Source organism: Eretmochelys imbricata, chromosome 23 (assembly GCF_965152235.1).
Source record: "Eretmochelys imbricata isolate rEreImb1 chromosome 23, rEreImb1.hap1, whole genome shotgun sequence".
In the NCBI taxonomy this organism is placed as follows: domain Eukaryota; kingdom Metazoa; phylum Chordata; order Testudines; family Cheloniidae; genus Eretmochelys; species Eretmochelys imbricata.
In genome coordinates this window covers 5682983-5750819 of record NC_135594.1, presented here as the reverse complement: position 1 = coordinate 5750819, position 67837 = coordinate 5682983, and the positions used below count along the sequence as shown (strand labels likewise).

Sequence of the window (67837 nt, the reverse complement as noted above, 5' to 3'; positions counted from 1 at the left end):
GCCGTGATATTGGCAAGAATGCCAGCCAAGGGCTCATGAGGGTAAGGCCCTGTCTACACAGACGCTGCGTGGTGCTAACACCGACGGGAGCCCTACGCCTCTCGTGGCGGGGCAGTTATCAGGGTTGTAGGGCGCTGACATCGGCGGGACACGGCCGTAGGGTGGACGCTGACATCATTAGGCAGCTTACGTGGCCCGAATGCTGGGGTGCAGCCCAGGCCGGAGCTCCCAGGCCAGCCGTTAGAAGGTGTTGTGCAGGTTTATTGGAGGTCGAGGCCGGAGAGGGCGGACGATCGCTGTGTGGCCAGGCTCAACCCCAGGGGCAGGGGTCTGGCTGGTATTAGCCTGGGGGAGTTCACTGGAGAACGCAGGGGCTGACTGGTTTCAGGGGCACTGATTGCACTGGCTGAGGTAAACCACACGTTGGGCTCGGCACGGGTAAGACCCATGGAACTGGAACGGTGCCTTGCGTGGGGGCGGGGGGTGTCTAGCCATGGGGATATGGCTGTGGATTTTGCATCTGTTGTTCTACCAGGACGCCTGGTTCTGTCCCCAGCTCTGGGAGGGGAGTGCGGGCTAGTGGTTAGAGCAGGGGGGGCTGGGAGCCAGGATGCCTGGGTTCTCCCCATAGCACTGGGAGGGAAGTGGGTCTAGTGGTTAGAACAGGGAGGCTGGGAACCAGGACGCCTGGGTTCTCTCCCCAGCACTGGGAAGGGAGCAGGGTCTAGTGGTTAGAGCAGTTACTGACTCCAGCTGAGACTGCGCCCCATGTTGCTGCTGCCCCTGCCGGGGCTAGTGGTTGGAGGGGTCTGGGACGTGTCAGGGGGAGGGACAACCCTGAATCCCCTCCCCCATCCTGCTGAGGTTCCCCAGGAGCACAACGGCCAGGAGTGATGGGGTGTTGGGGGCCTGGGCACTGGGCGTGGGATCCATCCAGCTCTGACCAAGAGGGAATCACAGCTCCCCAGGGTTTATTGGGCAGTAATGGGGGGTGGGCTGTGGGGGCCTCCATCCTGGCTGAGACCGCCTGGGGCTGGGGTGAAGCAGAGACTGGAAGGGCCTGGGGGCTGCAGGGGGAAGGCAGGGCAACACTGGTTCACGGGGGCTGGGGGTGGAGAATCGGGGAGACACACTGGCTCACTGGGAGAGCGCAGGGGGACACACTGGCTCACCGGGGGAGGTCGGTGGGGGACATACTGGCTCACTGGGGGGGTGAAGTGGCCCAGCCCCCTGTGCACTTTGGCCAGCGCTGTCATCACTGAGCCCCCAGGCAGCACAGCCCCCTCCCTGCCCCTGCCCTTGGCCAGGCTGGGGACAGGCACCCCCACTGCATCCCCATGGCCTGGCCCTTCTAGCCTGCTTTGCACCGACAGCCCACGCCCAGCCCTGCCTAACAGGGCACAGCCAGGGGAGGGGCGAGCACAGGACACTGCTCCGGCCCCCCAGACAACACGCCCCCTGCCCCCAGCCCCCCGGACAGACTAAAGCAGGGACACAAGGAAACCACCACATGACAGCCCAGTGCTGGGATCAAAGGGGGTTTATTGTCCCCCCATGACACAGGGCACACCCGCCCCACAGCAGATATCCCAGGACTGGGGGCAGCTCCCCCATAATCAGGTTCCCCTTGGCAAACAGTCTCCCCAGAGCAGAGCTGGATTTGACAGAAAGACAGATTCTGGTCTCTGCGTCAAACCAGAGTTTGAGGTACACATCCCAGCTGGGGTCAAATTCTGGCTGAAGATTTGGGGAGGGAGGGGGACCAGTTTGCAATTGGGGGGGGCTGGAGTTTGATGGGTGCCCTGTAACAACAGGATGGAGGAGGTGCACAGCCCATAGGGGGACCATCACCCCCAATCTGGGGGCCCCCCCAATGGCAACTCCAGGCCTCTTTGCACCACAAATGGCTCCGTTGCGATCAGATGCCCGAGGTCACGGCGGCTCAAGGGGGCAATGTTCTGGTGCTGTCCGGCCCTGGCGTTGGTGCCAGCCCGAGGGGGGCAGCATGGGCCGGCTCAGCTCCCTCCAGGGCACTGCTGCTGGTTGGCTGCTCCTTCAGAAAGTCCCGCCTTTCCCTTGCCCGCCGGTTCTGGAACCAGATTTTCACCTTGGAACAAACAATAGCAACAGTCACCGCGAACGTGGCCCCCAGACAGACCGGACCGGACGCCTCCCTGGGTGTCATCGGCCCCAGCGCAAAGAGAGGGAAACTGAGGCACAGAGCCAGGGCCACACAGCAAGCCATGGGCACAGTTGTGAATTCAGCCCAGGAGCCCTGATCCCCAGAGGCTCACTCTGGCCTTTTGGAGACCCTCCAGTAGGGAGCGCTGTGGGAGCAGGAAAGCTAGTGCCTACGAGTCACCAGGATCCTCTGGCAGGGGTCATGGACAGGCTGGCTGCCCCAGGGCGCCCCCTGCTGGGGGATCCTCCGCACCGAGGGGATGGGTGCCCCTCTGGTGTTCCTTGCTGGGGGATCCCCTTTGCTGAAGGGCCAGCTGCCCCAAGGCGCCCCCCACCAGGGGATCCGCATCGCCAACAGGTCGGCTGCCCCCTCAAGCACCCTCCGCCAGGCGATCCCCCTCACCGATGGGCCGGCTGCCCCAGGACTCCCCCTGCTGGGGGATCCCCCTTGCTGAGGGACCGGCTGCCCCTAGGACGCCCCCTGGGGGATCCCCCTCACCAATGGACTGGCTGTCCCAGGGCACCCGCTGCTGGGGGATCCCCCTCAGTGACAGGCCAACTGCCCCAAGGACGCCCCCTGAAGGATCCCCCTCACCGACAGGCCAGCTGCCCCCTGCTCTAACAGGTGCTGATAACTGAGAGGATCCGTCTGGGGTTAATTCCCCGCCCAGCTCCCCCAGGCCCTGCCCGAGCCGGAGCCTCCTACCTGGGTCTCACTGAGCCCCAGCAGCGCCGCCAGCTCCCCCACCTGCCTGCTGCTCAGGTAGCGGGTCTGCCGGTAGCTGCTCTCCAGGACGCCGATCTGGGCCGCGGAGAACGGGACGCGGGGCCTGCGGGGGGCCCGGCCGGGGCTGCCCCCGCACTTCGCTTCTGCTGGGAGGGGAGAGGGGAGAGGTGAAGCAGGGCCTGCACAGCAGCCGGAAAGGAAGGACCAGGGCCGCCAGCCCCCCTTGCTGTTAATATCAGCCCCACATCTTTCCTTCTGGAAGCCACAGCCCCAGTGCGGTGCTAGGGGGTGCTGTGCTGCAGGGGGCGGGGGGCTCGGCAGGGGGCGCTCTCCCCTGGCACGTAGGGCTGGCCCCAATGGGGCACAAGGGGGCGCTGTGCTGCAGGGGCTCAGCAGGGGGCGCTCTCCCCTCGCACTCTGTGTTGGCTCCAGCCTGTTGCCGGAGGGGCTGAGATCCTGCTCACTCAAGCTGCTGGGGGTATCTGGGGGAGCCGGGGTGAACCCCCACCGTCCCAGCCATGCCCGGTGCCTCGTGGCGCTGCCATTCGTGGATGGCTGCAGGGCTTAGCCAGGGGCCCGGGCCACAGTGGGGCTCACCCCAAGGGCTCAGGAAGGGGAGGATCTTACTTGCCAGACGAGGCGGCTTGAAGCAGGAGCAGTGGATCCAGGCGTAGCCCGGCGGGGTCGCCCCCCACGCCACAGCCCCCTTGCCGAGCTCCTCCTGGCGCTCCCCTTCCCCCGTCCTCTCCGAGCCGCCCAGGGCCAGGAGGGAGCAGATGGAGAAGTCAGCCACCCGCCGGGGGGGCTGGGCTGGCTGGTCTTGGGGGAAGCGTAGGGCTGGATCCAGGGGTCCTGCTGGGGGGGCAAAGCCGGAGACCCCCTGTCTGAGGAGGAGGGGCCAGGAGGTGAGCACCCTGAGCTGGGCATAGTGCTCCTGGCTGCTGATGCTGAAGCTACCCATGGCCCCTGTGAGTAGGACAAGGAGACAGCAGAGCCCAGGAGAAGGAGGGGGGGTGTAGAGACCTGGGGACAAGGGTGTGAGGTGGGGAGTGGAGCCCTAAAAGCCAGAGGAGTGTGCACTGGGGGCAGGAGGGCTAGCCAAGGGAGTGCGGGGTAGGGGGGTAGCAGGGGGAGTGGGGGGCAGGGGGAGCAGAGCCCTGGGGTCAGGGAGGCCAGCCAGGGGAGTGGGGGGCAGAGCCCTGGAGGATGGAGGGCCGGGAGGGAGAGTAGGAGGGTGCTCGAGAGGCACTGGCTGAAGCCTCGGCCCCTATTTAAGGGCAGAGCGCTGGCCAGAGGAGCTTTAGTGGGATTTACGTGGGACCAATCAGGGCGATAGGATCACCTGGCAGCAGCTAGGGGAGAGGAGGGGCCAGGGACACTGGGTTCCCAGTGTGGGGGTCCTGGGAGCTCTGGGCCTGAACCCACAGGGAATGTGGTTCCACCCCAAACCTCACAGCTGAACGCTCCCCCGGTGAGGGGGGCTGTGACAGCACATGGGGAAGGGGGCTGCTGGCATCTCAGCACTAATGAGAGTCGAGCCCTGCAGTGAACTATGGATGGGTTTCAGGGATCCCTCGCCTGGCGCTGAGATGCAGCCACCTCTGGGGTGAAGCGCAGCAGCTGTTTAAAAGATGCAGCAACACCACACTGCTGGTTGGAACCGAAAGTGAAGGAGGATCCCGTATCCCAGCTCACAACCCCCGCCATGCGTTTCTAGCCCTGGGCTCCCCACGCAGCTGTGCCAATGAGCTTCACTCCCAACCCGCAGCCCCCTGCTAGCCCAGCCCTGGGTTCATCGGCTGGCATGTGGGGCAGGGGGTGGGGGTTGATAATGTGACAAGCTTTCTCCCATGAGAATGGGCTGAGAACTGTAAACTCATTGCCCCTCTGCCCCTGCTCCAACCTGAACTCCAGAGCTCAGGTTCCCAGCACAGGCCCCCTGCCCTGGGGCCAGTGTGCCTCCCCCCTTCAGCTCCCACCTGCCCTCCCCGGCTGTTTACCTGCCTTTGGCTTCATCTCTCCCCAAAGGCTCCTGTTACCCTGCCACTTCTCCGGTGCCCCGGCCGTTGTCAGGAGAACGCTTGATCCAGCTGCTGGTTTCGGGATTAAGAAGAAGCACAAAAGAGTCGGCCAGCCAAGGGGCCGCAATTGACTAATTACCTGCACGACCTCTAATCCCCGGCGGGGAGTGCTGGGGCGCACGTAACCCAATCGCACCCTCTTCCCATTATACAACGGGGCTCCTGGGAGACTGACTGATGCAGGCACAGTCCCCACCCCCCATCCCACCCCCGTCTCGGTCTCTCGGCAGGGAGAGATTTGCTGAGAGCAGAGGGCTCCCTAATTCAGCAGACAAAGGCAGAGCAAGATTGGATGGCTGGGAACTGAAACGAGAGAAAATCTGGCTAGAAATAAAGTGCAAATTGTACAAAGGGAGGGGAATTAACCATTAGACAGAACCCAGGAGTCCTGGCTCCCAGCCCTGCTGCTCTAACCCACTAGACCCCACTCCCCTCCCAGAGCTGGGTTCCAGGAGTCCTGGCTACCAGCCCCCTTGCTCTAACCCACTAGACCCAACCCCCCTCCCTGAGCTGGGGGAGAACCCAGCCTCCCCTGCTCTAACCAATAGACACACCACTCCCCTCCCAGAGCCAGGGTTAGAATCCAGGAGTCCTGAACAATGGTGTTGCCGGCACCCAGTGCCGAGAGGCTGAACAACAGCTTGAGTTGGTTTGTTACCTGGTGTGCTTCACCCAATAATCACAACGGGGTAGAGAAGCAGAAAAGTTTATTTGCAGCTGCAAAAAGGTACAGGGAGAATAAAATCTCAAATCCTGCACAACAGAGCAGGAAGTTACACAGGCTTTTATACATCCTTTTTTCCAGCATACTTGTCCAATAGCAAGCTGCCCCAAGTATCCATATAGCCAGCCAATCCAGTTCCCAGCTAGTTCCCTGATTCTCTGTATCATTTGTTAAACTCTACATAAAGCTGCTTTATTCAGCATTGTTCTTCCATATCTCCCCTGTTTGGCCTTGCTTAGTTTCAGGCAGTCTGACTCCGTAACATACTGTTGCAGATTCTCAGCATAACTGCTGCGTGTGCCTCCAGGCGGGGGGGGCCAAGGACACTTGGGCCTAGTACGCAGAGCTGCTGCGAGTGCCTCCAGGCAGGAGGGGGGGCCAAGGACACCTGGGCCTAGTGCGAGGGGGCTTCATCGACACTCGTGGTCTTCCATCCCCTCGAGTTACCTAGTGGCCATGCCCCAGTGTCCCCAACAACTCCCCCCTTTGAGAACACTCAACAGCCTTGGCTCTGAGTTTTCTCACTTGGGCTACTTATTTCTTTACAATATGACTTTGCATAAGCACTTTGTGATAGCCCTGAAGAGAATGACTTATTAACGTTTGCCAAAGGGCCCTGACACATGATACTGCACAGCATAATACCAGTAATACAAGCAATACAGGAAAGAGAAGTATCAATAGCAGGCTAAATAAACCACCAAGCCAAGACGACAAACCCCAGCCTGCAAACAAGGTTTGCAACCAATCGTTCTCTGGGGCAGTATAGGCAACATGTGCTCCGGCTCGGGCATGGCCTCAGCCTGAGATCTCATAACTGCTATCATTTACATATACACACCATCGGGGCCCGATGAGGGCACAAACCCCTCCCTGGGATGCCAAGATAGTCCAAAGCCAGCCTGTTTTGGAGGGAAAACATCCTGAGCTGCTGTAACTCTTTAATGTTTTTACTGCTGACCCTAAATCACTAACCGAGTCCTCTAACTCTAAGGCCACTTTCTCAAACACCATCTGTAGCCTTACAGTATAGCGGCCTATGCATGCCATGGCTGGCCCGGTAAACAGTGGTGCTATTCCCAGTACAGAGCACCCTACCAGCTTCTCGGTTGTGAGGGGATTCTTCATATTGCCCTCTAATGCCGTAGTCAGTCGTCGCAGGGTCTTTTCTCGTGACTCAACAGAGGTGTCTCGGGCATTTCTAATCTTTCCTTTGGGCAGTGTGGCAGTTATGGAAAGATGAGGAACTCCATGAGCTATATAACAGCTACCTGTCCAGTTGGCTGGCAGCACCTTGTAAGCCTTTCGGCCACATACAAAATAGTGACCCTGTAGTGCCCAGTAAGGACTGTTTCTTAAGGGGATTCCTGGGATATTTAAGGCTGCTTTTCCAAACAGTTCATATGCCCCTAGGGGGGCATCCCCTCCTCCTGACTGGGTACAAGTGGGGGCATTTCTAATTGTGCCATTCAAATTACACTCGCCATAGGGATCACTACAAACCCCCCATTGGCTTGCTACATTGGAGATATTAACTGGACGGCAAGTTACATTTCCAAACCCCTTTTTTGTGGTAAGATTATTTGTAAGAGTTTCCCTAAAAGGGGAGGAACCATTACACCCACACTGTTGGCCTCCCCTGTTGGTCTTTATTTAATACCCATCAGCCCACTGTGTAATAACACAGGAGCTCTTTCCCACAGGATGCCCATAGGGATCAGATTGGTTTCAGGTAAAACATAATACTCCCTCAGTGAGTACTGCAACTGAATACTCCTGGTCCTGATAGGTGGCTTGCTGTAAAGAGGTCTTGTTCCAGAACGGTGAGTCCGTTCTTTCCTGCTCTTTGGTGGTGGCTAATTCTGCTAGGGTCAAGGGCAGCATGTCAAGGGGCATTCCCGTTTTGGGGGACAGTGGAGTTGGAGCACATACCTAGCAATCAGTCTGGTTTGTTAAATTAGCAACCTGGTGCGCAAGCAAAACTAAGGAGTTATGCTCCCGATATGCAGTTTGGAAATACCAATACAGAGAATAACAATGTTACCCAATTAATTATGACCAGAGTCTTCCCAACCCAGGGTCTCCAGTACCTGCGTGGGCCCATTTTAGCATTAAGGTGCCCGCTATTTGTGTCTTTTAAACAGTAGCTTTAGCCCGAGATCGTCACTAGATGAGGAGTCAGCAGGTTGGATGGTCCACTGTTCTGCTGACGAGGGGGCGGTTACTGCCTTCAGACGAGAGTGATGGATCCAGTTCTTGTGTCCCTCCATCTTTGCCGCTGTATGGGAGATCAGCAGGACGGTATAGGGTCCTTTCCACTTTTCCTGGAGAGGCTCGTCTTTCCAGGTGCGAACAAGCACAGAGTCACCGGGCTGTAAGGAGTGAACGGGAGAGTCCAAGGGGAGAGGCTGGGAATCCTTGGTATACCTGTGAAGAGACAAGAGAACAGCAGACAGGGACCACATATACTGTGACAAAAAACCATTACCCAACTCCCATTCCCCTGACAGAACCGGGGTGCCATTCATAGGCCATGCCCTTCCAAACATAATTTCAAAGGGACTGAGCCCTAATCTACCCTTTGGGAGAACGCGGATATGGAGTAGGACGAGGGGCAAAGCATCAGGCCATCGCAGTGAGGCTTCTTGGCACACTTTTGAGAGATGCCGTTTAAGGGTCTGATTGGTACGCTCCACTACACCACTGGCTTGCGGTCTCCAGGGCGTGTGGAGTTTCTAGGGGATCTGTAAGGCATGTGAGATGCTTTGAATGATTTTTGACGTGAAGTGTGTCCCATTGTCAGATTCCATCTACAGGGGGAGTCCAAAGCGAGGAATGATCTCCTTAACAAACTTGAGGGTCACTGTCCTGGCAGTGCAGTTACGGCATGGGAAGGCTTCTGGCCATCCGCTGAACCGATCCACTATAACAAGGAGATATGTGAACCCTTGGGTCCGGGGAAACTCAGTAAAGTCTATTTGCCACACTTGTCCGGGGCCCGGAGTGGGTTCTAGGGCAGCTGGTGGCACAGGATGTCCCGGTCGGGGATTATTCTTTTGGCAGACTAAGCAGTCCGCCTGTACCTGGGCAGTCAGGGGTCGGAGTCCGGAAGTGATAAAGTATTTTCCCATTAGCTGGATAAGTGCTTCCCTGCCAGCATGAGTGGTTTGATGTAGTTTCTGCAGCACTGGCCGGATTAGGCCCTTTGGTAAGAGGACCTTCCCTTCTGGGGATGGAGCCATCTCTCCTTTCACAACAGCATAACCCGCCCTCCTTTGCCCATCTATTACAGTACTGCTACCATCAGTGTACCACTCGTAATCTGCATTTGGGAGGGGTACATCCTTTAAATCCGGACGGCTGGAGTACTGGACATCTATGATCTCTAAACAGTCATGTTTCTGTTCCTCTGTTTCTGGCAAGAGAGTGGCTGGGTTAAGGGAGGGGCAAGGCTGTAGGGTGACTTCAGAGTTCTCTAACAGCTTAGCCTGGTACCGAGCAATCCGAGCCTGGGTGAGCCAAAGCCCTCCCTTTGCATCCAATAAGGCTTGGACCAAATGGGGAGTATAGATTTGCATAACCCCTCCCAATGTTACCTTCTCGGCTTCCTCAAGCAATAGGGCAGTAGCTGCGACTGCCCGTAAACATGCCGGCCAACCCTTTGCAACCTGATCCAATTGCTTAGAAAAATAAGCCACGGGACGTCTCCATGCTCATAACAGCTGTGTGAGCACTCCTAGGGCCACCCCCCTTCGTTCATGTGCATACAACTGAAACGGCTTAGAGAGATCCGGCAGGTCCAGAGCTGGGGCTTCCATCAATTTTCTTTTCAGGATTTTAAATGCCCTATCAGCCTCTGGGGTCCAATAGAAAGGGTCATGATCTGCTCCTTTTACACAGTCGTACAGGGGTTTAGCCCACAGTCCAAACTCTGGGATCCATATCCTGCAAAAGCCTGCCATACCCAGAAATGCCCTGAGCCGCTTACAATTATTTGGAGAGGAACTTGACAGATTCCTTTCTTTTTTTTTTTTCTTCGCTTGAACGCTGACGCTCCCCTTGCCTTAGCTGTAACCTGATCCCTCTCCACCTCAGACAACAGGGTTCTCAGGAGGATATTACAGTCGTCTCAATCAGCTTGTGACTACTGAGGCACCCCTCAAAGACTGAAATAAACCTGCTTGCCTTCGTTGAGAATTCCCCAGCCTGTGTTTTAAAAGCTGCTAAGTCTATTGGATTGAATGGCACATGGGTGTAAACTTGCATAGTGGTAGCCTGACGTCCGTCTGCCCCTGGGCAAGCCACAACAGTCTCGGTAAGCAAAGGATAGAGTCCCACCGAGGGGGCAATCTCTATAACCCGAGGCATCCTACCCTTATACGGTGGGGGTGTGGGGGCCGAAGGGGACACCGGCTCTGCCATTACAGTGGGGGTGGGGGTCTGGGGACTAACATTAGCTGCTACCGAACCAGTCGGAGTCAGATTACAGTGCTGTAAAATATCTGGTCAAGTACATAAAGTCAGAAACAAATGCGCATACATATGTTCATTCCATTTACCCATTCACTGACAAAACAAAACTAATTGGAGGATCGTGTTGTAATTAATTGACCCTCCTGGTGGCCACCACTCCTGGTCCTCTAGTTGATATTGAGGCCAGTCAACTGTACAGAATCGTTTTAATTGGCTCTTAGTCATTGGATCCGCACCAAATACCTTCCAGTTTGCTAGAATGCACTCTAGGGGCGTACACCGTGCCCTAACCTCTGAGCTCTGTCCCTGTCCCATACCTACAGGGTAACTCTGGGCGTCCCCAGGTTCCAACAGAGCATATAATCCGGATTTTAAAAGGTTCCTACCTTATCCAAGGGACCGGTTCTTCACCGTGGCCTGCAGCTGCTCCTCCCACATGTCTAAGGGACCGGTTCTTCACCGCCGTCCACAACAGCTTCTCCACTATTTGAGTGCGTTGCACCGTTGTGCCCTCTGGGGTCGATCAAATCGCATCTCCTCCGAGGCCCCCGATGAACTCACCGGTGCGCGCTGGGCAGGTTCTCGCCGCAATCCTCGACCTCCAGGAGGGGTCCGGGCAAGGCTAAATTGCAGCCTCGTCGCCCACCCAGGGTCGCCAAAAGCTGTTGCCGGCACCCAGTGCCGAGAGGCTGAACAACAGCTTGAGTTGGTTCGTTACCCGGTGTGCTACACCCAATAATCACAACGGGGTAGAGAAGCAGAAAAGTTTATTTGCAGCTGCAAAAAGGTACAGGGAGAATAAAATCTCAAATCCTGCACAACAGAGCAGGAAGTTACACAGGCTTTTATACATCCTTTTTTCCAGCATACTTGTCCAATAGCAAGCTGCCCCAAGTATCCATATAGCCAGCCAATCCAGTTCTCAGCTAGTTCCCTGATTCTCTGTATCATTTGTTAAACTCTACATAAAGCTGCTTTATTCAGCATTGTTCTTCCATATCTCCCCTGTTTGGCCTTGCTTAGTTTCAGGCAGTCTGACTCCGCAACATACTGTTGCAGATTCTCAGCATAACTGCTGTGTGTGCCTCCAGGCGGGGGGGGCCAAGGACACTTGGGCCTAGTACGCAGAGCTGCTGCGAGTGCCTCCAGGCAGGAGGGGGGGCCAAGGACACCTGGGCCTAGTGCGAGGGGGCTTCATCGACACTCGTGGTCTTCCATCCCCTCGAGTTACCTAGTGGCCATGCCCCAGTGTCCCCAACAACTCCCCCCTTTGAGAACACTCAACAGCCTTGGCTCTGAGTTTTCTCACTTGGGCTACTTATTTCTTTACAATATGACTTTGCATAAGCACTTTGTGATAGCCCTGAACAGAATGACTTATTAACGTTTGCCAAAGGGCCCTGACACATGATACTGCACAGCATAATACCAGTAATACAAACAATACAGGAAAGAGAAGTATCAATAGCAGGCTAAATAAACCACCAAGCCAAGACGACAAATCCCAGGCTGAAAACAAGGTTTGCAACCAATCGTTCTCTGGGGCAGTATAGGCAACATGTGCTCCGGCTCGGGCATGGGCCTCAGCCTGAGATCTCATAACTGCTATCATTTACATATACACACCATCGGGGCCCGATGAGGACACAAACCCCTCCTTGGGATGCCAAGATAGTCCAAAGCCAGCCTGTTTTGGAGGGAAAACATCCTGAGCTGCTGTAACTCTTTATTTAATGTTTTTACTGCTGACCCTAAATCACTAACCGAGTCCTCTAACTCTAAGGCCACTTTCTCAAATCCCATCTGTAGCCTTACAGTATAGCAGCCTATGCATGCCATGGCTGGCCCGGTAAACAGTGGTGCTATTCCCAGTACAGAGCACCCTACCAGCTTCTCGGTTGTGAGGGGATTCTTCATATTGCCCTCTAATGCTGTAGTCAGTCGCCGCAGGGTCTTTTCTCGTGACTCAACAGAGGTGTCTCGGGCATTTCTAATCTTTCCTTTGGGCAGTGTGGCAGTTATGGAAAATGAGGAACTCCATGAGCTATATAACAGCTACCTGTCCAGTTGGCTGGCAGCACCTTGTAAGCCTTTCGGCCACATACAAAATAGTGACCCTGTAGGGCCCAGTAAGGACTGTTTCTTAAGGGGATTCCTGGGATATTTAAGGCTGCCTTTCCAAACAGTTCATATGCCCCTAGGGGGGCATCCCATCCTCCTGACTGGGTACAACTGGGGGCATTTCTAATTGTGCCATTCAAATTACACTCGCCATAGGGATCACTACAAACCCCCCATTGGCTTGCTACATTGGAGATATTAACTGGACGGCAAGTTACATTTCCAAACCCCTTTTTTGTGGTAAGATTATTTGTAAGAGTTTCCCTAAAAGGGGAGGAACCATTACACCCACACTGTTGGCCTCCCCTGTTGGTCTTTATTTAATACCCATCAGCCCACTGTGTAATAACACAGGAGCTCTTTCCCACAGGATGCCCATAGGGATCAGATTGGTTTCGGGTAAAACATAACACTCCCTCAGTGAGTACTGCAACTGAATACTCCTGGTCCTGATAGGTGGCTTGCTGTAAAGAGGTCTTGTTCCAGAACGGTGAGTCCGTTCTTTCCTGCTCTTTGGTGGTGGCTAATTCTGCTAGGGTCAAGGGCAGCATGTCAAGGGGCATTCCTGTTTTGGGGGACAGTGGAGTTGGAGCACATACCTAGCAATCAGTCTGGTTTGTTAAATTAGCAACCTGGTGCGCAAGCAAAACTAAGGAGTTATGCTCCCGATATGCAGTTTGGAAATACCAATACAGAGAATAACAATGTTACCCAATTAATTATGACCAGAGTCTTCCCAACCCAGGGTCTCCAGTACCTGCGTGGGCCCATTTTAGCATTAAGGTGCCCGCTATTTGTGTCTTTTAAACAGTAGCTTTAGCCCGAGATCGTCACTAGATGAGGAGTCAGCAGGTTGGATGGTCCACTGTTCTGCTGACGAGGGGGCAGGTACTGCCTTCAGACGAGAGTGATGGATCCAGTTCTTGTGTCCCTCCATCTTTGCCGCTGTATGGGAGATCAGCAGGACGGTATAGGGTCCTTTCCACTTTTCCTGGAGAGGCTCGTCTTTCCAGGTGCGAACAAGCACAGAGTCACCGGGCTGTAAGGAGTGAACGGGAGAGTCCAAGGGGAGAGGCTGGGAATCCTTGGTATACCTGTGAAGAGACAAGAGAACAGCAGACAGGGACCACATATACTGTGACAAAAAACCATTACCCAACTCCCATTCCCCTGACAGAACCGGGGTGCCATTCATAGGCCATGCCCTTCCAAACATAATTTCAAAGGGACTGAGCCCTAATCTACCCTTTGGGAGAACGCGGATATGGAGTAGGACGAGGGGCAAAGCATCAGGCCATCGCAGTGAGGCTTCTTGGCACACTTTTGAGAGATGCCGTTTAAGGGTCTGATTGGTACGCTCCACTACACCACTGGCTTGCGGTCTCCAGGGCGTATGGAGTTTCTAGGGGATCTGTAAGGCATGTGAGATGCTTTGAATGATTTTTGACGTGAAGTGTGTCCCATTGTCAGATTCCATCTACAGGGGGAGTCCAAAGCGAGGAATGATCTCCTTAACAAACTTGAGGGTCACTGTCCTGGCAGTGCAGTTACGGCATGGGAAGGCTTCTGGCCATCCGCTGAACCGATCCACTATAACAAGGAGATATGTGAACCCTTGGGTCCGGGGAAACTCAGTAAAGTCTATTTGCCACACTTGTCCGGGGCCCGGAGTGGGTTCTAGGGCAGCTGGTGGCACAGGAAGTCCCAGTCGGGGGTTATTCTTTTGGCAGACTAAGCAGTCCGCTTGTACCTGGGCAGCCAGGGGTCGGAGTCCGGAAGTGATAAAGTATTTTCCCATTAGCTGGATAAGTGCTTCCCTGCCAGCATGAGTGGTTTGATGTAGTTTCTGCAGCACTGGCCGGATTAGGCCCTTTGGTAAGAGGACCTTCCCTTCTGGGGATGGAGCCATCCCTCCTTTCACAACAGCATAACCCGCCCTCCTTTGCCCATCTATTACAGTACTGCTACCATCAGTGTACCACTCATAATCTGCATTTGGGAGGGGTACATCCTTTAAATCCGGACGGCTGGAGTACTGGACATCTATGATCTCTAAACAGTCATGTTTCTGTTCCTCTGTTTCTGGCAAGAGAGTGGCTGGGTTAAGGGAGGGGCAAGGCTGTAGGGTGACTTCAGAGTTCTCTAACAGCTTAGCCTGGTACCGAGCAATCCGAGCCTGGGTGAGCCAAAGCCCTCCCTTTGCATCCAATAAGGCTTGGACCATATGGGGAGTATAGATTTGCATAAGCCCTCCCAATGTTACCTTCTCGGCTTCCTCAAGCAATAGGGCAGTAGCTGCGACTGCCCGTAAACATGCCGGCCAACCCTTTGCAACCTGATCCAATTGCTTAGAAAAATAAGCCACGGGACGTCTCCATGCTCATAACAGCTGTGTGAGCACTCCTAGGGCCACCCCGCTTCGTTCATGTGCATACAACTGAAACGGCTTAGAGAGATCCGGCAGGTCCAGAGCTGGGGCTTCCATCAATTTTCTTTTCAGGATTTTAAATGCCCTATCAGCCTCTGGGGTCCAATAGAAAGGGTCATGATCTGCTCCTTTTACACAGTCGTACAGGGGTTTAGCCCACAGTCCAAACTCTGGGATCCATATCCTGCAAAAGCCTGCCATACCCAGAAATGCCCTGAGCCGCTTACAATTATTTGGAGAGGAACTTGACAGATTCCTTTCTTTTTTTTTTCTTCGCTTGAACGCTGACGCTCCCCTTGCCTTAGCTGTAACCTGATCCCTCTCCACCTCAGACAACAGGGTTCTCAGGAGGATATTACAGTCGTCTCAATCGGCTTGTGACTACTGAGGCACCCCTCAAAGACTGAAATAAACCTGCTTTCCTTCGTTGAGAATTCCCCAGCCTGTGTTTTAAAAGCTGCTAAGTCTATTGGATTGAATGGCACATGGGTGTAAACTTGCATAGTGGTAGCCTGACGTCCGTCTGCCCCTGGGCAAGCCACAACAGTCTCGGTAAGCAAAGGATAGAGTCCCACCGAGGGGGCAATCTCTATAACCCGAGGCATCCTACCCTTATACGGTGGGGGTGTGGGGGCCGAAGGGGACACCGGCTCTGCCATTACAGTGGGGGTGGGGGTCTGGGGACTAACATTAGCTGCTACCGAACCAGTCGGAGTCAGATTACAGTGCTGTAAAATATCTGGTCAAGTACATAAAGTCAGAAACAAATGCGCATACATATGTTCATTCCATTTACCCATTCACTGACAAAACAAAACTAATTGGAGGATCGTGTTGTAATTAATTGACCCTCCTGGTGGCCACCACTCCTGGTCCTCTAGTTGATATTGAGGCCAGTCAACTGTACAGAATCGTTTTAATTGGCTCTTAGTCATCGGATCCGCACCAAATACCTTCCAGTTTGCTAGAATGCACTCTAGGGACGTACACCGTGCCCTAACCTCTGAGCTCTGTCCCTGTCCCATACCTACAGGGTAACTCTGGGCGTCCCCAGGTTCCAACAGAGCATATAATCCAGATTTTAAAAGGTTCCTACCTTATCCAAGGGACCGGTTCTTCACCGTGGCCTGCAGCTGCTCCTCCCACATGTCTAAGGGACCGGTTCTTCACCGCCGTCCACAACAGCTTCTCCACTATATGAGTGCGTTGCACCGTTGTGCCCTCTGGGGTCGATCAAATCGCATCTCCTCCGAGGCCCCCGATGAACTCACCGGTGCGCGCTGGGCGGGTTCTCGCCGCAATCCTCGACCTCCAGGAGGGGTCCGGGCAAGGCTAAATTGCAGCCTCGTCGCCCACCCAGGGACGCCAAAAGCTGTTGCCGGCACCCAGTGCCGAGAGGCTGAACAACAGCTTGAGTTGGTTCGTTACCCGGTGTGCTACACCCAATAATCACAACGGGGTAGAGAAGCAGAAAAGTTTATTTGCAGCTGCAAAAAGGTACAGGGAGAATAAAATCTCAAATCCTGCACAACAGAGCAGGAAGTTACACAGGCTTTTATACATCCTTTTTTCCAGCATACTTGTCCAATAGCAAGCTGCCCCAAGTATCCATATAGCCAGCCAATCCAGTTCCCAGCTAGTTCCCTGGTTCTCTGTATCATTTGTTAAACTCTACATAAAGCTGCTTTATTCAGCATTGTTCTTCCATATCTCCCCTGTTTGGCCTTGCTTAGTTTCAGGCAGTCTGACTCCGCAACATACTGTTGCAGATTCTCAGCATAACTGCTGCGTGTGCCTCCAGGCGGGGGGGGCCAAGGACACTTGGGCCTAGTACGCAGAGCTGCTGCGAGTGCCTCCAGGCAGGAGGGGGGGCCAAGGACACCTGGGCCTAGTGCGAGGGGGCTTCATCGACACTCGTGGTCTTCCATCCCCTCGAGTTACCTAGTGGCCATGCCCCAGTGTCCCCAACAACTCCCCCCTTTGAGAACACTCAACAGCCTTGGCTCTGAGTTTTCTCACTTGGGCTACTTATTTCTTTACAATATGACTTTGCATAAGCACTTTGTGATAGCCCTGAACAGAATGACTTATTAACGTTTGCCAAAGGGCCCTGACACATGATACTGCACAGCATAATACCAGTAATACAAACAATACAGGAAAGAGAAGTATCAATAGCAGGCTAAATAAACCACCAAGCCAAGACGACAAATCCCAGGCTGAAAACAAGGTTTGCAACCAATCGTTCTCTGGGGCAGTATAGGCAACATGTGCTCCGGCTCGGGCATGGGCCTCAGCCTGAGATCTCATAACTGCTATCATTTACATATACACACCATCGGGGCCCGATGAGGACACAAACCCCTCCCTGGGATGCCAAGATAGTCCAAAGCCAGCCTGTTTTGGAGGGAAAACATCCTGAGCTGCTGTAACTCTTTATTTAATGTTTTTACTGCTGACCCTAAATCACTAACCGAGTCCTCTAACTCTAAGGCCACTTTCTCAAATCCCATCTGTAGCCTTACAGTATAGCGGCCTATGCATGCCATGGCTGGCCTGGTAAACAGTGGTGCTATTCCCAGTACAGAGCACCCTACCAGCTTCTCGGTTGTGAGGGGATTCTTCATATTGCCCTCTAATGCCGTAGTCAGTCGCCGCAGGGTCTTTTCTCGTGACTCAACAAAGGTGTCTCGGGCATTTCTAATCTTTCCTTTGGGCAGTGTGGCAGTTATGGAAAGATGAGGAACTCCATGAGCTATATAACAGCTACCTGTCCAGTTGGCTGGCAGCACCTTGTAAGCCTTTCGGCCACATACAAAATAGTGACCCTGTAGGGCCCAGTAAGGACTGTTTCTTAAGGGGATTCCTGGGATATTTAAGGCTGCTTTTCCAAACAGTTCATATGCCCCTAGGGGGGCATCCCCTCCTCCTGACTGGGTACAAGTGGGGGCATTTCTAATTGTGCCATTCAAATTACACTCGCCATAGGGACCACTACAAACCCCCCATTGGCTTGCTACATTGGAGATATTAACTGGACGGCAAGTTACATTGCCAAACCCCTTTTTTGTGGTAAGATTATTTGTAAGAGTTTCCCTAAAAGGGGAGGAACCATTACACCCACACTGTTGGCCTCCCCTGTTGGTCTTTATTTAATACCCATCAGCCCACTGTGTAATAACACAGGAGCTCTTTCCCACAGGATGCCCATAGGGATCAGATTGGTTTTAGGTAAAACATAACACTCCCTCAGCGAGTACTGCAACTGAATACTCCTGGTCCTGATAGGTGACTTGCTGTAAAGAGGTCTTGTTCCAGAACGGTGAGTCCGTTCTTTCCTGCTCTTTGGTGGTGGCTAATTCTGCTAGGGTCAAGGGCAGCATGTCAAGGGGCATTCCCGTTTTGGGGGACAGTGGAGTTGGAGCACATACCTAGCAATCAGTCTGGTTTGTTAAATTAGCAACCTGGTGCGCAAGCAAAACTAAGGAGTTATGCTCCCGATATGCAGTTTGGAAATACCAATACAGAGAATAACAATGTTACCCAATTAATTATGACCAGAGTCTTCCCAACCCAGGGTCTCCAGTACCTGCGTGGGCCCATTTTAGCATTAAGGTGCCCGCTATTTGTGTCTTTTAAACAGTAGCTTTAGCCCGAGATCGTCACTAGATGAGGAGTCAGCAGGTTGGATGGTCCACTGTTCTGCTGACGAGGGGGCAGGTACTGCCTTCAGACGAGAGTGATGGATCCAGTTCTTGTGTCCCTCCATCTTTGCCGCTGTATGGGAGATCAGCAGGACGGTATAGGGTCCTTTCCACTTTTCCTGGAGAGGCTCGTCTTTCCAGGTGCGAACAAGCACAGAGTCACCGGGCTGTAAGGAGTGAACGGGAGAGTCCAAGGGGAGAGGCTGGGAATCCTTGGTATACCTGTGAAGAGACAAGAGAACAGCAGACAGGGACCACATATACTGTGACAAAAAACCATTACCCAACTCCCATTCCCCTGACAGAACCGGGGTGCCATTCATAGGCCATGCCCTTCCAAACATAATTTCAAAGGGACTGAGCCCTAATCTACCCTTTGGGAGAACGCGGATATGGAGTAGGACGAGGGGCAAAGCATCAGGCCATCGCAGTGAGGCTTCTTGGCACACTTTTGAGAGATGCCGTTTAAGGGTCTGATTGGTACGCTCCACTACACCACTGGCTTGCGGTCTCCAGGGCGTGTGGAGTTTCTAGGGGATCTGTAAGGCATGTGAGATGCTTTGAATGATTTTTGACGTGAAGTGTGTCCCATTGTCAGATTCCATCTACAGGGGGAGTCCAAAGCGAGGAATGATCTCCTTAACAAACTTGAGGGTCACTGTCCTGGCAGTGCAGTTACGGCATGGGAAGGCTTCTGGCCATCCGCTGAACCGATCCACTATAACAAGGAGATATGTGAACCCTTGGGTCCGGGGAAACTCAGTAAAGTCTATTTGCCACACTTGTCCGGGGCCCGGAGTGGGTTCTAGGGCAGCTGGTGGCACAGGATGTCCCGGTCGGGGATTATTCTTTTGGCAGACTAAGCAGTCCGCCTGTACCTGGGCAGTCAGGGGTCGGAGTCCGGAAGTGATAAAGTATTTTCCCATTAGCTGGATAAGTGCTTCCCTGCCAGCATGAGTGGTTTGATGTAGTTTCTGCAGCACTGGCCGGATTAGGCCCTTTGGTAAGAGGACCTTCCCTTCTGGGGATGGAGCCATCTCTCCTTTCACAACAGCATAACCCGCCCTCCTTTGCCCATCTATTACAGTACTGCTACCATCAGTGTACCACTCGTAATCTGCATTTGGGAGGGGTACATCCTTTAAATCCGGACGGCTGGAGTACTGGACATCTATGATCTCTAAACAGTCATGTTTCTGTTCCTCTGTTTCTGGCAAGAGAGTGGCTGGGTTAAGGGAGGGGCAAGGCTGTAGGGTGACTTCAGAGTTCTCTAACAGCTTAGCCTGGTACCGAGCAATCCGAGCCTGGGTGAGCCAAAGCCCTCCCTTTGCATCCAATAAGGCTTGGACCAAATGGGGAGTATAGATTTGCATAACCCCTCCCAATGTTACCTTCTCGGCTTCCTCAAGCAATAGGGCAGTAGCTGCGACTGCCCGTAAACATGCCGGCCAACCCTTTGCAACCTGATCCAATTGCTTAGAAAAATAAGCCACGGGACGTCTCCATGCTCATAACAGCTGTGTGAGCACTCCTAGGGCCACCCCCCTTCGTTCATGTGCATACAACTGAAACGGCTTAGAGAGATCCGGCAGGTCCAGAGCTGGGGCTTCCATCAATTTTCTTTTCAGGATTTTAAATGCCCTATCAGCCTCTGGGGTCCAATAGAAAGGGTCATGATCTGCTCCTTTTACACAGTCGTACAGGGGTTTAGCCCACAGTCCAAACTCTGGGATCCATATCCTGCAAAAGCCTGCCATACCCAGAAATGCCCTGAGCCGCTTACAATTATTTGGAGAGGAACTTGACAGATTCCTTTCTTTTTTTTTTTTCTTCGCTTGAACGCTGACGCTCCCCTTGCCTTAGCTGTAACCTGATCCCTCTCCACCTCAGACAACAGGGTTCTCAGGAGGATATTACAGTCGTCTCAATCAGCTTGTGACTACTGAGGCACCCCTCAAAGACTGAAATAAACCTGCTTGCCTTCGTTGAGAATTCCCCAGCCTGTGTTTTAAAAGCTGCTAAGTCTATTGGATTGAATGGCACATGGGTGTAAACTTGCATAGTGGTAGCCTGACATCCGTCTGCCCCTGGGCAAGCCACAACAGTCTCGGTAAGCAAAGGATAGAGTCCCACCGAGGGGGCAATCTCTATAACCCGAGGCATCCTACCCTTATACGGTGGGGGTGTGGGGGCCGAAGGGGACACCGGCTCTGCCATTACAGTGGGGGTGGGGGTCTGGGGACTAACATTAGCTGCTACCGAACCAGTCGGAGTCAGATTACAGTGCTGTAAAATATCTGGTCAAGTACATAAAGTCAGAAACAAATGCGCATACATATGTTCATTCCATTTACCCATTCACTGACAAAACAAAACTAATTGGAGGATCGTGTTGTAATTAATTGACCCTCCTGGTGGCCACCACTCCTGGTCCTCTAGTTGATATTGAGGCCAGTCAACTGTACAGAATCGTTTTAATTGGCTCTTAGTCATTGGATCCGCACCAAATACCTTCCAGTTTGCTAGAATGCACTCTAGGGGCGTACACCGTGCCCTAACCTCTGAGCTCTGTCCCTGTCCCATACCTACAGGGTAACTCTGGGCGTCCCCAGGTTCCAACAGAGCATATAATCCGGATTTTAAAAGGTTCCTACCTTATCCAAGGGACCGGTTCTTCACCGTGGCCTGCAGCTGCTCCTCCCACATGTCTAAGGGACCGGTTCTTCACCGCCGTCCACAACAGCTTCTCCACTATTTGAGTGCGTTGCACCGTTGTGCCCTCTGGGGTCGATCAAATCGCATCTCCTCCGAGGCCCCCGATGAACTCACCGGTGCGCGCTGGGCAGGTTCTCGCCGCAATCCTCGACCTCCAGGAGGGGTCCGGGCAAGGCTAAATTGCAGCCTCGTCGCCCACCCAGGGTCGCCAAAAGCTGTTGCCGGCACCCAGTGCCGAGAGGCTGAACAACAGCTTGAGTTGGTTCGTTACCCGGTGTGCTACACCCAATAATCACAACGGGGTAGAGAAGCAGAAAAGTTTATTTGCAGCTGCAAAAAGGTACAGGGAGAATAAAATCTCAAATCCTGCACAACAGAGCAGGAAGTTACACAGGCTTTTATACATCCTTTTTTCCAGCATACTTGTCCAATAGCAAGCTGCCCCAAGTATCCATATAGCCAGCCAATCCAGTTCCCAGCTAGTTCCCTGATTCTCTGTATCATTTGTTAAACTCTACTTAAAGCTGCTTTATTCAGCATTGTTCTTCCATATCTCCCCTGTTTGGCCTTGCTTAGTTTCAGGCAGTCTGACTCCGTAACATACTGTTGCAGATTCTCAGCATAACTGCTGCGTGTGCCTCCAGGCGGGGGGGGCCAAGGACACTTGGGCCTAGTACGCAGAGCTGCTGCGAGTGCCTCCAGGCAGGAGGGGGGGCCAAGGGCACCTGGGCCTAGTGCGAGGGGGCTTCATCGACACTCGTGGTCTTCCATCCCCTCGAGTTACCTAGTGGCCATGCCCCAGTGTCCCCAACAACTCCCCCCTTTGAGAACACTCAACAGCCTTGGCTCTGAGTTTTCTCACTTGGGCTACTTATTTCTTTACAATATGACTTTGCATAAGCACTTTGTGATAGCCCTGAACAGAATGACTTATTAACGTTTGCCAGAGGGCCCTGACACATGATACTGCACAGCATAATACCAGTAATACAAGCAATACAGGAAAGAGAAGTATCAATAGCAGGCTAAATAAACCACCAAGCCAAGACGACAAATCCCAGCCTGAAAACAAGGTTTGCAACCAATCGTTCTCTGGGGCAGTATAGGCAACATGTGCTCCGGCTCGGGCATGGGCCTCAGCCTGAGATCTCATAACTGCTATCATTTACATATACACACCATCGGGGCCCGATGAGGACACAAACCCCTCCTTGGGATGCCAAGATAGTCCAAAGCCAGCCTGTTTTGGAGGGAAAACATCCTGAGCTGCTGTAACTCTTTATTTAATGTTTTTACTGCTGACCCTAAATCACTAACCGAGTCCTCTAAGTCTAAGGCCACTTTCTCAAACACCATCTGCAGCCTTACAGTATAGCGGCCTATGCATGCCATGGCTGGCCTGGTAAACAGTGGCGCTATTCCCAGTACAGAGCACCCTACCAGCTTCTCGGTTGTGAGGGGATTCTTCATATTGCCCTCTAATGCTGTAGTCAGTCGCCGCAGGGTCTTTTCTCGTGACTCAACAGAGGTGTCTCGGGCATTTCTAATCTTTCCTTTGGGCAGTGTGGCAGTTATGGAAAGATGAGGAACTCCATGAGCTATATAACAGCTACCTGTCCAGTTGGCTGGCAGCACCTTGTAAGCCTTTCGGCCACATACAAAATAGTGACCCTGTAGGGCCCAGTAAGGGCTGTTTCTTAAGGGGATTCCTGGGATATTTAAGGCTGCTTTTCCAAACAGTTCATATGCCCCTAGGGGGGCATCCCATCCTCCTGACTGGGTACAAGTGGGGGCATTTCTAATTGTGCCATTCAAATTACACTCGCCATAGGGACCACTACAAACCCACCATTGGCTTGCTACATTGGAGATATTAACTGGACAGCATCTTAATTTGGGGGGGTGAGTTTAGTTCAGAAGGGATAAGTTAACTGCAAAGAGAAGGGAAGGGGTGAGGGGGCAGGGATGGGGGTGGAGGGGACTGAGATGAAAAGACGCTGGGGAGTGGGAAGGTTGGAGCAAACACCCAATCCACCCAGGGCAGAGAAAGCAACAGCAAAACTGCAAAAAGTTCTTTAAATCACAACTGGACGTCTCTTTGTAAAAGCGCCTCTCTAGCTCAACCACCAGATCTGGGCTGGCTGCAGGTCTGGCTGGCTAGCTGGATTCCCTGACCCTGGCCAGGAAGGCCTCAGGCGGGATGATCAGAATGATCCCTTCTGGCTTGAGAATCTCCGAGTCGTCCCACATGCTGTGACCCAGGGAGCTGCTGGTGCCGGCTGGCCGTGGATCACAGGGTTCCCTGGGCTGGTCTCTGCATAGTTCCTCAGAGGGTGTGGTGTGAGATCTCTTCTCAAAGCCTGCGTCACGACAGGCGCCATACTCACCGTAAAACCTGTGTATGGCTAATGCGCAGGGAGTTACGCGTCTGCAGTGAGTTGGGGCTGATCCCCAGAAGGTGATGAACAAATTTCTTTTGGGCAGGAGATGCTGATTTCTCTGCCTGGCTGTATGTAGCTTGACCTTCACCGTGAGCGCCGGCGTACAGGCTGAGCAAAGTGCGAATCGAGTGATGGCAAAGTCTGCAAAGGAAAAAACAAGCTGCCCGGTTTACAAGTGAAGACAACAAATTGTTGGAACTGCATCCGGGGGTACAGAGGTACACCTCACTATTCTGCCCCTAGCTTGTCTTCTGAACAGAGGATTGCAGCTGGCCTGGTGGTTTAATGCTGGGAGAGACAGAAAAGTGGCTTGTTATGTGAAGGCTTTAGAATGGGGGTTATGATTTTATTTTATACGTACCCATTTGTTTCCATTAATTCTACTTGCTTCTTCTCAAATCTCTATTCTGCATTAAATAAACATATACCTGTTTTCTCTAAGACGTATCTAAGAGCTAGGCACAAGGTGAGGGAGGTAATATCTTTTACTGGACCAACTTCCATTGGTGGAAGGTACAAGCTTTCGAGCTGGTGGAATCAGGGAGCTGACCCCTGGCAGGCACACATAAGGTTTCCTCGCGCTAAGAATGGGTGGTAGCGAGGTGCCTCGCAATGCTGGGTACCCCCGGAAAGCATCAGACATGCATGTGGCAGAGATTGGCTGCAAAGCTAATCTAATATGTGGACAAGATTCTCGGGCTACAAACTGCTTTAAACTTGGGAGGGGAATATCTATCACTTCAGTGATTAAAAAAAACAAAACGCAAATCATCCAGAGGGGAATGTTTACTGTCCTCCGTAATCACCAACATCTGGACAGCGGGAAATTCAGTGGAAATTAAAGTGGAAGTTTCTGGTTAAAAAATAATAAAATTAGAAAATTATTTTTAAAAATGTACAGTTGAGGTCACTGCATTAATCTTAACTCCACCCCCAGGGTCAGACAACCTTAACTCCATCCCCTCCCATGATACTTTCACCAAAACAACGGCAAGTATCAGATACACACAGCTAACTGCACCTGATCAACCTTAGCTTTGTGCTGTATTGAGTCAAACAGCCTTAAACCCACCTCCCTTCCCATCTCATCAAATAGCCTTAACTCTGCCTCTACTTCCTGTCTTATTGGAAAATATAAACAATGCACAGATCACCAGATCAACCTTAACTTTGCTCCTTTGTGACAAAACCCCTTTACTCTGTTCCTTTCATCAAACAGCCTTATAACTTTGGGGGCACTGTATGCAATAACTGAATTAACTTCCAGAATTAACACCCTCAAGAATGGCAAAGACGCTACGCTAGACGACATTTGTACTGAACAAATTAAACCTGTCAGACCAGCAATAAAAAACTAGTTACTTAAATTGTTTAACACATGCTCAGCCACATACAAAGTACCCAAGACCTGGCAACAAACACAGGTTGTGGCTCTCCTGAAGCCAGGGAAGGACTCAACGGAGCTGAAGAATGTCAGATCTCTTTCACTACTATGTCACCTCTACAAACTGTGTGTGCTTCTTATCCTAAACCACCTATCATAATTCGCTGAAAAGCATCTAATCCCAGATCAAGCTGGACTCTGCCCAGGCAAGTCACGCACTGGTCAAGCACTGAACATCTCTGACTACATCACAGATGGCTTTGAAACTGGTCTGGTAACAGGCGCCATGTCTGTCGACTTAGCAGCGACATATGACACACAGCGAATCACCAAAGGCTCCTCACTAAATACACAACATGACAAAAGATCACGCCCTCGCCTGAATGTTACAATCTCTCCTAGAGACCCAACGTCTTTACGTTGAACTATGCAGGAAGTGGAGCTGATGGAGGGCAACAGAAAACCAGCCGAACTTGTCCATGTTAATGACACTAACATCGGTGCTGTCCGAGCTCTCAGTCTATTACACCAAGACCCAGTTGTGTGCCAACCCAGCCAGAACACAAGTGAGTCTCTTCCATCTGTGCAGTTGTGAGGCCGGTAGACAACTTAATATCTGGAACGGGGTATCACTTGCCCACTGCTGGACTCATGTCTACCTTGGAGTGACGCTAGCCTGCACTCTCTCCTTTGAGGCACACATGGAGAAGGTAAAAGGCACCTGGCACAACATACCCAGGAAGTGTACCAATTCAAACTGGGGAACCAGCCCAGCAGCAAACCACTGCCCTTGCACTTCGCTATTCAATGGCTGAATACACCTGTCCGGTGTGGGCAAGATCAGCCCATGCACAGAAACTGGACCCTGCACTGAATGGGATCATAGGAGGCTAGAACCCACCAGTGTGAACAACCTTTATGTGCCTGCTGGAATGGCTGCTCTGGATGTTAGGAGAGAGGTTGCAAGCAACATGGAATGATTACGATAGGTCGACCTGCAGCCTGGAAAAGCTCGAAAGTCAGCCTGCTATTCTAGCGAGCCAGATGCAGGGGACTGCGGAGGCCCACGGACCAGCTGTTGACCAGAGGAGCCGCACACCATGGAAGATCTTGCCAGGGCTGCACGCTGGCCGTGTCAAAGTTTTGTTTTCTGGAAGGACACAAACCAAAGACCCAAACAACCTCCTGCCTCCTTATGGGCTGGGCCCAATGGGGCCGCCCTCGCCAGGGCGTGAAAAGCTTTGGGAGGGGGCCGTAGCCCTGGCCTGGGGGACGGGTGCAAAGGTGGAGGAAAAACATCCGGGCCACGGGTGGGGTGAGATCCAGGTCTATGTCCACTGGGGGTGGGGGTGGGGGGAGATCATTGGGATTGGGGCTGTGGGGTCAGGGATCAAAGGGCATTGGGGAGTAGGGTGGCCAGACGCCCCGATAAAATCGGGACTGTGCCGATAATTAACTCTTTCTCCCGCATCCCGACCGATGTATGCCCGGGACGCCATTAGTCCCGATAGTGCAGGGTCGTCAGGCGTCCGGTTGGTGAGAAGCCGGTCGGCTCCCTACCCGGCTCCGCGCAGCTCCCCGGAAGGGGCCACATCTCCCTCTGGCTCAGAGGCACAGGGGTGGCCAGGGGGACTCTGCGCTCTGCCGCCACCATGAGCGCTGGCTCCGCAGCTCCCATTGGCCGGGAACTGGGCCCCAATGGGAGCTGCGGAGGCAGCGCCTGAGGGCGGAAGCAGCACGTGGAGCCCCCTGGCCGCGCCTCTGCCTCAGAGACCGGGGAGGCTGCTGAGGTTGGGGTCAGGGGTCAAAGGGCATCAAAGGGAGGTTGCTGTGATCAGGGCAGTGGGGCCAAGGGTCAAAGGGCACCAGGAGAGGTCGCTGTGGCTGGGGTCATGGGTCAAAGGGCAGGAAGGAGCTGTACCATCCACCCCATCCGGCAGGCAGCAGCAGGCGATGGACTCGGTTACCCAGCACCCACCGCGGCGGCTCCGCCACGGCCCCCACTTCACGCAACAGAACTACATGACCCAGGCGGCCTTGCGGCGCGCGCCTGCGCAGTGCGCACCGCCCGGGCCGGGGGAAGATGGCGGCCGGGAGGGGGCAGCGCGGAGTGTGAGGGCCCGCGGCTTGGGGCGGGCGAGTGAGTGAGCGAGCGTGGGGGAGGGGGCCGGCGAGGGAAGGGGGTTACAATGGGGAGGGGGCCGGCGAGGAGGGGGGGGTTTACAATGGGGAGGGGGCCGGCGAGGAGGGGGGGGTTACAATGGGGAGGGGGACGGCGAGGAGGGGGGGGGTTTACAATGGGGAGGGGGCCGGCGAGGGAAGGGGGGGGTTACAATGGGGAGGGGGCCAGCGAGGAGGGGGGGGTTACAATGGGGAGGGGGCCGGCGGGGAGGGGGCCGGCGAGGAGGGGGGGGTTTACAATGGGGAGGGGGCCGGCGAGGAGGGGGGGGTTACAATGGGGAGGGGGCCGGCGAGGAGGGGGGGGTTACAATGGGGAGGGGGCCGGCGAGGGAAGGGGGGGGTTACAATGGGGAGGGGGCCGGCGAGGAGGGGGGGGGTTACAATGGGGAGGGGGCCGGCGAGGAGGGGGGGGGGTTACAATGGGGAGGGGGCCGGCGAGGGGGGGGGGGTTACAATGGGGAGGGGGCCGGCGAGGGAGGGAAGGGGGGGGTTACAATGGGGAGGGGGCCGGCGAGGGAGGGAAGGGGGGGTTACAATGGGGAGGGGGCCGGCGAGGGAGGGAAGGGGGGGGTTACAATGGGGAGGGGGCCGGCGAGGGAGGGAAGGGGGGGGGTTACAATGGGGAGGGGGCCGGCGAGGGAGGGAAGGGGGGGGTTACAATGGGGAGGGGGCCGGCGAGAGAAGGGGGAGGTTACAATGGGGAGGGGGCCGGCGAGAGAAGGGGGAGGTTACAATGGGGAGGGGGCCGGCGAGAGAAGGGGGAGGTTACAATGGGGAGGGGGCCGGCGAGAGAAGGGGGGGGTTACAATGGGGAGGGGGCCGGCGAGAGAAGGGGGGGTTACAATGGGGAGGGGGCCGGCGAGAGAAGGGGGGGTTACAATGGGGAGGGGGCCGGCGAGAGAAGGGGGGGGTTACAATGGGGAGGGGGCCGGCGAGAGAAGGGGGGGGTTACAATGGGGAGGGGGCCGGCGAGGGAGGGAAGGGGGGGGTTACAATGGGGAGGGGGCCGGCGAGGGAGGGAAGGGGGGGGTTACAACGGGGAGGGGGCCGGCGAGGGGGGGTAGCGAGCCTGGAGGCTAAGGGAGGGCTGCCCTGAGGTGATGTGATCCCTGGGGGAGGCCTGGGGCGGTGATAATGGCGGGAGGGTGGGGCTGATAGGTATCCCATGGGGGCAGTGGGGCAGGCTGGGGGTCCTGTGGGGTAACAGGGCATCCAGGCCGGGGTGGCGTCAGGGAGGCCCCGGGGGTATCTGGTGTGGGGATGTTAGACTGGGGTGATGGGGTGTCCTGGGCTTTCATGTGGGGGGAGCTGGGGATTGTGGGGGCAGGGCGCTAATTAGTCTCCTCGTTAGCAGCTTGAGCTGAGAGCCCCTGGGCCGGGAACACAGAGCTGCCCTCTCGCCCGTCCAGCGCTGGGCACAGACCCCTTGGCAGGGGCATCCCGCTCTCGGCTGGGAACGGCTCGCGCGCCGGGTGCCCGCCTCACCATGACCAGCCGCGCAGGGGAGGGCAGCAACGCCCGCATGAGCATCGCCTCCCAGTTCTTCACCCAGGAGGAGGGCAGCGGCACCGACAGCATGACCACCTCGGAGCGGGTGCGTGGGGCGGGGAGCGGTCGGTGAAGGCTGAACATTCAAGTGGGCTGGGAGTCAGGCCCTGGTCCCTTTTAGCCCTAGACCAGGGACAAGAGAGGTGGCTCTGATCCGGCCCCAGGTCTTGGGCACTGGCTGCACAGGGGTTGGGGGAATGGGATACAGGGCCTTTCCCCTTTAGGGGTCACCAACACCAGCAGGGGGCACGGCTGGCTCCGTGGAGGGTGTCATGACTAGGATAAGGGCCTTTCCCTCTAGGGGGCAGCAACTCTGTTCCAGCCCCTGGGCAGGGGGAGTGGCTGGCGCCGGGGTTTGTGGAACAGGTTACAGTCTGCTCACCTCTCTTGCCAATTACAGTCCAGTTTCAATGGGTGTCCTGAGGGGCTAAATGTTGGGGCCACGTGCTGTGCCCCTCAGTGGTCCTTCTGTACAGGGTGTTTACTGGCTCTGTCTGGTTCTTGCGAGGCAGCGTAGTCTGGGGGCAGGGTTGGGACTTCGCAGACCTGGCATCTATCCCGACTCTGCCACTGCCCTACTGGGTGACCTTTGGCACATCCCTCCTTCTCTCTGGGCCTGGTTCCCCTCCCATCTTTTGCATGTCTTGTCTGCACGGCTTTTATCCCAGGGTCACTAACGCAGGATCGGGATGTGTTACTTTTCCTGGTATATAGCACTGGTGCAACCTGGCGTGGACTCAGTTACTTTGGCATCAAAGTGCCTTATCCTGGAATTCCCCTTCCCCATACCAATGTAAGCACCTTTATACTGGTACAGCGGCATCCACGCTGGAGGAAACTAGGTGTGGGTAAAGTCCTGTCTAGCTAAGGGTTTAGATTGGAAGCTCTTTTGGGCAGGGACCATCTCTTGCAATGGGTCTGTCTTGTCAGCACGATGAGGCCCTGATCTAGGCACTACCGTAATGCAAGTGGGACAGGTGTCTGTCACCAGGGCAGCTGTCGCCATTGGTCGCGTACCCCTCCTGAGCTACCTGTGTGGAGTCCCTCTGTACCGGGCAGGACTTCTAACTTCATAGCCATCCCTGCTTGTGGTGCTGCTTTGTGCCGCATGAGTGGTTAACTTAGGACTGTCCTGAGCTCCCAGCCTAGCTTGGCCCTTGGGTGTTGCCTCCTTCGTCAGCTTGATCTGTCTTGCGAGAGGAGCCAGGCCAATCTTGAATTCCTTGGTGCCTCCTCTCTCTGCAGGTGGTGGATCTGTTAAACCAAGCTGCCCTGATCAGCAACGACTCTAAAATCAACCTCCTCAAACAGGTGAGCAAAAACGCTGCTCCTCCCTGCAGCAATGGGATGACAGTGGGCTGGAATGCAGGGTGCTGGGAAGAGCTGTAGAGGGGCACGAGGTCCCGTGCCTGCCTGTCAAAGGTGTAGACAGCAGGGCTAGGGTCAAATAGCATCAGCTTTTCTTTCATGCCTCTCAGATTCCTCCCTGGCCTTCTCATAAGGACCCACACCTTCCCCGTCTCTCTAGCCATTAGCCCCTCTCTGGCTTCCCTGGGATTCTCTGATTCCACCTGGCTCCTTGCAGGGACAAGACCTGCTGCTGGGCTCACGTGGCTCTGTGTGGAGTTCTTTGGTGTCGCAGAAATGCTGGATGGCGGCTGGGTCCGTGGGGCAGGGTGCTGCGCTGGGGGGAGGCAGATGGGCGATGGCTGATGCTGCAAACCCCTCCATCCGCCCGAGTCTCACCCCCTGCCGTTCCTCTTTCCCCACAGGTCCAGGAGCTAATTATAAACAAGGACCCCACGCTGCTGGATAACTTCCTGGATGTGAGTAGCCCTGGGCGCCGCTTTGGGGTGCCGGGAACGACTCTGAAAACAGCCTGTCCTGACTCTCCTCGTGCCCGTGGCAAGGGCTGGTGCAGTACCACTGGCTCTGCAGGCCCTTCACTCAGTGGCCCCCACGACCCTGTGACGGCTGAGTGAGGTGGAGAACTCCTCTGATTGACACAGAGCATTAACTCCCTGCGCAGCAGGCCCATGGCTTGGGGGGCAGGGGGTGAGGTATGAGCGGCTGCCCAAAGGCTGCCTGGGTTTCCAGCTGGAGCCCCAGATGCCCCTCAAGCCTGGCGTGTCCTGGGCAGTGCCAGGGCTGGCGGCTTAGACTGCTCAGTGTCAAACACAGGACCGTGGAGTGTAAATATTCTCACCTGGGCCTATCCTAAAGCTTTCCGCAGCCTCCTCCCTGCCCTGACTCGGGGGCACTCTAGCTCTGCCCTGGCCACTCTTCCCCCTCTCGGCCAGCTCCGCTGCCCGCTGGGCAGCTGAGCCCGGCCCTGACCGCCTGCCTCTCCGGCTGCAGGAGATCATCGCCTTCCAGGCGGACAAATCCATCGAGGTGCGGAAGTTTGTCATCGGCTTCATAGAAGAGGCCTGGTAAGGACAGATTGGCTGCTGCATCCCGGAGCCACTGGGTGTAATTCTCCTTCCCCCACAGCTTCCAAGCCGTCAGGGTGCTACAGGTCTGTGCAGCACCTAGATGGGAGCCCCAGCCAGCCAGCGCTCCTGCCCCATGTCCCACAGGCCACAGCCGCTGGGACTCTCCCACCCTGCTCCCTACAGCACCCCCTGCTGGGAGGGGCTGAGTCTGGGAGCTCCCTCAGCCAGCACAGGAGCGTCCCAGCAGCAGCCTGCAGAAGGGAAGTCGGCTAGCTACGGACCGGTGGGACTGGGCTTTTCCCTGAGGCGGGGGGTGCCCAGGGTGGGGCAGGCGCTTATCCCTTGTCTCCAGCTAAGATCCCTGTTGTGAGCAGGGCCTGGTAGGTTACAACAGGGGCTGCGAAGAGTCAGGACTCCTGGGTTCTATTCCTAGCTGTGGGAGGGGAATGGAGTCAAGTGGTTAGGGCGAGGGGGCTGGGAGCCAGAACTCCTGGGTACTGTGCCTTGATCTGCCATTGACTCCCTGTGTGACCGTGGCAACTCCCTCCCCCTGCCTCAGTTTCCCCACTTGTACAAGGGGTGAGGTTTCCATAGAAGCCAATTGCTCTGGTCCTGGATGAGGGTCTGGTTGCTGCAGTAGCTGCTTGCCCCACCTCCAGCCAGCGCTGTCTGTCTCCCCCCCACCCCCAGCAAACGGGATATCGAGCTGCTCCTGAAGCTCATCGCCAACCTGAACATGCTGCTGAAGGACGAGAACGTCAACGTGGTGAAGAAGGCCATCCTCGCCATGACCCAGCTCTACAAGGTGGCGCTGCAGGTGAGCGCCCCTCGGCCAGCCTGTGCGGCCCACGCCTCTCCCAGCAGGGGGCACTGGCTGGGGGAGGAGCGCCTGGCTGCTGCAGCCCCAGCTTCTTCCAGCAGGGGGCACTGTGGAGAATGGGGTGGGACGCTGGCTGTGTGGGCAGCGACCGGCTACTCCAGGCCCGGCCTCTCCCCGTAGGGGGCACTGTGCTCCCCACCCCAGCTGTCGGGGGTCATCAGTGCTCGGCGGCCGGCCTGGGCACTCACCCCTCCCTTCTGGCTCCCGGCAGTGGATGGTGAAGTCCAAGGTCATCAACGACCTGCAGGAGGCCTGCTGGGAGATGGTGTCGGCCATGGCCAGCGACATCATCCTGCTGCTGGACTCGGACAACGACGGCATCCGCACCCACGCCATCAAGTTCGTGGAGGGGCTGATCATCACGCTGTCGCCCCGCATGCCCGACTCAGACGTGCCCAAGCGCCATGAGAACGACATCAGCCTCGACCGCATCCCCAAGGACCACCCCTATATCAAACACAGTGAGTGGGGGCCCAGCAGGGCTCTAGGAGCCGGGTCGGGTGATCTGTTGGGGTCCCACTGCCTGTCGGCACGCGGCCCCTCCACCGCTAACAGCTGTCCCCCGCCCAGCCCACGGCTTGCGGCCTGTGCCGTGACCCCGCCCACTCCTGCCTTTCAGATGTGTTGTGGGAGGAGGGCAAGGCGGCCCTGGAGCAGCTGCTGAAGTTCATGGTGCACCCGGCCATCTCCAGCATCAACCTCACAGCGGCGCTGGGCTCCCTGGCCTCCATTGCCCGCCAGCGGCCCATGTTCATGGCTGAAGTGATCCAGGCCTACGAGACCCTGCATGGTAAGCACTGCCCCCTGGCCGGGCTCTGCCTCGGAACCCCCATCCCTGGCCTGAGCCACTGGATGCAGCAGTCGGCCGGGGGCTTCCCCGGGTCCTCTCCAGGGCTTCAGCCAGGGAGCCCAAAGGGCTTTGTGTGTGTTAATGAATGAAATCCCAACACTTGTCCTGACTCCCAGCCACCCCACCACTCCCTGTCCAGCAATAGAACCCAGGAGTCCTGCCCCTCCCCCACTCTGCACCCCGCTTCCTACCCAGGAGTCCTGACCCTCTGCCTTGCCCTGCACCCCGCTTCCTACCCAGGAGTCCTGACCCTCTGCCTTGCCCTGCACCCCACTCTCTACCCAGAGCCAGACCCCAGGCCTAGCCCAAGCCTCCATCCTACAGCGGGTCCCTTCTGGGGCAGCCCCCCTCCTGCGTACCTGACGCCCCTTCCATGTCACCCTCCTGCCAGCCAACCTGCCGCCGACACTGGCTAAGTCCCAGGTGAGTAGCGTGCGCAAGAACCTGAAGCTGCACCTGCTGAGCGTGCTGAAGCACCCCTCGTCCTTCGAGTTCCAGGCGCAGATCACCACCCTGCTGGTGGACCTGGGCACCCAGCAGGCCGAGATCACCCGCAGCATGCCCAGCCTGAAGGAGCCGCGCAAGCGCCCGCGGGACGAGAGCGACCCAGCCCTGAAGAAGATGAAGATGGGTGAGCGGGCAGGGCAGGCCTCGCTCTGCTGGGAGGCCCCATTTAGCAGCAACCGTTTCTGTGGATGGGGTGCCTTGGGAGATGGGGTGCAGGCAGCTGAGAGCTGTCTGGGTGGCCCCCTGTGCAGTGAGTTTGTCCCAGTTCCCAGAGGGAGGTGATCAAGGGAACAGCTCAGTTATTTTAGTTCCAGTTCAGTTACTCCAGCTCCAGCCTCACCCAACAGGGGGTGCTGTGGGGAGCAGGGCAGGAGCACTGGCTGTGGGGGGAGCTCCTGGCTACTCCAGTCCCAGCTTCTCCCAGCAGGGGGCGCTGTGGGGGCATGGGAGCACTGGTGTCCCAGGCATCATCTGAATTGGGCCCCTGGGTGCAGCCTCCGCAGCAAAGTCGGGGATCCAGCGGGCCAGAGGCCTGGAGCAGCCAGCTTGTCCTTAGAGGTCGGGTTTCTAAGGCAGTGAAATCCCTCCCCAGGGCTGGGTAAGGTTGGCAGGGGGCAGCGTGTGGGGCGGAAGCTGCCTCCCCTCTGCTGGGGCCGTACCAGCTGTGGACCCCAAGGTTCTGGTCCCAGGGGCTGCTGGGAAGGTGGAGCTCTGTGTGCACACGGCATCCGCTCTGTGGCACCTGCCAGGAGCCTGCTCTCCGCTGCCGAGCCCGGGGTGGAGGTGGCGCCAGTCCTGGCTGTCTGCGGCTGGCAGTGCCCCTCGTCTCTAACCCCAGGCCTCTACGGCACAGAGCCACCCCTCGGGGAGGACGATGAGGATAAGGATCTGGAGCAAGCAGCTGCGCCGCCACCCAAGCCCTCTGCCCAGACCAGCACCCATTCGGACACGGACATCACGGCCGAGTTCCTTCAGCCCCTGCTGACGCCGGACAATGTGGCCAATCTGGTGGGTGAGGTTGGGCCCTGGCTCGGTGCTGAGTCCCCTGAAATGCACCCCCCCCCGCTTAGACACGCTGCCCGGGGAGGGGTGTGTTGGGCTGCAACCGCCAGGCCTTGAGCAGTGGCTCCTGTGACAGCTCACAAGCTAAAGAGCGTCAGGCGTGCTGGATGGGAGACCTGTGAGGGAATCCAGGGGGATCAGGGTGCGGGACAGGGCTCAGCAGGGGGCGCTCTCCCCTCGCAGTCAGTGCTGACCCCAGTGCGACGGCGCTAGGGGACGCTGTGCTGCGGGGAGTGGGGCAGGGGGCTCAGCTTGCAATCCATCTTGCCTTGCAATCAGCAGTGACCCCAGTATGCCACTGGGGGGCCCTGGGCTGCAGGGCGGTTGGGCGGGGGCTGAGCAGAGGGCGCTCTCCCTGCAGCCTGGTCTCTAACCCGCTGGCCTGGTGGGAAGCCGGGGAGGCCTCGCTGCTGGAAACGGCGCTGGGCCTAGAGCGCAGGGCCTGGGGCCCATAAGGGCATCCCCCGGCGGGCAGGGCATCACGGCCATGTCCTGGCTCTCCTGCCTCAGGTGCTCATCAGCATGGTGTACCTGCCCGACACCATGCCCGCCTCCTTCCAAGCCACCTACACCCCCGTGGAGTCGGCTGGCACAGACGCCCAGATCAAGCATCTCGCCCGCCTGATGGCCACCCAGATGACGGCTGCAGGGCTTGGGCCAGGTACGTCTGCTGGGGGAGCGGAGGTCTCCCTTGTAGCACAGATAGAGCTCTGGGGGAAGGGGAGCTAGCGTCTGGGAGACCTCAGACTCAGTGCCATCTCCCCTGCTCATCGGCTCTCTGCCTCTCCAGACTTCGGGAGCCCTCTCCATCCACAAGATTCCTCGCTGCCTGCTGGGGGTGAGTGGTTTCCAGTGGGTGGGGGCGCTGCAGGTCAGGAGTGTGGGGTACCAGCAGAGCTGGGGGGACTCCAGGGCTGGGCTAGCAGGGGGCTGCGGGTCAGGAGGGAGGGGCACAGGCGGAGCTCGGGGGGGGCTGGCAGGGGGCTGTGGATTGTGTTTGAGGGGCCTCGGCAGAGCTGGGGGTAGTTGCAGCTCTTGTTTCCCGGCTCCTCTCTCCTTCCTCTGGGGCTGGTGGCCGGGGGCTGAATGGCTCTGCCTGGCCTCGCGAGGGCACCGTGGGTGAGTCGGCTCCTTGGCACAGGCTCCTCTCCCTGTCCCCCAGGCGTGGAACACACCAAGCTACTGAAGGAGGAGCCGAAGGAGGAGAAGCTGGTGAAGCCCGAGAGCGTGCTGATCAAACGGCGCCTGTCCTCGCTGTCTCAGGGGCAGGCCATCTCCGTGCTGGGGGCGCAGGGCTGCGTCACCATCCTCCTGGAGCAAGAGGCCCCCCAGGCCAAGCGGCGCCCAGAGCCCATCATCCCGGCCACCCAGACCAGGTGAGGTCTTTCAGGGGAGGGCCCTCAGGGTCTGTGCTGTGCCTGGGGTTTATAGTCTCCCAGGAGGTATCCCAAGAGGTCGTGGCCCTTTCCAGGGCAGGCTGGCACCTCCCAGGCTGGCTCTTCTGCAGCACCCCCTGCTGCCCACTGGGAGCTCTGCCCAGCCAGTCTGACAGGCAGACTCCTGCTCAGAGAGGTTTTGCCCCATTGGGCATCAGTGCCTGTCAGTCAGTATCTGCAGCGCCACCAGGCAGCCCTTTACAAACAGGCTCCGAGTCCCTGCACCAGAGCATCATAGAGTCACAGGCTTAGGAGGGACCTCGAGAGGACAACTAGCCCAGCCCCCTGCACTCACGCCCGCCCCTGCCAACTGTTTGTCCTACCTGCTCTTAAAAACCTCCAGGGACGGAGATTCCAAACCTCCCTGGGCAATTTGTTCCAGGGCTTAACCACCCTGACAGGAACTTGTTCCTAATGTCTGCCCTGGCTTCAAATTTAACCCATCGCTTCTTGTCCTGTTCTCAGAGGTTAATGAGAACAATTTTCATTTCCTCCTTGTAAGAGCCTTTTATGTACTTGAAACTGTTATCATGTCCCTACTCAGTCTTCTCTTCTCCATACTAAACAAACCCAGTTTGTTCAGTCTTCCCTCATGGCTCATGTTTTCCAGACCTTTCATCATTTTTTGTTGCTCTTCTCTGGACTCTCCAGTTTGTCCACATCTTTCCTGAAATGTGTCGCCCAGAACTGGACACAATACTCCAGCTGAGGTCATATCAGAGTAGAGCGGAAGAATTGCTTCTCGTGTCTTGCTTACAATACTCCTGCTAATACATCCCAGAATGATGTTCGCTTTTTTTGCAACGGCATTACACTGTTGACTCATATTTAGCTTGTGGTCCACTATGGCCCCCAGATCCCTTTCCGCAGTACTCCTCCCTGGGCAGTCATTTCCCAGTTTGTATGTGTGCAACTGATTGTTCCTTCCCAAGTCCAGCACTTTGTATTTGTCCTTATTGAATTTCATCCTATTTCCTTCAGACGATGTCTCCAGTTTGTCCAGATCATTTTGAATTATAATCCTATCCTCCCAAGCACTTGCAACCCCTCCCAGCTTGGTATCGTCCACACACTTTATAAGTGCCCTCTCTATGCCATTATCTAAATCCATTGATGAAGATATTGAACAGAACTGGACCCAAAACTGATCCCTGTGGGACTCCACTCCATGTGCCCTTCCAGTTTGATTGTGAACCACAAATACCATTGGGAGGGCTTTAGGTCAGCGAAGAGGATCGGAGGTTACGGCAGTTGGTCCTGGCGGGAGCCAGGCCAGGCTCCTGTGGGGTCCCTCACGGGGTCTCTGTGTTCCCAATGTTAACACACCTCTCTGCCCCCTCAAGTCCATTGTCCTCCATCTGCCAAGCCCTGCTGAGTTTCTGGTCCTGCCTGAGCCCCCTGCGGCCGTTAACACTCAGGCACTGATTTTCCCCAATCCCACATGACGTATGTTGAGTCCAGCCAGCTCCTGACGGCGCGTTCCCACTGCCCAGATGCCTGGGGCCTTCCTGCTGTGCCCGGTGGGTAGTGCTACCAAGCCAAATGGGTACCCTGAGGCGTGGGTGGTTCGTGAGAATGTTACACACCATGTCCGCCTCCGGTGCTGAGCCACACTCTAACTCCCTGCTCCAGGCTGGCGGGCGCCGGCGGGCGCAAGAAGGTTTTCCGCCTGAGCGACGCGATCAAGCCACTGACGGACGTGCAGATGGAGAAGCTGAAGCTGGGAGCCGTGAAGCGGATCCTGTGCTCGGAGAGAGCCGTCGCTTGCAGCGGGGCGGCCCAGGTAGGCACCGGCTCAGCCGCAGAGGGGCAGGGCCTGGGTACCGTCCGTGCCTGACCCTCCCCTCTCCCCTCCCCACCAGGCCCGTGTCAAGATCCTCTCATCCCTGGTGACCCAGTTTGACGTGCCCCTGAAGAGCGAGGTCTTGGCCTTCATCCTGGACGACATCCGCAACCGGCTGGACCTGGCCTTTGCCTGGCTGTACCAGGAGTACAATGCCTACTTGAGCACGTTCCCCGCCGGCTCCCTGGACAGCTACGACGAGTGCCTCATTGGCCTGCTCTCTGGCCTGCAGGAGAAGCCAGACCAGAAGGATGGGTGGGTGTCCCCACTATGTGGGCTGAGCTTTGGGGGGGAGGAGCTGAGAGTTGGAGCCTTCCTGGCCTGAGTCACTGGTCTGGACCCAGACTAGCCTAGGTGGGGGGGTGAGCTTTGCCTGTGCCATGAGCTGCGACCCTGCTGGGATGTCCGTGCTGCGAGCTTCCTCCCAGTAGTGCCTAGCTAGGGCTCCAGTGCTGCGAGCTTCCTCCCAGCAGTGTCCTGCCTGTGGCAGCTAGGGCTCCCATCAGCATCACCTGCCTTAGACCAGCACCCAGCCCGGATTCCTGTAGCGTAACTAACGCTCCTGCTGGGACCAGCTCCCTGCCGTGTCGTGGGGCTGCCAGCCTGGCCTTCCCTGCCACGCTAGGAAGGTTTTCCAGGGGGCAGGTGTCCCCATCACACAGCAGTGAGCATCCTCGCTCCATCCCAGCAGGGGGCACAAGGGCTGTGGAGAGGGCACTCTCAGCTGGAGACATCTGCCTGCACTTCCTGTCCTAAACATCTCTTGCCCAGCTGAGGAAGTGACTTGGATAATGTCATGGGGCAGGGGTTCTCTCCCTTTTCCATCCCTGGCCCACCCCAGAGGTGGCTGCATCTCAGGGGCAGGCGAAGGGCCCCTTTTCAAAGGGAACGTTGGGGCCGCAGCCTGGTGGTAATGGTCTGTGTGTGCGCCCCCTACAGGATCTTCACCAAGGTGGTGCTGGAAGCCCCACTCATCACAGAGAGCGCCCTGGAGGTGATCCGCAAGTACTGCGAGGATGAGGTGGGTTCGAGGAGCAGAGTGGGGAGAGCAGCTATTCAAGAGGCACCGTCCTTGCCTAAGAAGATCCTAACTGACCCCACTGATCCCTCTTGCAGGGGGGCAGGGTGGGGCTGGTATCTCCCCATCACATGGTGTTTGCACCCAATATCTGCGGGCAGGCTCCTGTGATTTCTGCCCCACCGCCCGCGTCCCTCACCTGGCACTTGCCTGTCCGTGTTAGATGAAGCTCCTCCGGCTGAATGCATGGAGCCGATTCCCAAGCCTACAGTGGGGGGAGGGTGGGTGCAGAACCGAGCCCCTGGGGGACCATCTGCTCACTGGGGTCGTCTGTCGCAGAGCCGCACCTACCTGGGGATGTCCACCCTCCGGGACCTGATCTTCAAGCGTCCGTCCAGGCAGTTCCAGTATCTGCACGTGCTGCTGGACCTCAGCTCCCATGAGAAGGACAAGGTGCGTCAGGCAACCGGGGGCCGGTGTCTTGTGGTATCGTCCAGCCCCTCTGTGCATTCACTCAGCCCTGCTCATCCCCCCAGATACTGCCTCAGGCCAGGCTCCCACCGCTCTGGCCACAAAGGCTCAGGAATCCTGCCGATGAGACCTGTAACTCAGATTCCTCACTGCTCCCCCAGCGTCCTAAGCAAGACGGAGGGTTCCCAGTGCCGTCCTAGCCAGATCCCAGGCCTCTGTCCCCCAGCAGCTAGCCAGGGGTGTGATTCCCGGCCTGGAGCGCTCGTGTGACGTTGCTGTGCAGCTGTCTTGAGCTGCCCCTGCCCCAGAAGTGGCTGCCTCTCAGTGCTGGGTGAGCACTCCCCTCACACGCCGCGTCTGCCCTGCAGGTCCGCCAGCAGGCGATCCTCTTCATCAAGCGCATGTACGAGAAGGACCAGCTGCGGGAGTACGTGGAAAAGTTTGCACTGAACTACCTACAGCTCCTGGTGCACCCCAACCCCCCATCTGTGCTCTTCGGCGCCGACAAGGACACGGGTAACAAGGCAGGGCCGTGCATGGCCGGGGGACAACCAATGAATGTGGGCTGCTGTCCCTGGGGGGCAGTCCTCAGTGTCGCTAGTTGGTGGGTCAGATCTCCCCTACAGTGCTGGCACCAGTCCCAGCCTGGTGCTGATGGCTGCTCCCTGCTCGGTGATCGGAGGAAGGAGATCTGTGCTCATAGCCGTGGGGAATTCCTGGGCATCTCAGGCCCGTGGCTGGGTTTTGCCCGCGAGCCGGCATTGCTGTGGTTAGCACTCCAACCCCGCTGTGCTGGTAGCCGTCTGCTGCTTCCATAGCCGCGGATCAGAGAGCCCCTCCTTAGAGTTAATCGGGCCAGCTGCTGGCTCTTCCCTGAAGTCTGAGCCTGTCCCTTGTCTTCCTGCTGGACTGGCGCCCTGGGTGCGGGCTGGCGCTGGAGGTCGGGGCGGCCGCTGCTCTTCCCCGTGGTTCTCCAGCTGCTGTTGTTGGCTGGGAGCCCCACAACCGATCTCCCGCCCCGCCCCCGCCCTTGTCATGCAGAGGTGGCTGCTCCCTGGACCGAGGAGACCGTCAAGCAGTGTCTGTACCTGTACCTGGCCCTGCTGCCGCAGAACCACAAGCTGATCCATGAGCTGGCGTCGGTCTACACAGAGGCCATCGCTGACATCAAGCGCACCGTGCTGCGGGTCATCGAGCAGCCGGTGAGCAAGCCGGGAAAGGCTCTGCGGGGACCCGCTGCTTAGGGTACAGGGCTGTCTGTGCAGGTGGGGACAGCGAACTGTGGCTGCTGTAAGGCTGACCCCAAAGCAAAGGGGCGCCGGGGCCCGATGACTTGGAGTTGTCTGAGCCCAGGGCTGGAGACTGAATTCAAAGCTAGGCTCTTGGGGCAGGGGCTGTCTGTACAGCCCCTAGCACCGTGGGGGGGCTGCTCTGTGACTGGGACTCCTAAGATGCTCCCGTAATACACCCAATAGCAAAGCAAAAGTACAGTGCCTAGCACAATGGGGTCCTGCCTGTGACTGTGGTTCCTAGACGCTACCGTAATACACCTAATAATGATCCAGGCAGATGGGTCACACTTTCTATTAAGGTTCAGGTTAGAAATAAAGGGTTAATGGATGATTGACAGCTGACTTAAAACTGGGTTGATCAGCTGTTCTGGAGTCCAGAAGTGTCCATCTGGAAGGGGCCTCGAGCTCACCAAGCCCAGCCCCCTGCGCTGAGGCCCGGCCAAGTAAACCTAGACCAGCTGTGCCAGGTCGGTCAGCCTGGTCTTAAAATCCTCTCTGAATGGGGATCCCACAGCTTCCCTGGGAAGCGTGTTCCAGAGCTGAACTCCGCTGAGAGTTGGAAAGTTTTTATCCTAATATCTCACCTCAGTCTCCCTCACTGCAGATTAAGCCCATAGCTTCTTGTTCGCCATGTCCACTGAAGGTAGGATGCTGGATCTCCGTCCTCTATACCAGCCCATAACGAATTTGACGACTGTTCTCCACTCGCCGCTCAGGCTTTTCTAAATGCTAAACGTACCTGGTTTTTTTAACCTTTCCTCCTAGGCCAGGTTTTCAAAACCTTGGATCATTTCTCTTGCTCTTCTGTGGACTCTCTCCACTTTGTCCGCATCTTTCCTGAAGTGCGGCGCCCAGAACTGGACCCAGCCCTCCAGCTGGGGCCTTCCCCGGTGCCAAGTACAGAAGGGTAGTTATGTCCCGTGTCTTTCCTGCGACGCTTCTGTTAATACACCCAGAACAATGTTCGCCTTTTTCACGGCTGCATCACGTTCTTGGCTCGCATTCAATTTGTGATCCACTCTAACGCCCAGCTCCTTTTCAGCAGTACGACCCCCTAGTTGGTCCTTGTTTTGTAGTTGTGCGTTTGATATTTTCCTTCCTAAGTACAGTACTTTGCGCCTGTCTTGATGGAATTTCTTCTTGCTGAGTCCTAACCCTCCAAAGTGCTCGCAGCCCCTCCCACCTCGGTGTCAGCTGCAGATTTTATAATCGCACTCTCCACTCCGATCTCTGGGTCAGCAATGGAAATACTGAATGGTAGCAGACCCAAGGCCAGCTCCTGTGGGACCCCGGGAGACACGTCCTCTCAGTTAGGCAGCAAACCATTGGTAACGGCGCTTTGTGCCCCCACCTTAGAGCAATTCCATGTAGAGCACATTTCCCTAGTTTGCTCTGAGACTGTCAGGTGGAACTGTTCAACCCGTCTGAAATCAAGCTGGATCCTGCCGACTGCTTTCCCCTACCTCTGAGATCAGTACCCCTGTTGTAGGAGGAAATGAGGTTGGGTTGGGATGATTTGTTCTTGACAAATCCATGCTGGCCATTCCTTATAACCGTGTTATCCTCCAGACTGCTCCTGCCTGTGGCTCAAAGCCATCTCTGGTGGGCAGCCAGCCTTGGGTCTGTGATCTTACAGCCTCTGTCCATCCCCCTTTGCCTTTTCTGAACAGAACCTAAAGCTGGAGTGTCCCGTGCAGGCTCCAACCTCTGGGGGAGGGGGGGAGGTGGAAACAAAGAGCATTACCTGGCCGTGCTGCACAGATCGGGTTAGCCGGCTGCTGGGCTACCTTGCAGCAGGGTGGGGAGGGTCCCAGGAGCGTGGGGGTTTGGGGTACTCAGCTGCGTTCCACTAGCTGGGTTCCCTTGGGGCTTGGTGGGGAGGCCACAGCCCTGTTGCATGTGCTGACTCGGCACAGTTGGTTCCTTTCCCCCCGCAATCCGTGGTGATTCTGCTCTGAGACTGCCTCTTCCTTCTCTCCCCTCCTTGCCCAGATCCGCGGGATGGGGATGAACTCCCCGGAGCTGCTGCTGCTGGTGGAGAACTGCCCCAAAGGGGCTGAGACCCTGGTGACCCGCTGCCTGCACAGCCTGACAGATAAAGGTATCCCCACCCCACGTTGCCACTGTACCCGCCCCAGTTGGCACTGCCCTCCAGATGGGTGGGCATTCGGAGGGCTAGAGCAGGCCTGCTCGCTTTTCTCCCTGGCTGTCTGTCCTGCCCTGTGCCTCGGTTTCCCCTTAAATGGGAATGTTGCTTCCTCAAGCGTTCGTCCTCCCCCCACCCACACACACACACAGACCAGCGCTGGGCTCCTCCCGCTGATCTCTAGTCCCTCCCCCAGCGTTGACCTGTGTCACAGAGTCCCTGGGCAATGCTCTGGAACTGCTTCCTACGAAGCCAGTCAGGACTCTGGGGAAGTCTCCTTTCTGGGAGAAGCCTGTCTTCAGGACACACAGCTCACACAGCTTCCACCTTCCTGGGTCTGACCTCGGAGCATTCAGCATCCTCTGCCCCTCCGTGCACGTCCCACAGCGAGTCCGCCCAGGCGGGGCTCCTGGGGAAGCCAGAGGGTCCTGCAACCCAACTTTGCAGTCAGACGTGACTCTCAGCCAGCCAGTAAAACAGAAGGTTTATTAGACGACAGGAACATGGTCTAACACAGAGCTTGTAGGTGCAGAGAACCGGACCCCTCAGCTGAGTCCATTTTGGGGGGCAGTGAGCTAGACAACCACGTCTGCCCTTCACTCCATGTCTCCAGCCAGCCCCAAACTGAAAACTCCCTCCAGCCCCTCCTCCGGGCTTTCCCCTTTCCAGGGCCAGGAGGTCACCTGATTCCTTTGTTCAACTCTTTAGCTCTCACCTTGCAGGGGGGAAGGGCCCAGGCCATCAGTTGCCAGGAAACAGGGTGTCGGCCAATCTCTGTGTCCAGACCCCTGCACACACCTGCCCTCTAGGACTCTGCAATGATCATACACCCTTACCCCACCCCCTAGATACTTAAGAACTGCCTAGGGGAAACCGAGGCACCCCCACACTATTCAGAGGAAACATTAAGAACAGTCCCACTTCGTCACAACCTGCCCTTGCTCTCACAGTGCCCCCATCTCCCGAGCTGGTGAAGCGAGTTCGTGATCTCTACCACAAGCGGCTCCCGGACGTCCGGTTCCTCATCCCCGTCCTCAACGGGCTGGAGAAGGTAGGACCCCATGGGGCCTGGCGGGTGCTGCTGAGCCAGGCAGGGCTCCTGGCAGCTTGCCTGGCCCAGCTGCTGCCATGGCCGGAGTGGGGGTAGTGGCTGGACAGCCACTGCCTAGTGGAGACTGTTCTTATGGGAGGCAGTAGGCTCTAGTGGTTAGAGTGGGGGTTAAGAGGGGGCTGGGAGCCAGGACTCCTGGGTTCCATTTAGAGTGGGGTCTAGTTGTTAGTGCCGGGTGAGGGGCTGGGAGCCATGACTCCTGGGTTCCATCCTCAGTGTGGAGGGAGGAATGGCATCGAGTGGTTAGAGTGCGGGGGGGGCGGGGGGGGGCGGGGCTGGGAGCCAGGACTCCTGGGTTCCATTGGGGGAGTGGGGTCTAGTGGTTAGAACGGGTCGGGGGGAAGGCTGGGAGCCAGGACTCCTGGGTTCCGTTACTGGCTTTGTCACTGGCTCAGTGCGAGCCCCGAGTCAGCCCTGTCCCCTTACCATGCCTCAGTCTCCCCTGTGTTAAATAGGCCGGAGGGTTGTGTGGCATAACCAATATCTGCCAAGCTCTCCCTCTCCCTCCCGCAGAAAGAGGTGATCCAGGCTCTGCCCAAGCTCATCAAGCTGAACCCCATCGTGGTGAAGGAGGTGTTCAACCGCCTCTTGGGGACGCAGCACGGTAGGTGCTGAGCCGGGAGCTGAGCCGAAGGGCTGCGATTTCCCCGTTCTGCGGGGCCAGCTGCTGACATGATGCTGGGAGATGGGCTGGTGCCAATGGACCCTGGGGGGGGGCAATGGTGACATAACGCTCAGTGCGAGGACAATTGGGGGTCAGTCCTGCCACGTCCATTCCAGGCGGGGGTGGGAGCTTCACGCCCCCTGGCCCAGCCAGGGAGAAGCCTGAGCATAGGAAGTTTCAGGAGCCCCATCTTGTCTCTGGTTGGGAGCCTGGGGAGAAACTGATCTGGGCAGCAGGGCCCTAGGCCGCCCAGTACAAGCCTCCCACTAGGGCACAGTGGGTCTGCGCAGACAGCCCGGCCTCCCAGCTCAGCCTCCCCCTCTTTGCCTTGTGCAGGTGAAGGGAATTCAGCCGTGTCCCCCCTGAACCCTGGGGAGCTGCTCATCGCCTTGCACAACATCGACTCCACCAAGTGTGACATGAAATCCATCATCAAAGGTAAGGGGGTGCCGGAGCCCGGGGCAGATTCGGACAGCGGGGACGGCTGCGTCTGCTGAGCCAGCCCTTTGGCTGCTTGCGCCACTGTGCTGCCCCTTTCTCCTTCCCCTTAACTGGCCCACGGGTGGAAGCCAGGACTCCGGGGTTCTCGTCTCGTGCCCACTGCCAACCTACCCCCTGCTCTCTTCTCTGCCCCTCCGTGTGTCTCAGCCGCACCCCCGAATCCCCGGCAACCTTGGCTGACGTCATCTCTTCCCCACCACAGCCACCAACCTGTGTTTCGGCGAGAGGAACGTCTACACGTCGGAGGTGCTGGCCGTGGTGATGCAGCAGCTGATGGAGCAGAGCCCCCTGCCCATGCTGCTCATGAGGACGGTCATCCAGTCACTGACCATGTACCCACGCCTAGGTGGCTTCGTCATGAACGTCCTGTCCCGCCTCATCATGAAGCAGGTGGGAACCCAGCCCCGCGGCACCTCCTGCAGACTGGCCAGGCAGCCTAGCGCTGGGACCCCTGCACAAGCTAAGCTGGGTTGGGTTAGCCCCTGGAAATCCCAGGGCTCCTAAGGAGTGGAGGAGGGGGGTGATCCACAGAGGGCGCTCTTATTGTTGAGGCCCTGTTAAGCTAGTGCCCCGGAGGTAGGGGGCTCTGGAGCTGGCATTGTCCTCTCCCTGCTGAGCCATAACGCTAAGATCCCGTCGCTGGCTTCTGTTCAGTCCACTGTCCTGGCCCGTTCCCCCTCTCCTCTCTTTGGCCTCCCTCAGCCCCCACTCCTTGCACTTAGTCTGCACTTCCTGTCCTAAACTGCCATGCGCTGGTGGCGTCTGGCTATTGACTGGCCGCCAGGTTCCTCCCCAGAGGTGGCAGCATCCTCGCGCCAAGGAAAGCGATTTTCTCCAAAGTAGCTGGGGGCGGGGCAGCTCTTCACCTGTCCCCCAGACAGCCCAGGTCTCTTCATTTCTCAGTCCTGCTCCCCCTTGGGCGCGGGCTCCGGAGGTGCATGTGACAACGCCAGGCCTCTGCCCCACTCCAGGTGTGCCTTGCCCCCTTGCTCCTCCACCAGCTGCCCTGGCTTTCAGCACTGCCTCTGGGTGGGCTTCTCCACCCCCAGTGTGACCCACTGACACATGGAGGGCTGGCTGAATTCGCTGCCCCTTGTGCCCATGTGTGGGTGTGCAGGGGAGGGCATAGTGAAAAGGCCCCTATCTTAACCACCCCCCTTTGCCCTCCCAGGTGTGGAAGTACCCCAAAGTGTGGGAGGGCTTCATCAAATGCTGCCAGCGCACCAAGCCCCAGTCCTTCCAGGTCATCCTGCAGCTCCCTCCACAGCAGCTCAACGCCGTCTTCGAGAAGTGCCCCGAGCTGCGGGAGCCGCTGCTGGCCCATGTCCGCTCCTTCACTCCGCACCAGGTACTGGCCTGCTCCCTGGAGGGCTGGCGGGGAGTCATGCAGGAGATTGGGGGCTGGGTGTAATCTGGGGGGGGGGCACAAGTGATGGTGGGGTATGCAGCTGTCCTTCCCTTTAATAATGGGGACAGACTGCAGGGCCCCAGCATGCAGTGCTTCCCGTCAGTCTAACGAAGGTGGGGGTGTAGGGAACGGAGCTTTCTTTAGGGTTTGTTCTTACCCAGTTCCTTCGGGGCTCCAGCATCCCCACCCTTTACTGGGGCAGGTGGGGAGTCAGGCTGTGTGTCACCAGCCCTCAGTGGGAGGAGGAGGATGGTCCTAGTCACAGTGCCCCCTGGAGCCTGATGCAAGATTACTCCCTAGTGTGCTGGGCTCTGCCCCTGTTTGGCTGTGTACCCCCAGCAGTGGGGCTCCCAGCTCTCCCCTAGGGGACACCACACCTCAGTCAGCCAGCTCGTGCTCAGCCTTTAAACTCACCTGCTGCGACTAGTGACTGCTCCCTAGGACAACTCTGCCCCTGTCGCAGGGTAGGTCATAGAATCATAGGTCCTTACGGGCCAGCCTCTCTCTCCAGTTGGGAGCTGGCTGTTCCCAGGGCAGAGGAGAGGCTGGAGCCCCGGACCCAGGGCAGCTGGCTCCCGCATGACTTGCTCACCCGGCCCCTCTTTCCCCTCCCCATCCCGCACAGCAAGCGCATGTCCCCAACTCCACCATGGCCATCCTGGAAGCCAGCAGCAAGCAGGAGGTGGAGGTGAAGGACTCCCAGCCGCTGGAGGAGGTGAGCGGAGACGCCTGGGCTGGGAACTGGGCTGGGGAGGGAGTAAGCCGGTACCTGAAGGTGCAGAACAGAGCTGTGGGCTCAAGAAGGTGCTGGGGGCGGGACTCTAGCCACAGGGCTGGTCTGAATGCTCTGCTGCAGAGGCCCAGGGTCTGTGGGATGGGCCTCGTCTATTTCCCCCGCGGGCTGGCAGGGAGCGGGGTCCCCAGCCCAGACTCTCTGAGCGGAGTCCTTTGCTACCCTGACTCGAAGGGATGGGGAGGGGTCCCTTCCCTGGCTGACGGTGCTTTATCGCCGGGCAGGAGGAGCTGGAGCCCGCACCTCTCCTCCCACGCATGTCCCAGGACATGATCGCTCTGCGGCTGGCCCAGGAGAAGGCACTCAAACGCCAGCTGGAGGAGGAGCAGAAACTGAAGCAGCCAGCCAGCCAGCCGCGCCCTGCCCATGCCCTGGCACCGCTGCCTGCTGAGGAGCCGATGGACTTCCGGGAGGAGGGGCCCGAGGTGGAGACGCCCACCATTTTCATTAGCATGCAGGAGGAAGAGGAGGGTTCAGGCGGAGATGGGTCCCTGTTGGACTCCAGCATGGAGGGGCCCCTACCTGCGAAGGTACGTTCTGGGCACAGACAGGCACTTGGCAGAGCTCGTGCATAGAGTCAGGGCTGCACACAGCCAGGGTCCGATTAACCCCTCGCTGGCCTTAGAGCTTCCTACTTCTTCTTGGCCTCCCAGTGTCCCCTTGCACAGAGGGGGGTAAGGAGAGCTCTGCCGGCCACCAGAGGGCGCTCCCCAAACACTGCAGCATCAAGGGCCCTGCCCCATGGTAGCCAAGGTGACTCCTGCTGCCAAACCCCTGTGCAGCCAGTGACCCTGCCCTGCTTGCCGCTTGAGCCAATCTGCCCTGGGGGCAGGGCTGCTCCACCCCCACTGGTCTGATTGACCAAAGCATGGAGCCAAGGGCCTATCCAGTGCCTTTGGCTCCTCCCCTTCCTGCCTGCGGCCAGGAAACCAAGGCTGATGTAGAGATCTTGGGGTGGGGTGGGAGTGCCCCAGGATAAGTGAGGGGCCGTTGAGGTCTCAGTTAGGGACATGATCCCCTCTTGGGGGTCAGGGTGGCAGTTAAAGCTAGAATCCAGCTCCACAACGGGTCCCATTGGTCTATCCGGCTGCAGGGCTGGGGTGTCTCCATGAGGCATCTTGTCTGCCCCCTTTCCCTGCCCCCTACCAGGAAGCGAAGAGCAAGGAGGCGGGAGCCAGCAGCGCCGCTGACGAGGGAGCGGAGAGCAAGCCCGAGAGCCTCACGCCCGACGAGCCGGCACCCGGCGGGCCCCAGCCGGTCAGCCAGCCTGAGGAGCTGCCAGAGCCCAGCGGTGGCGGCACGGAGCAGGAGCAGAAAGCAGAGAGCTGATGGGGCGGGGCAGAGCCGGCCCCTCCAGGGCAAAGATACTCAGGGGGGAGGGGGAGAGGAGCAGAAACTGCACAGCTAACGGCCTGGCTCTTGGCCAAATAAAGAGGCCAAATCAAGAGTCGCTGGTCCTGGGCCTTTCTGCCTCCCTGTCTGTGTGGGGCGTGTCCCTCCCTGGGGCGGGGCTCATCTCCCTGACCCTGCAGAGAAACCTCCTGCTGGGGGAGTCTGGTGGGGGGGTGAGGGAGGGAGCAGTGGGTGCTGGAGGGGAGGAAGGGGAGGGGCAGTGGGTGGGGGAGGGGGGGAGCTGGGGGGGGAGGGGCAGTGGGTGGGGGGGTGGGGGAGGGGGGGAGCTGGGGGGGGAGGGGCGGGGGCAGAGGGGGCGGGGGCTGGTGGAACCTGGTGGGAGGTTGCTATGGGTTGGAACCTAGGGAGGGGCGGAGCCCGGTTGGGGTTGATAAGGGGCGGAGCCTAGAGGGAGGTTGGTGGGGGCGGAGCCTGGAGGAAGGTTGGTGGGGGCGGAGTCTCGGTAGGGGGCGGGGCTAGGTCGGTAGGGGCGGAGCCTGTGGCCAGTCGAGAAGGGGGCGGGGCCGCGTGTGGTTGCTACGCCCCGCTTCCGGGGGCGGGGTCAGAGGTGGCTTCCGGAGGGAAGATGGCGGCGGCGGCGGTGGCGGCTCCCGACGGGCCCCCCGCGCTGCTCCCCGAGCTGAAGAGCCAGTTCCGGACCCGCGAAGGCTCCTACCGGCTCCTGGCGCCGCCGGGGCCCGAGCCCCGCAGCCGGGGGGGCCCCGCCGCCGCCGCCGCGCCGCCCCCCGGGGGCCCCTCCCCGCCCGCGCCCCCGGCCGCGCCCCCGCCCGGCCCCGCCGCTCCCGCCGCGCTGCCCCCGGTGCGGCTCTCGCTGGTGCGGCTGCTGCTGCCGCCCGAGGGGCCCGAGCCCGCCGAGCCGGGCGAGCCCGCCGAGCGCAGCCGCCTCTGCTGCAACCTGGGCCGGGAGCTCTACTTCTACTCGGGCTGCGGGCCGGGCCCCGGCGGCCGCGGCAGCAGGCGGGTGAGGGGGGGGCGCGGTATTAACGGGGGGTTGGGGGGCAGGACGGGAGCACCCCCATGTGCGGGGTACGGGGGTGGGGGCTGGGAAGGGGACCTGGGCGAAGGAGGGGACTGGGGAAGTGGGTGGGGAAAGGGAGGACCCGGGTGAGGGGGCTCTGGGGGGCCCCGGGTTGAGTGGGTAACGGGGTGTGGGGGGGAGCCCTGAGCAGAGGGGGCTGGGAAGCGATCTCTTGAGGGGTGGAAGAAGGGGTCGAGGAGAGGGAGGTAACTGTGGGAGGGGCAGGGGAGTAAGCGGATGCCAAGGGGCCTGGGGGGGGGGGGCGGGAAGCTGGTACAAGGATTGGGGGAGCAATTAGGTCATGGGGTGCAGTCAAGTTGTGGGGGGATCGAGGGGGCCTGAGGCGAGCACGTTGATAATGGGGAGAGAGGAAGGAGTTGGTTTTTAGGGCCGGGGGGGAGCTGGAATCAGCAAATCCCCAGGGAAGGGAGAAGGTTCCCTCCAGAAGCAAGAGCTGCAGGGACCCCCAAAGTGAAGAGGGAATCTGGGTGGTTGCAGAGGAAGGGAGAGGGGGAGCCTGAGGCTGGAGGGAAGAGAAACCCCTGAGAAGGAGGAGAGGGATGGAACCAGGAATCCTGAGGGGGGCTGGGGAGTGTGTGGGGGTCCTTCCCCGGGAAGGGGAGGGGGTTAAGCTCCTGCAGGGGAGCGTGTGGGGTTGGATTCCAGACAGAGGGAAGAGCCTCCGCTGAGGGGGTGCTTGGAGGCCCCAGTGTTCGTGCGCTGAGAGGCGTGCAGGCAGTAAGAGTTTAGGAGAGAGTGAGCTGTTTAGCTCCAGTGAAGGCCAAAGGTGGCAGCGACAGGCGTCTGTCCTGTTCACTTTGGGCATCCGCCCTGTGCTGTTGCTTTCAAACAGCTGCACAAACAAGCTACGCAATCAACCCCTGCCGAATTCTGTGCTGGTGCTGGGTGCCGCTTTGCTACTCTGCAGTCCCCCATTTCCACAAGATTTAGCAACAGAGATGTTGTTGCCGTGAGTCTTTCTACTGCCACTTCTCTGACATACACTCCAGTGCAAATATTTGTACAGCAGCAATTGAGATGTACAACCCTGGGAGGAGGATGCTGACTTTAGATCTCTGAGCTTTTAGTTGACCGTAAGGTTGTTGGAGATGTGAGGGGTCTGGGCCCATTTCCAGAGAGATCTTGGCAGTTGGGGCCAAACTATGGTATCAGTTACTGAGCCTGACCAATCAAAGTATATTTAATGATGCAGCATCCTTGTGTGTGTTTCCAGCGTGTGTTAAGGGGCTGACTCCAGCTGCGCATACAGGACCGTGGGTGAGCATGGTGCTTCAGATGGATAAGATGACTGTACACCTGAACTTAGCATCTTAGCTGAAATTGGGAGCACTCTTGATCTGTCACTAGGGCAACTAAGGGAGGCTGTGTGGAGACTAACACTTACACGGCTGGCACTCTTCCACATCAGAGCCCTTGCTGTGCCAGTTCTCTCTCCATCCTCCCCGGGGAGGGGCAGGGAAAGCGGAGCCACTTGAAAGGGGAAAGTTTTAGCCTTCTTTAAAAGGCTTGTTTGGCATCTTGTGTGGGATGAAGAGGGTGGCGGGGGGTGTTGTGGAGAAGCCTTCTGGGGGTTAGATGTAATTGGGGGTTCTCTCTAGGGGTTGTGTAAGCAGTTAGGAAACTGTTCAAATCTTTACTGCAATGTGATCGCATCACTGGAGATGCACATCGAAATGGTGTGAGAGCAATTGCTGCTTACAGTGAACAGTTGGCTGCTTAAGCCTTAAAATAAGTTTCAGAGTAGCAGCCGTGTTAGTCTGTATCCGCAAAAAGAAAAAGAGGGGACGTGTATTAGTCAGGCACAGCCGGTTGTAATCCCTGTCACAGTCACGTCAAAAATGGTCAGGCTTGGGCAGGAAAGAGGGGTCTAGTGCTTAGAGCAGGAAGGAGCTGAGAATTGGGATTCCTGGGTTCCATCCCCAAGCTCTGGGGGGGGAGAGGGGTCTTGTGGTTAGAGCAGGAAGGGGCTGAGAGTTGGGATTTCTGGGTTCTGTTACTGGCTCTGTCACTTCTTGACACAGAAAAATCACTTCCCTTCTTTGCCTGAATTTCCCCATCTGTAAAGTCAGCGGGATGGTACTGTCCCGGGAGGAAGGGGCTGGGCCTCCGTAACCGATGTCTGTCCATACTCTGAGACCCTTGGCAGCAGGGCGCGGCAGGAGGGAGGGGATTCGCTGTCCTGAACAGTTATTGAGTTCAGTTGCTTGCCTTGGGGATCCTACCCTGAACAGGAGCAGCAGCGATAATCCCCTGTTCCTGCCAGCACCTCCCACCATGCCATAAAAACTCCACGGCCCACCTGGGCCACAACAACTTTTTCTGCATATAAAAGGCAGGGACGGCATTAGGGGGTAGCAAACGGGAGCCACGTGAAGCTAAGTTGCTGAGGCTTCAGGTGGCGGGGCTCAGAGCCCGGGGCTTCAGCTTTGTGTCCTGGGACCCAGTGAGTCTAATGCTGGCCCTGCTTGGTGGATCCCTTAAAATCTGCTAGCGGCCCCAGGTGGCCCTGAACCCCTGCTTGAGGGTCCTGGCTCTAGATCCAATCCTGCAAAGTGTGTAGGTTTACGGGGGGGGGATGTAACTGACATTTCCTCTTTCAAAGCCAGCGGCTTCTCACCCCTCCTGGTGTTGTTGAATTCCAGTCCCTCGATCTGAACAAGCCCATTGACAAGCGCATCTACAAAGGCACTCAGCCCACCTGCCACGACTTCAACCAGTTCACAGCCACCACTGACAGCATCTCACTGCTGGTGGGCTTCTCTGCTGGCCAGGTTCAGTACCTGGATCTCATCAAGAAGGACACCAGCAAGTTGTTTAATGAGGAGGTGAGATCCCCGCTGCTAACGAGCCTTTTGCTCCCTCCTTAGCCTGGGCAGGATTTCATCCAGCCTCCTGAGCCCTGCTGCCATTATGGGTCTTGTAACTCGCCACCTTCCTGTTCAGAGCCCAGCTGTGCTGGTCCCCAGACTGGCCGCTAGAGAGCAGTGCAAGATTTCCCATGCTCCTGGCATCACTTCACATTTCACAAGCTAAGCAGGGTCAGGCTGGGCCAGAGTTTGCGGGAGGCTCTGTTAGGCAGTTCTCTTCCCTCTGATTGGTTACTGAGCCCTGTGTGTTTCTAGGGGTCACTGGGCGCTCAAGGGGAGCCTGTCATTATAAATTGTCTTCTGAGGTCGTTAACGTTCTGTCCGTTACCTGAAATAACCCTGGTAGCAACAGCAACCAGAGGGGGACTTCACAGCTGCTCTTGTTTGTGTGGGTGATGTACTTTGCTGTGGGGGTTGTGCCTGACTCTCAGCTAGCAAAACACTCCCCTGCTGCAGCCTGGGCCTGCTAAAGGCTTCCTGCTGTAGCTGGCAAGTTTCTTGTTTAGCTGCAGGGGTTTTCAAACGAGGCTGCGGTTTGCACGGGAAAGGGTTAATGGTGAAGCAGAGGGATGGGAACGGGATACAGGCCCTTCAGCCTGGAGGTTTCTGGTTCAGGTCCAGCCCAGTTTGGGATGCAGTTGCCATCTGTCCCTTGGTCTGTATGCAACGAGTTGGGGAGTTCTCAGTCTAGGGCCCAGCAGGCCACATCACAAGCTACTGTCCCAACCAGCCCCAGTGGAATGGCCGAGGACTGGACAGGCCCCTAACCTGAATTCCCCTCTCCGCCCTGGGGGGCTCCCCCTAGGGAAGGTCACCTCAGTCTGATACCTGCTCTCTGTTTCACATTGCCCCAGCGGCTCATCGACAAGACGAAGGTGACCTACCTGAAGTGGATCCCGGAGACAGAGGGCCTCTTCCTGGCCTCCCACGCCAGTGGGCACCTGTACCTGTACAACATGGAGCACCCGTGCGGCTCCGCCTCACCCCAGTACACCCTCCTCAAGCAGGGCGAGGGCTTCGCCGTCTACGCCTGCAAGAGCAAAAGCGCCCGCAACCCACTGGTGAAGTGGGCGGTGGGCGAGGGGGCCCTCAACGAGTTCGCCTTCTCACCCGACGGCCGCTACCTGGCCTGCGTCAGCCAGGACGGCTGCCTCCGCGTCTTCCACTTCGACTCCATGCTGCTGCAGGGCATGATGAAGAGCTACTTTGGGGGGCTGCTGTGCGTCTGCTGGAGCCCTGACGGGCGCTACATCGTCACTGGCGGCGAAGACGACCTGGTGACCGTCTGGTCCTTTGCCGAGGGCCGGGTCATCGCCAGGGGGCACGGGCACAAGTCCTGGGTCAACGCGGTGGCCTTCGACCCCTACACCAGCAGCGTGGAGGAGGAGGAACCGCCGGAGCTAAGCGGCAGCGACGAGGAGCCCCAGGAGCCGGCCCACTTTGGCCGGGTGCGGACTAGCAGCACCCTGTCCCGCCTCTCCAAGCACAGCACCAAGAGCTCCCCCTCGGTGACCTACCGCTTCGGCTCGGCCGGCCAGGACACTCAGTTCTGCTTGTGGGACCTGACGGAGGACGTGCTGTACCCCCACCCCCCGCTCTCCCGGGCCCGGACTCTCACAAACACCTTCAGCTCTGGCATCCCCTCCTCGGTGAGCGGCGGGAGCAACCTGGCTGGGGAGCCGGGGGTCAGCAGCGGGGGGTCCATCCTGCCCCGCTCGCTCTCGCGCTCCAACAGCCTGCCCCACCCGGCCGTTACCAGCGCCGCCAAGAACCAGGTGGCGGACAGCGCCGTGCCCTTCAGCATCGGCAAGTTCGCCACGCTCACCCTGCAGGAGCGCCGGGACAAGAACGCCGAGAAGGAGCACAAGCGGTATCACAGCCTGGGCAACATCAGTAAGAGCAACGACAAGATCAGCGGGGCGCCCCGGAGCAAGCTGGACACGGCCAAGGTCTTGGGCACGGCCCTCTGCCCCCGCATCCACGAGGTGCCCCTGCTGGAGCCCCTGGTCTGCAAGAAGATTGCCCACGAGCGGCTGACGGTGCTGCTCTTCCTGGAGGACTGCATCATCACCGCCTGCCAGGAGGGGCTCATCTGCACCTGGGCCAGGCCTGGGAAAGCCGTAAGTACAGCTGCAGGGCTGCCCTGGGAACGGGGAGGCCTGCACGTACTGATCCCAGAGCGGCCAAGGCTTCTGCTTCTCCTCTGGTGCTCGTGGAGCCCTGCAGCATGTGGGGATTGGTTCCTGGCAGGGGGACCACACAGGGGCAGTGCTCTGAGGAGAGGGGAGGGAAGTGGGAAAGGCTGTTGTACTCAGGGGGGCATTTGCGACAGCAGCTAAGAAATTAGGGAGTGGGGTCTAGTGCAAAGTGGTGTCAGGACCTCTGGGGTCCATTCCTGGCTCTGGGAGGGGAGTGGGGACTGACTATTGGAACAGGCTCTAGCTTCTATTCACTGCCCCAAAACTTTTTAACCCAGAGTGAGGCTGACTGCTGCAGAAGGTCAAGTGCATCGAGGTAAACCCTGCAAACGGGCCAGCTCAGCCCCCCAGCTCTAACTCTGCTCTCTGCGAGAGGGCCACCACGCCACTCTGCCCTTCCCGACGGTACGCAGTGATGTGGGGACGCTGCACATGGGACAGTAGGAAGCTGTCTGAGCGTGTCCTCACTAGGGGAATAGGGCTGGCTTACGACCACCAGCTACGCCGGGGTTGGACTTGCCTACGCTGCACAGACCACTCCGGATGCTGCTCCCCTGGGCCTTCGTCCAGGGGATTCTGTTGGGCACGTCCCCTGAATGGGGCCCAGCCATCTTCCAGACAGTCTGAGTGAGCAAGTGGATTTTAGAGCTCTTAGAAAAATCAGCTGTTAACAAGAGTCCGCCTTTGCTGTAGGGATGCTGCTGGCCCAGGTGATTCCTGTCTCTGCCGCTGACTCGCTGGTTTGGTTTTCAGCCCTGGGGGCAAATCACTTCATCGGCCTCCGGATTGACTCTGTTCTGGAACGGCAACGCGGCCCTGCCTCAGAAGCATTGCGGGAGGTGTCCAGCAATTGCTGGCTGCCACCTGCTTTGAGATCCTCTGTCGAAAGTTACTCCAACAGGGGACCCCAAAAGGCTCAGACACCAGGAGGCTAACGAACGCCCCCTCCCCCCCCCCACCGTTATTTTAAAAACATCTCCGGAGGTTGAAGCTAATCTCGTGATTTGTGGGGGCAGGTTTCTGAGCACTTGGGGTTAACTTTGCCCTTCCCTGTCTCCGCAGTTGGGGTGGCGTGTCTTCCACCTTCCCCCCCACCCTTTAACTGGTGCCTGGGAGCACAGAGGTGTGAAATCGGGGATACCTACAGTGCCCCCCCCACCGCTGACACAGCCACCCCCAGCGGTTCTGTGGCAGGAACGCCCAGCTGCTCACACTGACTCATCTTCCAGCTCCCCCCCCCCCCCCCACCACCACACACACACTTTGTGCTGCTTGCTCTGAGATGATCCGTGCAATTTGCCTTCTCTTGCTTCTCAGGCTGTCGGGCCTGAGACAAACCATCCTCGCTGCCCCCTGCAGCCGATTTCAGGAGCGACCCCGAGACGCGGCTAGTCCAGAACCAGCCCGGTCCCGTGCGTGGCAGAGAAGCAGAGACCAAATGGGGGGGTGCCTTTGGGTACGTCTGGACTGCAGCTGGCAGCGAGCCTCCCAGCCCGGGCTGACGTTCGCGCCCTGGGGAGGTTGCAGCTCTGGCAGAGACTCAGGCCCTCCCGACCTCCTGGCCGGCCCAAACCACCGCTGGAGCTGCAACCTCCGCGGTGCTGGGCGTGAGCCCCACTAGCTCAAGTCGTGTGGAAGTGAGGCCCTGCTGCATGTTGGCCCTAGTGCAGCGTGTTCCCCTCTGGCCCAGACGGGGCTGGGTCCTGTCACTAGTGTGTGGGGGGGTGCCCCTTTCCACCCATCTCCATGGTGGTTGTAGCCTGCAGGCAAAGGGTTAACACGCCAGGCTGCTGGCCTGTCACTGACTTTGCCGGGAAACAGGACTGGTGAGTGATGTGCTTAAAACCCGGCAGGACCTGCCTGTGTGCCCCGGCTCTGCCTGCTGTCAGTGAGGGCATCGGGGTTGCGTGATCCCAGGGGCACCTGGCCCCTCAGCTGCCCCTCTTGAAGTTCTTTAACTCGCTCCTTGTCGTCCCCCAGCCTGAGGCTTGGGACCCCTGTCGGAGCCAGGCACCCTGTGTCCCAGAGACGGTCGCTGGCTCTGAATCAGGCAGGCGGGGGGGGGGGGGGGTCGGGGTCGGGTGGACTCTCATTAGTGCTTGGAATCCCATGGGCTGCAGCTGCTTCTCTCTGGAGCCACCTGGCCCCTCTGTGCTGCAGGGTCGTTGGCTTCTCCCCGGATCTTGCCCCAATGGGAGCCTGCGGCTAGAAAGCTTTGGGTGCACAGGGCAGCCTGGGGGGCCAAGCCCCTTTAACAGGATGGGGGGTGGGGGAGGGGATGGTGAGCCCTGTCCTGCCGATACAACAAGGGCTTCACAGCTGCCAACTCAGCCCTGATTTCACCCAGATGTCCCAGCGGCTGGCATGTCCACTGCCTCCCCGGTAGAGGTGATTCCAGTGGCTTTATGGTGTCTGGGACCGGAGTGGGGGCTTCTTCAGCAGAAGAGCTTAGCCTCTGGAAGGCAGTTTCCATCCAGCCCTGCACCCCGTAGTGCCGTGCGCCGCCCCCCCCCCCCCCCCCCCAACGTGCTGGGACTCCAGATGGGCTCACGAACAAAGGCAAGCAATGGGATTTGATCCCTGTCACCAGCCCTGACAGCTGCTCCGGGGCTCGGCGAGGGGAGCAGGGGATTCTCTCGATCTCACCTGTCTCCACCAACGGAGGTTCTGCCGCCTGCACGGCCCCCACCGCCTTCAGTGGATACGCCCCTGGGTGGGGGCTCTGGGCTTCGCTGCTGGGTGCCCTTGGGCAAGATATTTCCCCTTCCTGTGCCTCAGTTTCCCCACCTGTGCAGTGGGGCTAATGACACTGACCTCCTTCGTAAAGCACTTTGAGGTGGATTGTTGTTGTGTTTGCGGGGGTGGGCATGTTGTGCCAGGCGCCGTGCAGACAGAGAGTGGGGGGTGGGGGTGTGCAGGGGGAGAGACTCCCTGTCCCAAAGAGCTCACGGCTGGAAAAAACGTAGTACCCAGGCAAAGCTCTGCACCTGGCCACTGCCCCCAGGTTAGAGGGTGGGGGGAACGGGAGCAGGTCTGTGATGGGCTGGGCTGGCAGACATCTGCTCTCGTAGGCCAGAAATCAGGTGCAGGGACCGGCCCCTTCTGGCTCCGGCTGCTGCAAAGGGAACCGAAGAGGTGGGGCCCAGATCCTCCAGCGTGGTTTGGTGCCTAGTTTCTGTTGGTTCAGGTGGAGTTTGGTACCGCGATCCCTTTGCCGGGCTGGGCCCTGGTTGGTGCCTGTGTTTCAGGCCCTGGCGACGGGGCATCAGCCTGGGGTCCTGGGACTGGGGAGGTGCAAAGTCTTCTGACTTGTGGGGCCCGGTTTGCCCCGTTGCAGCCTCTTGTCCCTGTCTGTTATTGTGTGGTGTGTGTATCCCCCACCCCCTGGTTCTAACCATCTCCCCCTTCCCTTTCAGAACCTCCCCTCTCAGAACGGCAGCTCGCCCAGTGGCACTGTGGTATAACCCAGGGACCGCCTGCCCCCCCACTTGGTGCCAGCTTGGCCGCCTGGCACCGCCCAGACTCCGGGCCCTCGTTATTTAACACTAATTGACGCTGCGTGGACAGACGCTTCCCGTGGTGGTGAGCCGCTAACAGAGGTTTAATATATAGATACCCGTCTACAGTGCACAGGCCCCTCCACTGGCCTGGGCCACCCTGTCCCTTAACGTATTAATGGCCCCTGTTTAAAGCTTTGTGGAACTTCAGCCCTGGAGTGATGGGAGCAGAGCCGGTCTCCCCAGAGCCCTCACTTTGCACAACAGCCTGGAGCGCTGGAGCTGCCCAGGGGTGCTGAGGGGGGGCTTTCTGCTGCCTCAGTTTCCCCAGAACACACTGGAGTGGCCAGAAGGGCCCCTACAGGTTGGCACTACCTGCACTTCCTCTGCCAAGAGACAACCACCCTGGAGCATACGCAGTCCTGGAGGCAGCCGGAGACCTGGCACCCTGCCCCCACATGGGCACAAGCTACCGCCGGCATCCCCGGCACCACCTGCTGCTGTCCCAGATCCCTTGCAGGCAGGCTGGGCTTCGTCCTGAGCCAGCAGTCGCTCTCATGGTCGAGCTGAGGGGGGGCCTGCCTGTCTCTGTCCTTGCCCTGCAGGGCCTCTGTGCCCGCTGTTACTACTGATCCCCGGCCCCAGAGATGGCAGGGCTGAGTGGAAAGGTGCCCAGAGGGTGACAGTTTGGCAAATGCCTCCCCCTCCCCTCTGTGGGAGCGACCCCCAAAGAGAAACTCCCAGGCTGCTGTGCCAATGTCCTGCATTGTACCCGCTCTGGCCATCTGCTCTGTGCCTGGGCAGAGCTGGGAGCTGGCCTCGTCAGACCCCCCACTCCCCAGGGGCAAGGGCACTGCCATGCACCTTGGCTCTCCCCGGCCTCCCTGGAGCTGTGGGTGCTCACAGCACTGCCTGGCTACCGGCCCCTTCTTCCTGCAGCTGGCCACAGTGACTACCCCTTCCGCCTCTTAAAGCCTGGGCCGCCAGCTCCAGCTGGGGTTGGACACAGCTGCCCCTGTGCTCCTCTGAGCCCCTCTCCCTGGGAACAGCCACCCTGGGCTCATGTAGAATCATGGGGGGGGGGGATGCTGGGTGGCACTTGGCCCCAGCTGCCTGAGCGACTGCCGCTGCCTCCCGCCCTGCGGGAAGGCTGGAGGACATGCACCTTTCGCTGGTCCAGGCCCGGGGAACTCTCCACCTCTGGAGCAGGCGACCCTGGGTCCCCCTGGGAGCTGACCAGAACACAACGTGCATCCCTCCGGCTTGACTTGTGCTTGCCCCTGCTCGTTCCCCTGCCTGCTGGGATGGGGGAGAGCCCAGCCTTGCTGTACACCCAGCGTGGGCACAGGGAGAGCCCGGTCCGCACAAAGAACAGTATTAGCCTTGGTATCCCCTGCCCCATGGCCACTCACCTGTGCCCTCTAGCCCACTCCCCTGCAAGCAGCCCTCTGGGGCTCTGTGCAGGCACCACGTCGCCCTACTACTGCTGGCCCGAGGGCGCCTGCCCACTGGATGCCCCCCAGCAGCCCACACCCCTTGTCCACCCCTGCATGGGGGGCAGGGCCCGCAGGGATTGGGTACCTCTCTGCCGTCTGTTCCCCTTGTGGCTGAATGTCTAAGTTATGGAGCTGCGGATCTGCAAGTTCTTATTTATACTAAAGAAACGATTTTCACACCCCTGCCCCCATGCCTCCACTCTGTCTGCGCCTCCAGTTGGGCTCTGCGCTGCCCATGGGGCGACGCCAGCATAGGGCAAAGACAGGGCTGCTCCTGCCAGCCGTACTATGCGCAGCCCCAGCTCCTCTCTTGGTACCAAGGTGGGGAAGGCCGGTGCCATCTGACCACCTCGCTACTTATAATAATTCACTGTGTGTCTTTATAAGCCAGGTGCCAACCAGGCTCAGGGCCCCTGTGTACCTGGCTCTGCCCAGACACACAGTGACCGATGTCGGGGCCCCGTCATGCCGCGTGCGGCCCAGACACACAGTCACTGAGATTGGGGCCCCTCGGGCCAGGCATGGCCCAGACACGCAGTGACCGAGATCAGGGGGCCGGGCGTGGCCCAGACACACAGTGACCAAGATCGGGGTCCCGTCACACCGGGCGCTGCCCAGCATGAGAGCATCCCAATCCCAGAGCTCCGGCTGAGCAGGGGGCAGGGACTGGCCAGCCCATTGCACTGGGTTAGCTCCAGTTGCTGTGAAGTGAGGGGGGCAGGCTGGGGGACAAGGTTGGTGCCATTTCTAGCTGGGCAGCCAGCACTGGCATGAACTGTTGTGCCCACGTGTGAAGTAGTCTGAGGGGGGCCACAGCGGGCTTAGCACCAGCTGAACTTAACTGGCTTTCAACCTCCTGCTGGCTGCAACCTGGCCAGGGCGACTGCGGGAGCTGAGCAGGGATGTGGGGTGGGGGTAGGAATCGAACCTGCCTCTGAGTGCCAGGCCAGGGTCTCCGCTGGGCTTTGGAATTGCAAAATGCATCTATGGGGTTTTTTCAAGTGGTAGGACAATGCCTAGGGATCTCTGCCCCAGCCACTGAGATGCAGCCACTTCTGGGGTGGAAGACGGCAGCTGCTGTGACAGTCACGAAACAACATGGCCTGCCAGGCCAGGATGGGCAGCGATAATGTCTGCGCGCGTTCAAAGCCATGGGGGCCGTGAGCGGAGCTGGAGTTCAGCCAGGCCTCAGGGTGAAACGGCTTAGTACAGGGGCAGCGTGTGTCCTGGGCCCCCCCAGTGCTGCCAATGCCCCTCCCAACCTAGTGCCCCCTGCCAGCCCAGCCCAGCCGGTGCCCCTCACTCCTGACCTGCAGCCCCCTGCTAGCCCAGTTCTTCCCCAGCATCACCACCCTGCTCGTGTAGCCCTGCATGGGGCTGGCAGCGTGGTCCGTCCCGGCTAGGCTGCACTGCAGTGGCTGCTGCGGGGCCCGGCAGGGGCAGCTGCAGGGCACCCCTTGGCCCCCCCGGTCCCCACCCCAACCATGGAGCCTGACTGTGGTCTCGGTAGCCTGCGCCAGGCAGGGCAAGGGGTGATGTGACCGGAGCCTGTGCATGGTGGGTGGGTGTGCGTGCGGGGGGGGGCTGCGTGCTGCGGGGGGAGGTGAGGGGGTGCCTGGTGGGTGAGTGGCAATTGCAGGTGCATGCGTTGAGTATCAAGGGTGGAGCATATTGGGGTGTCAGGGAGGGCTCAGTGTGTGCACCTGGGCCATTCGTGTCACTCAGCTCCTGGCTGGTGCCCGCTGCCCATGGGCCTGGCCCTGAGGCCTGTTGCCTGACTCAGCCCTCTGCCTTCTGCCTTGCTCTGTGTGTGGGGCGGGAGGGGGCGGTGAGTGCCCCTTGCTGGCCTGTTCCCTGCCCCCTGACCCAACCTCCACCAGGCCGCATTTGGCCTGCGGGTAAAGCCCCATCGTCCCCACTAGGGGTCGCTTGCTTGGGCAGCCTGCTGGGGCGTCAGCCCCTCTGAGCGGAACCCCCCCAGTGCAGGGCAGAGCTCAGCCCCAGTGGTGTTGGGGCCCCAGGGGCTAGGGCGGCCGCATAACATTCAGCCAGGAGGGGGCGCCCCTGGGCCAGCCAAAGGTCCGGTCGCCGAGCCCCCACAGTGACTGGCCAGTGGGGGCCATGTGGGGCCCGGCTCCCCAGCCTCTTGCCACATCCACCATGTGGGGGCGCCCCAGGCTCAGCTCCCCCCATTGGTGCTGCGGTGGGCGGCGCTGATCCCCCCCCGGCCCCGCTCATACACGAGGCTGGCGCTGGGCTGCCCGCCCCTGGGCCTAATTCAGCTTTTTTATTTCCTCTCCACAGTTCAGACAAAGCCTCCAGGCCGGGTCCTTCATCCCACCTCCGACCCCCGGGCCTGGCTGGCACCGAGGGCCAATAAATACATGGGGGGGCAGCAGGTGGCTATAAATTAACCGGGTCAAAGTGCAAAACTGCAGGATTTCCCCCCTCCCCCCCGGGCAAAGGGGCTTCACCCCCTAAGAGCCTCCGCCCCAGGTGTGCACTGGAGATGGGTGGTTGGGTGGGGGAGCCGGTGGGCTGGGTGTGGGTCAACAGGGAATGGGAGATGACAACACTAGAAATAAATTACTAGCTGGGGGTGTTGCGAGGGGGGAGTCACTGGGGCCCCCCCATGGCGGAAGGTGGAACGGCAGGTGATGGGTGATTTTAGCAGCATAAATTCAGCCTTTAACAGCAGTGCCACGCCTGGGGCTGGCACCCGCTGGGGGTCCCTGGTGCTGCCTAGAGCCCTGCTGAACGGCGCCCGGGGCTGGCACTGCGGAGGAAGCAGGGCATCCTGGGCAGCAGCCCCCCCCCCCCGTCGGCTGTCGCCACCTTGCGGCTCCCTTCGGGCAGGGAAGGGCATCTGTGGGCTCCCTCGGCTACGTTTCTGCAGGTCCCAGTCGGCCCCTCCGCTGGGCCCCTTTCCCCATGGAGTGGGGCGGGTGGGGACAAGGCCCGTGCCAAGGACCCAGGATCACTGGGGCAAAGGGAGCTGGGAGCAGGGCCTTTGGAGAGGCAGGGTGCCAGGGCAGGGGGCACTAGGTAACACCAGGCTCCTGGGAGGTGGGTGTAGAGGGTTGCCAAGCCTGGCACCACCCCATGGCATGACCATCACTTCACCCCCCCAGGGACTGGGGCCCACTTCCAAAGTGACATGCCTCTTAGAACGACCTGGGGGCTAGTGGTTGGGGTGGGGGTGCTGCTAGCCAGGACTCCTGGGTTCTATCCCCAGCTCTGGGAGGGGAGTGGGGTGTAGTGGTTACAGCAGCGGGGCGCTGGGAGCCAGGAGTCCTGGGTTCTATCCCCAGCTCTGGGAGGGGAGTGGGGTGTAGTGGTTACAGCAGCGGGGCGCTGGGAGCCAGGAGTCCTGGGTTCTATCCCCAGCTCTGGGAGGGGAGTGGGGTGTAGTGGTTACAGCAGCGGGACGCTGGGAGCCAGGAGTCCTGGGTTCTATCCCCAGCTCTGGGAGGGGAGTGGGGTGTAGTAGTTTAAAGAAGCAGGGGCTGGGAGCCAGGACTCCTGGGTTCAGTTGTCAGTTCTGCCCCTGACTCACTGTGTGCCCTTAGGTGACACTCTTCCTCTCGCTCTGCCTCAGTTTCCCCAGCTGCCAAACGGGGCCATGGGGTGGCTACGTGGGAAGGAGTGGAGTTGGGGCCGGGCAGGGCAGAGGCAGCCTGCCCCATGCAGAGGGAGCTGGCAGGGGTCCACGATGGGGAGGCCAGAGGGCTGGCGGGCAGGAGCAGATGCACCCAGCCAGCAGCCCAGGGCCAGGGCAGGCCCAGGAGGGGACTGGAGAGATGGTCCCCTGACGGCGGGAGGGGCCCGAGCCACACAGCCTGGCTCCGGGTGGGAAGGGGCCTGTGGGCCTGGAGTGCTGTCACCCAGGCGTCCCCAGCTCTGGTCCTGGCTGGGCCCGGGGTGTGAGGCCTCCTGGGGAGGAGGGCTGACGGGCACCCCCGCGGTGCTGGCCAGGCGGTGACAGGGATGGCGGGCGGGGGCAGCGGGGCGAGCGCCCAGCCTCGCTCAGGACGGCTCGCCCGGGTCCTGGCCAGGCACCACCAGCCCAAAGCCGCCGGTACAAAGGAGCAGGTATCCCGCCTTGGTGATGCAGGGCCTAGGTACCTGTGAGGAAAACGCACCGTCAGCAAGGGCACCCCCAGCAGGCAGAGGGGGCTCAGGGGCTGGGGACTGCTCAGCAGCTGCCCCCCCCCCGGCTCATTTTTCCCATTCCCCACTCTCCTGAGCCAGCTGGTCCCTGCCATGGGTCCAGATCAGAGCCAGCGCCCCTAGAGGGGAAAGGCCTCATGTCCCATTCCTTGCCCCCCTCACCATGGGGCCAGATGGGAGCTGGTGCCCCGTAGACGGGCCCTCGCCTGCCCCCCACAATGTGACATGTTCACTATAAACACCCGCCCCACGGAGGCCGAGCAGGGCTGTTGGCAGATGCCTGGTGGGAGGCCTGGGGGTCCCAGGTGGGAGGGTCACTCTGGGGGGGGGGGGCTGGAGCTGATGGGGAAGAAGCCCCCAGCTCTGAGGCTGGCTGCAGGGGGAGCTGGTGGCCAGCTGTTTGCTGAACCCCATAGCCTTGGGCGCCAGGTCTTTCCCCTGTTCCGGCTGGGACGGGGGGGTGGGGGCACAGTTGTAGGTGCTGGCAGACCGGGAGCCATGACCCTCCTGCTGGGCGAGGACTGACCTCCCCCGCCCCATGTGACATGGGGCACCAGGGGCACCTCTCTCGGGGCGGGGGGGGGGGGGTCTCAGTTTCTCCCCCACCCTCCCTCCAGCTGCAGTCTTCAGGACGCATGTGTCCCATCGCCCACCCCAGTTCTGTCCCTTCGTGGGGGCTCTCCAGCCCTGGGCTGAGGAGTGGGGGGGCTCTTTGTCTCCCCCCCCCCAAGCTGTATGTCTCCACAGGTCCTCCTCAGGGAGGAGAGGTGGTGAGAGGGACGGGGGCGGGGACAGGACCAACCCTCACGCAAGGGCTATCTCGGTGCTGTCCAGCAGGGGGCGCTGGCAGGGCCCAGCGGGGTGACATACGAGGTTAGTTGGGGCGGGGGGGGGCAGGAAAGCACCTTAAGCAAAAGGTTAAGCAGGTGGGGACCTGGGGGGCAAGCGGAGGTCAGATTGTCACGGTTGACAAGTTGACTTGAATCATAGAATCACAGAATCTCAGGGTTGGAAGGGACCTCAGGAGGTATCTAGTCCAACCGCCTGCTCAAAGCAGAACCAATCCCCAATTTTTGCCCCAGATCCCTAAATGGCCCCCTCAAGGATTGAACTCACAACCCTGGGTTTAGCAGGCCAATGCTCAAACCACTGAGCTATCCCTCCACAAACCCCAGCCTGAGCCCAAAGGTGGAGCCGGGCAGGGCTGGCACAGAGCTGCACAGTGGGCACAGAGAGCGAGGCACAGAGCCAGGCAGCAGGGACAGAGATGGGCACAGAGCCAGGCATGGGGCATATATCTGGGCACAGAACTGGGCAGGAGGCACAGATAGTTGGGCACAGGGCAGGGTGGGTGGGGAGCAGAGCGGGGGGTAGGGCAGGTGAGGAGCCAGGCGGGTGAGAAGCCGGGCGGGTGGCAGGGCAGGTAAGGAGCCAGGCAGGGGGGTAGGGTGGGGAGCAGGGCAGGTGGCAGGGCAGGTGAGGAGCCGGGCAGGGGGCAGGACGGGTGGCAGGGCAGGTGAGGAGCCAGGCGGGGGGGCAGGACGGGTGAGGAGCCAGGCGGGGACAGGGCGGGTTGCAGGGCGGGTGAGGAGCCAGGCGGGGGGAAGGGTGGGTGGCAGGGCAGGTGAGGAGCCAGGCGGGGGGCAGGACGGGTGGCAGGGCAGGTGAGGAGCCAGGCGGGGGCAGGACGGGTAGCAGGGCAGGTGAGGAGCCAGGCGAGTGAGGAGTCAGGCTGGTGAGGAGCCAGGCGGGGGCCGGGCAGGAGGGGGGCTGGGCAGGAAAGGAGCCGGGCGGGTGAAGAGCCGGGCGGGGGGCCGGGCGGGTGAGGAGCCGGGCGGGTGAAGAGCTGGGTGTGTGAAGAGCCGGGCGGGTGAGGAGCCGGGCGGGTGAGGAGCCGGGCGGGTGAAGAGCTGGGCTGGGGGCCGGGCGGGTGAAGAGCTGGGCCGGGGGCCGGGCGGGTGAGGAGCCGGGAGGGTGAAGAGCTGGGCCGGGGGCCGGGCGGGTGAGGAGCTGGGCGGGGACCAGGCGGGTGAGGAGCCGGGCGAGTGAAGAGCCGGGCCGGGGCCCGGGCAGGTGAGGAGCCGGGCGGGTGAAGAGCCGGGCCGGGGCCCGGGCGGGTGAGGAGCCGGGCGGGTGAAGAGCCGGGCCGGGGGCCGGGCGGGTGTGGAGCCGGGTGAGTGAAGAGCCGGGCCGGGGGCCGGGCGGGTGAGGAGCTGGGCAGGTGAAGAGCTGGGCCGGGGGCCGGGCAGCTGAGGAGCCGGGCGGGGACCAGGCGGGTGAGGAGCTGGGCCGGCAGCTGGGTGGGTGAAGAGCTGGGCCGGGGGCCGGGCGGGTGAAGAGCGGGGCCAGGGGCCGGGCCGGTGAGGAGCCGGGCGGGGACCGGGTGGGTGAGGAGCCGGGCGGGGGCCGGGCGGGTGAAGAGCGGGGCCAGGGGCCGGGCTGGTGAGGAGCCGGGCGGGGACCGGGCGGGTGAGGAGCCGGGCGGGTGAAGAGCTGGGCTGGGGGCCGGGCAGGTGAGGAGCCGGGCGGGGACCGGGCGGGTGAGGAGCTGGGCCGGGAGCTGGGTGGGTGAAGAGCTGGGCCGGGGGCCGGGCGGGTGAGGAGCCGGGCGGGGGCCGGGCGGGTGAAGAGCGGGGCCAGGGGCCGGGCGGGTGAGGAGCCGGGCGGGGACCGGGCGGGTGAGGAGCCGGGTGGGGACCGGGCGGGTGAGGAGCCGGGCGGGTGAAGAGCTGGGCCAGGGGCCGGGCGGGTGAGGAGCCGGGTGAGTGAAGAGCCGGGCCGGGGGCCGGGCGGGTGAAGAGCTGGGCCGGGGGCGTGAGGAGCCGGGCGGGGGCCGGGCGGGGACCGGGCGGGTGAGGAGCCGGGCCAGGGGCCGGGCGGGGACCGGGCGGGTGAGGAGCCGGGCGGGGACCGGGCGGGTGAGGAGCCGGGTGGGGACCGGGCGGGTGAGGAGCCAGGCGCGTGAGCAGCAGGGGCCGACGTACCCTAGAAAAGAGCAGCAAGTGGCGGTACAGAGGTACCACAAGCGGGTATTCACAGAGTCGCGCTGCCATGGTGCCGCCTTGCTGGAAAGAGAAAGCAGAGATGCCCCGATCAGCGGAGTCGGCCGGGGGGGGCGGCACTGGGGCTGGACCCAGGCCAAACCTCCTCCCAGACCTGCCCCGGCAGGGGGAAGGGGACCGGACCCTGCTCTCCACCCCAGCCCTGGCACAAGCGGGCAGAGCCCCCCCTTGGCTCCCCGGCCACGCCCCCTGCACATCCAGGCTCCCCGAGCTGCCCACAGCCGTGACCTATGCTCCACCCCCCCACCCCCTGGGTGTGGGGCCCTGAGTGTCACAGTTGGGTTGTAGCCTGGTGACCAGCCCCGGTGCTGAGCCCCAGGCAAGCCCCACTCCAGACGGTGCCCCCAGGCCAGGCTTACATCAGCGGGGTGCTCCGTGCGGCACGGCCAGGGGGCACCGCAGCCGGGGGGCCGCCCCACAGCAGCTGCAAGGAAAAGAGAGAGGTGGGACCGTGCACGGCCCGAGGAGGCCAGCCATGCAGGAGTCACCGCCCCACAATCCCAGGGCAGACGGGCCCCCACCACTCAGCCATGCAGCGGTGACCCCCTCCACCTGCAGGGCAGACGGGCCCCCACCACCCAGCCATGCAGAGCCACGGCCCTTGCTGAGCTTTGTGGGCACCAGAGTGCCCGCCCCAGCCATGCACAGACCCCTGTCTCACAGGCAGGCTCAGCCCTAGGTGAACCGATGCCCCCACCCGCGTGGGCAGCAGGGGGCAGCACATCAGCTCCCCAACAGGTGGGTCTGGCCAGGCACGGGGGCTGGGTGCGTGTATCCTGCCCCACGCGGGGCTGTGCCCAGGGCTCTCGGGCCGATTCCCGGCTCACACTCACTGCTGCAGGGGGCAAAGCCCAGGCTAGCGCCGGGACAGCTGGACGTCACCAACCCGGAATGGTCCCTGCCCCCATCCCACCCAGTTAATTACAGTCCTGCCCATCTCTGGTCCCTTGCATCAGCCTCGAAACCCCCA

The 67837-nt window shown here is 59.2% G+C and overlaps 3 protein-coding genes across 8 annotated transcripts in view; 2 read left to right on the top strand and 1 right to left on the bottom strand.

Moving 5' to 3' along the window:
* The first annotated feature begins 27015 nt into the window (after nucleotides 1–27015).
* SYMPK (symplekin scaffold protein) lies at nucleotides 27016–48572 on the top strand. 4 transcript variants are annotated; one of them, XM_077840274.1, is made up of 27 exons: nucleotides 27016–27119; nucleotides 28515–28754; nucleotides 29954–30019; nucleotides 30481–30534; nucleotides 31067–31140; nucleotides 31834–31960; nucleotides 32235–32484; nucleotides 32643–32813; nucleotides 33265–33504; nucleotides 34234–34388; nucleotides 34953–35103; nucleotides 35605–35818; nucleotides 37511–37661; nucleotides 37741–37976; nucleotides 38661–38742; nucleotides 39079–39192; nucleotides 39579–39726; nucleotides 40252–40412; nucleotides 42495–42603; nucleotides 43599–43699; nucleotides 44273–44363; nucleotides 44760–44861; nucleotides 45127–45314; nucleotides 46096–46272; nucleotides 46958–47047; nucleotides 47350–47655; nucleotides 48275–48572. In XM_077840274.1, the coding sequence occupies exons 2-27, from the start codon at nucleotides 28647–28649 to the stop codon at nucleotides 48452–48454; spliced, it is 3846 nt and encodes a 1281-aa protein (XP_077696400.1). In that variant the 5' UTR covers nucleotides 27016–27119; nucleotides 28515–28646; the 3' UTR covers nucleotides 48455–48572. The 4 variants fall into 4 exon arrangements, with proteins under 4 accessions (XP_077696400.1, XP_077696399.1, XP_077696401.1 ...); XM_077840273.1 differs by having other exon boundaries at nucleotides 27049–27091; XM_077840275.1 differs by having other exon boundaries at nucleotides 27058–27123.
* Nucleotides 48573–51181: 2609 nt separating this feature from the next.
* DMWD (DM1 locus, WD repeat containing) lies at nucleotides 51182–59814 on the top strand. 3 transcript variants are annotated; one of them, XR_013348634.1, is made up of 4 exons: nucleotides 51182–52402; nucleotides 53299–54564; nucleotides 55960–56098; nucleotides 58059–59814. XR_013348634.1 is itself a non-coding variant. In XM_077840238.1 (3 exons), exons 2-3 carry the CDS (start codon nucleotides 53401–53403, stop codon nucleotides 58104–58106), a joined length of 1212 nt encoding a protein of 403 aa, XP_077696364.1. In that variant the 5' UTR covers nucleotides 51182–52402; nucleotides 53299–53400; the 3' UTR covers nucleotides 58107–59814. The 3 variants fall into 3 exon arrangements, 2 of the variants coding, with proteins under 2 accessions (XP_077696364.1, XP_077696365.1); XM_077840238.1 differs by lacking the exon at nucleotides 55960–56098; XM_077840239.1 differs by lacking the exons at nucleotides 55960–56098; nucleotides 58059–59814 and adding an exon at nucleotides 55336–55864.
* Nucleotides 59815–63661: 3847 nt separating this feature from the next.
* The window catches only part of DMPK (DM1 protein kinase), a 30856-nt gene continuing 26680 nt past the window's right edge, over nucleotides 63662–67837 (bottom strand). The window contains exons 13-15 of the mRNA XM_077840767.1: nucleotides 67227–67291; nucleotides 66790–66870; nucleotides 63662–63760 (exon numbers count right to left, since the gene is read on the bottom strand). Of these exons, the coding sequence (XP_077696893.1) occupies nucleotides 63662–63760; nucleotides 66790–66870; nucleotides 67227–67291 (245 nt within the window). The remainder of the gene's footprint in view (nucleotides 63761–66789; nucleotides 66871–67226; nucleotides 67292–67837) is intronic.

Excerpts from the sequence above, each read along its gene's own strand:
- DMWD (XM_077840238.1), top strand. The coding sequence starts at position 53,401 with ATGGAGCACCCGTGCGGCTCCGCCTCACCCCAGTACACCCTCCTCAAG. Across the intron at positions 54,565-58,058 it reads GGGCCAGGCCTGGGAAAGCC|AACCTCCCCTCTCAGAACGG; the intron begins GTAAGTACAGCT and ends CTTCCCTTTCAG.
- SYMPK (XM_077840274.1), top strand. The coding sequence starts at position 28,647 with ATGACCAGCCGCGCAGGGGAGGGCAGCAACGCCCGCATGAGCATCGCC. Across the intron at positions 32,485-32,642 it reads CCACCCCTATATCAAACACA|ATGTGTTGTGGGAGGAGGGC; the intron begins GTGAGTGGGGGC and ends CCTGCCTTTCAG. Across the intron at positions 38,743-39,078 it reads GCAAGTACTGCGAGGATGAG|AGCCGCACCTACCTGGGGAT; the intron begins GTGGGTTCGAGG and ends CGTCTGTCGCAG.